This window comes from Nicotiana sylvestris, chromosome 8 (assembly GCF_000393655.2).
Source record: "Nicotiana sylvestris chromosome 8, ASM39365v2, whole genome shotgun sequence".
NCBI classification, from domain to species: Eukaryota; Viridiplantae; Streptophyta; class Magnoliopsida; order Solanales; family Solanaceae; genus Nicotiana; species Nicotiana sylvestris.
In genome coordinates this window covers 117,523,093-117,595,181 of record NC_091064.1, presented here as the reverse complement: position 1 = coordinate 117,595,181, position 72,089 = coordinate 117,523,093, and the positions used below count along the sequence as shown (strand labels likewise).

Here is a 72,089-nt window from a genome sequence, read left to right as displayed (position 1 = left end):
GGTCTTACAAAATTTTCATGCCTTTGAGGTCTTACAGTTTCGTCGATACTTGGTACAATTATGATTCATGCCTTGCTTGAGGTCTTACAGTTTTTTTGATACTTGGTACAATTATGATTCATGCCTTGTTTGAGGTCTTATAGTTTCCGTTGTTGCCTTAAATAGGTCTTACTAGACCGAGTCTTCCCACTCGGGGTCTTATGGCCTCGGGTTTTTTAATAAATGGCGATTGGCAACAGTATCTGAGTCATCGAGTTTGCTTAGGCTCGGGGGCCATTACTCGTGAGCTCGAAATTGCCTCATTGAGGGCTTATGATTTTGGAGATTCTAACCTTGAGGTCATGCACTTTCTGAGTTTGCGATGCCAGTCTCAGAGTGTTCGAGACATTGTCCCTTTTGGAGATATTTCGTGATTTCCGTGCTGCCTCGTTGAGGGCGGATGATTTTGGAGTTCCGACCCTGAGGTCATGCGCTTTCTGTGTTTGCGATGCTAGTCTCTGAGTTGTTCGGGACATTTGTCCCTTTTGGAGATGTTTCGTGATTTTCGTGCTGCCTCATTGAGGGCTTATGATTTTGGAGTTCTGACCCTGAGGCCATGCGGGTAGTGAGTTATTGATGTTATTCACCGAGTACTTCGGGGCGTTCTCGGTGGAGGCATCCTTGCTGTGAAAATGCTGAATTTCCTTTGGAGTACGAGATGCTTTGGAGAAAGATATTCTTTGATTGTTTGGCATAAGTACATGTTGTTTTGTGGCTGTGAGTCCAGCTTATGCGGACATAGTTCATTTGACCGTCTAGCCCGGTCCATCATTTCTTATTGGAACCTTGTTTGTCGTTCCCTGGTTCTTCCGAGTGGATGACCTCTCAAGGGGATGCCCTTCAGTGTTCGGGGTTGATTGGAAAAGAAGCTTTGTACGCTTATCGGATCCTCCTTAGGTAGCACGTGGGCGTTGCCTCGTTAAAAACATTGTCTGTGGAACCCTCTTCAGGATAAAAGCTCGGTCGAAGGAAAAGAGTGCATCGGATGCCTTTAAGGCCTTGAGATCTTCAGGTCGGGTTAGCACTTTCGACCGCCCTGATCGGGCGCCTGCATATGGGTTAGTGTAAAATATTGAAAAAGGGAGATGGTAGTACCTTAATGCGAGATGCGACGGCGATGTTTTGGAGATCGACATGTTCCAGTCATTTGGGATGAGGATGCGGTACAGTCCTTTATTTTGTTTAATCGGGCTTGATCAAGGGTGTGGCTGGATTACCCTTTGGCTCTTTTGTGGGCGGAGGTGCAAGCGCTGGTGCCACGTCGTGCACTGCGAACATTTCCCTTGCCGCATGTCGTTCCCCATAGACGGTTTTGATTCCGTCTTTTGTTGGGAATTTCATCATTTGGTAAAGAGTGGGTGGTACTGCTCTCATGCAGTGTATCTACGGTCGCCTGAATAAGGAGTTGTATCTCATGTCTCCTTAATGGAATTTGGCATTTTGGGTCGCACCGACCACGTTGACTGGGAGAGTGATCTCTCTTTTTGTTATTTCTATCACCCTGTTGAATCCGTTAAGGACTCGAGGGGTGGGCACAATTTAGTCTAGCAGTCTGCGCTGCTCTACTACCCTCGACCTGATAATATTGGCCGAGCTACTTGGATCCATGAGCACATGTTTTATTCGAAATGAATTATCAAGGAAAGAGGTTACCAGCGCATTGTTATGAGGTTAGGCGAGGTTTCAGAGTCCTCATCGCTGAATGTGAGGGCATCTTTAGGTACGTATCCCCGGGCTCGCTTTTCTGGTGATGGATATTTTTGTCCTTCTTATCACGGGCTCCTGGGGAATGTCGAAGCCCACCAATATTGCGTGGATAACATGTTGTGGCTCATTTGCTTCATTTTTCTTGGTTGTGTGTGTTATGAAGTTCACATACTAAGTTGTGATTCCTCTGGGAAGGATCCAACTAAATAGGACTAGGCCATTTCTTGTCCCTGATTTTGCTGATGGCGAACACGATGTCTGACACTTCGACGCTGAAGTTGTATTCTGAATGGCGAGGTGCCCCTGTTGGCCCCGTGTCCCCATCGAATCAACCTCTGTTGATGAATCCCCGAGAGTTCCGTCCTTGGTTTACCAATCGAGCATTACGAGGCAGATTGCGTCTCGGGGCATTCCTCATATCTTTGGGGTACGGCTGATACCTCTCTCTGTTCGGTTTCGACTCCTTCTCTAGGAGTCTGCTCGGATATACTGAGCCCGAGGGGGGCTCCCAGCTGGTCATCCTCGACCTTGATCTTTGACCGACACCAGTTGTGGACGTCCGACCAGGTTACAACGGGATACTTGATCAGATTCTCTTTCAGCCTCCTTGAGGCCACTGAGCTTCGTTCATTTAGCCCTTGAGTGAAGTCCTGCACCGCCCAATCGTCGAAGACTAGGGGCAATTCCATTCGTTCCGTTTGGAAGCGAGATATGAATTCTCGCAGCATTTCATTCTCCCTCTGCTTAATCTTGAATATGTCAGACTTCCTTGTTGCTGCTTTGATGGCACCGGCGTGTGCCTTTATGAAGGAGTCTGCTAGTATGGCAAATGAGTCTTATGGAGTTAGGAGCTAGGTTGTGATACAATATCATGGCTCCCTTCGAGAGTGTTTCTCCGAACTACTTCAGTAAGACAGACTAGATCTCGTCATCTTTTATGTCGTTACCCTTTACTGCGCATGTATAGGCAGTGACGTGTTCGTTGGGATCTTAGGTCCCATTGTATTTCGGGAGTTCTAGCATTCTGAGCTTCCTTGGAATGGGTTTCGGAGCCGCTTCCTCTAGGAACGACTGTTGCATGAACTTCTTCGAATTTACACCTTTCAGGATCGGGGGTGTGCCCCAGATTTGGTTGACCCTAAAGTTATAGGTTTCGACCTTCTTATTGTTGGTTGCTATCATTTTCTCGCCCGATTCTATCCGTTTGGTGAGGTCGTCGAACATTTTTACAATGGCAGGGTCTGCTATCGATCCGTTATTGCTCGATCTCTCAGGCATATGTTTATCTGGGGGGAGCTGTCCCCAGTGCTACCGTGTTGGCAGTCTTCGGGTGGCTTTCCAGCTAATCGGTAGCCAGCTGTTGTGCCTGTAACATTTCAAAAATCATAAGAAGGCTAACTTCTCGTTCTTCCTGCTGGGCTTCCTGTTGGTTGCCGTGTTGTATGCTCCTGTCGACGTGTGAGGTTTCGCTGACTTGTTGTGCGTCTTGCGAACCTGCATCCGCTGGAATCGGTCTTGGTATGTTATCGGAGTTCTGTGGTGGTGAGCCAATAATTGGAACAGCCACACTATTTTCTCCGTGGTTTTCAAGGTCGTCATTCTCAACTATGTTCACTGAGCCAGACATTTTGACTTAAAATCGAAGATCTTGGACAAGAAAAACTGTGAAAGATAACTTGCGTTGAGCCCCACGGTGAGCACGAAACTGTTTATCGTGAAAATGGTAATAACAATTAAATTTGTTGATGGGACTCTAAAAATACATGATCCATTTTTATGCTAGTTGTTAAAGCAGTTGATGCTAGATATCTGGAGATAAAGATGAAATACGAGCTAAAATGGAATTATAATCGAACCGGTGGGTTTAGCTATTCTGGAATCGGACTGGCCGATGAGGGGCCTCGAGGTCGATGCTTGGGCTCAGGCTCGAGCTATCAAGAATAATCGGGAAGGGCTAACAGTTAGGATATAATTAAAGGAGGCTCTTTATGGCCAATGATGACCAGTAAATGAATAACAAGTATGAAAGCAATAAGCAATAGCAATAGTGTTGGGAGAATATGTTAGAGAGAAAAGAAAGAGTTCTTGTATATTTCATGTAGAATAGTTGGAGCGCTAGCCGAACATTTATAGAATGGCAAGAATCCCCTTTATATAGGAGGGGAATCCAACATAGTACATATTGCATTAATTGTAAAGGTATGTAGATGGGATGGCTAGACATGACACCAGGCTCTGCCAGTGCTGTCTGCACGCCTTGGGGACTCCCCATCCTCGGCATCATCGTTGGGTCCAGCGTAAATGGACATCGAGAGAGAGAACTCGACCGCAACCTCACAGCCTCGAGATCTCGAGATGACTTCCCGAAAATACCTTAATGACGAGGAATTGGACCCTCCGATTTCACCGTATACATTGCTCTTACACCTTCCTTTATATTGAAAGAAGTTTCAAATTTGTTACTTTTGGAAATTATATATTTGAACCAGAGTTGAATTAGTACTCAACTATTATATGTTGGCTCGTACGTCTAATTGAAACATTCTGCATTTGATTTTCAGTGTTGCTTTCTGACGCTTTTTGTCGAATACTACCACAAGAGAAGGCTTACTAAAACTACAATGGTTTGTGCAATTATCAATTTTCAGAAAAGATGCATTCCTTTTGTTCAGTATGTCTCCAGAAAACAAGTTGAAGAATGCACTAAGAAATTGTCACTCTTTAGAAATTCTTTAGCCAAACTTTTATATATTATTTCACCAATGTCATATTCTTCAGTAACTCACAATTTTATCACCCATTTCACTGTATAAATTGAATAGTTGTAACATTTTTTCTTATTGTATTCTTTAACATTTTACTTAGTCAGCCAACAATCTAAGGGTGTTCCATGTTCTTATGAGAGACTTAACATGTTTGAGAAACAACAATTCAACAGCTTAGCTTTTTTAATTACTTTCTGAGAATTATATTTGAGTTTATTTTTTGACATTTGGCAATTTGAATGGGAAGGAAAATAAGACAGAAGAATTTACAAAAAGCAAAAAAAAAAAAAGAGGGGAAAAGATGAACGAAAGGTATAGTTTCGCTGTATAGATTATGAAGAAGAGTATCAACTATCTCTAGAAAACAATAAAACCTCAAATTTTGAGAAATTATTGAATATATAAAATTCTATGATAGGAATAATGTGGAGTAAAATTTGAAATTAGATTTGACGTCTATTATACTTCTAATATTTATATATATTAAAAATATATTATTTATTTAACTATTTTATGACCGACGAAGCACGGATAAATTCTCTAATTAATATATTTTTTTGGCTAAACAGATGCATATTATAATTAAAACAAATTACCCGTTAGGGTTTACAAAAGAGTGTTTGTGGGTGGGTATGTGATACCCCCTGTAGCATGCTACTGATATCATTATTACAGTCCATTGTTTTTCTTTCAAACGCAGTTCCTGCGATGTCTGCCCAAAAGACAGATTGACAAACACTGGAGGAACTGTTGTTACAAAAACATCTTCAAAAAAAAATTCCTTGCCCCTTCCTTCGCCAGCATGTCAGCAACTTTGTTAGTCTCTCTGCAACTGTGCTTCACCACCACCACGCCTAGTCTTTGGACGATTGACCTGCATTTCATGAATAATTGACTCAAAATAGAGGTTTCCATTAATTAGCATTCTAATTACCTCTGTTGAGTCAGTGTTTATTTCCAAAGGAGTGAGTTGTCTTTCTTCTGCGATTTGCAGTCCTTTAAGGAGAGCTAGTAGTTATGCTTGTGTGTTAGTGGTGTGTTGGATTGAGCCCATATAGCCCAATACCCAGTTTCCACTTGCATTTCTAAAGACTCCCCCCAGTCCTCCCTTGCCCGGATTCCCTGTTGTTGTTCCATCAGTGTAAAGCTTGTAGGAGTTGTTGTTTGGTGGCTCCCATTTTACCCAGATATTCTTCATGTTTTTGGGTTCTTTATCCAGCATCATTGTAGCATATTCAGTGGCCTTTGCTATTGAACATTTTGAGTCTGCCCTATCTTTTCTTTTATTGAAGAGGTTATTATTCCTTGTTAGCCATATTTGCCAAAAACGGAAAGGTAGGAGCTCTTCCCAAGTAATAATGTTGTTGTAGGATTTTTTTCTTTAGAGATGCCCAAGTGGTTAGCCAATCAGTGGATGTGAACGTAGGGATAGGAGTATTTGTTTCCCCATTGCTTTGGGAGATGATATCTTGCCATAAAGTATGTGAAAAGGTACATTCAAAGAAGATGTGTGCTGATGTTTCATTGGCTTGACTTCATTGGTGGCAACTGGGGTTTGATTGTACCCCAACATAATGTAGGTAGGCTCCAGTGGGGAGCCTTTCATGGAAAAGCAACCAGAAGAAGGATTGGAATTTTTTGGGTACTTTTAGTTTCCAAATCCATGTGTAATTGTGGGTCATGGTTTCCTGTCCTTGGTCCAATATTGAATAGGCAGATTTTGTGGAGTAGAGACCATTTATATGGCTCCCTATATCATTCTATCTTCGTTGACTGGGTTGGATGGGATGAAAGTGTTGGGGATGGAGTTTTGGATATTTTGGGGGATGGTGAGAGAGAGAGAGTAGAGAGGTCCCAAACTTCATTTTGATGGGCATTTACAAATGTTGTGGACATGTCTTCTCTTGTCAGAGGACCTTGAATTAGGGACCTTATAGAAGGGAGGTTATTTATTCAAGGGTCATTAAAGAAACTAACTCTGTTTCCTGTATGAACTACTCATCTTTCCGCTTGCATGCATGTTTCCCATCATTTTAGGATGCATTGCCAGGTGTGGGACTTTGCTTTTTTGGGAGGGTTCCTCCAATTGCAGTGTTTTGCAATAAGAGTTTTTGCCCAAAGGGTTGTGGGGTTTTGGTATAGCCTCCAAGCAAGGCCTGAGTGCTGAGCTTTATTTTTTAATTCAGCTTTCTGAATCCCCAGTCCCCCCTTATCCTTAGGCTTTGTAACTGTGGTGCATTTTCTTCTTAGTAGCAGTGGTGCTCCAGATGAAGTTCCTCTGAACTTTATCAATTTCTTTGTTTGTTTTTTGATGGCAGCTTGATGTATTGCATGACATGATTAGGGATTGAGTTTAGTGATGCTTTTGTCAGAGTGGTCCTTCCAGACATGTTAAGCATGCTTGTTTTCCAACCTGCCATTTTTGAGTGGAGATTGTCAATAATGAATTAAAAATCACTGTGAGTGGGTATTTTGTGGAAAATAGGGAACCCCAGGTACTTCCCAAAGTTTGTTGATGCTTTTATGGATAGAGTGTTTGAGATGAGCTCAATTTGATGAGGTTGACGGTTAGCACTGAAGCATACTTTGGACTTGTTGAGATTGATCTTTTGCCCGGATGCTAGATTGAAGGAGTTAAGGGTATTCATGATTGTGTTGCAACTTGAGAGGTTTGCAGTTGCAAAGAGAGTTTAGTCATCAGCAAAGAAGAGATGGGATATTTTAGGGCCATGATAACTAGGGATTTTGACGCATTTTATGCTCCTTCGTGCTTGCGCTTTGATTATAAATTCATACAAAATAGTCCCAAAAGGCTCATAAGTTGTGCTTGATTGTAGGTTTGATCAACAAAGTGACAAGATGTCAAAGATCAGCTCAAAAGGAATGAAACTTGCACAAGTACCAAAGACAAGACAAACTCAGGAAAAACAGGCCTAGTGCGGCCGCACTATACTTTGTGCGGTCCGCACTAGAGAGGTTCAGAGACTCAGTATTTCAGGCTTCAAAGCAATGCGGCTGCACTACACTTTGCGCGGTCCGTGGTGGACCTCTGCGGTCGCACTCCCATTCTGTGCGGTCCGCAGAGACAAGGTTCAGAGAGATGCCAAGTTTAGAGGTTCAAGCCTGTGCGGTCCGCGGTCGAATTTGTGCGGACTGCACTAGAAGACTCCGCGACCGTAGTCCATTTTGTGCGGTCCGCGGAGCCTGGGTTCAGAGAGTCAAGATTGCAAGTTCAATAGCCTAGTGCGGCCGCACACCATTTTGTGCGGTTCGCACTAACTCCGCAGGGGCAATTTTGTCCAGTTTTTCCAGCTTAGTATAAATAGAACCTTTTTTCATTTTTAGGGTATCAGATATTATCAGACGTTAGCTGCGCTCGTGAGAAGACTTTTCTTAGCCATTTTGGGCATTTTTACTTAGTTTTTATCATTGAATCTTTGTATTTACCTTAGTAATTCATTAATATGTTTTTTTCTTCATCTATTTCTCTATTTTTCTCTTCAAACATGAGTAGCTAGACCCATAAGCTAGGGTTGTGGCTCAACCCTAGTGTGGGTAATTGATGGGTGTTGTGATTTAAGGTTATATTGACTATGGGTGTTTGTTATTTGGGTCAATTTCATGGTTTAATCTAATAATTAGTGGTTGCAAACATTAGTTTGTGCTAAGTTGACTTAGATTCTTCTTGAGAAAGAGAGCCTAAGTCTCCGAAATTGACATAATAAGGAATTGGGATGGACTCAAGAGAATTGATAGTCCTAGTTAAAGGGTTAAACCTCGAGAGAGTAATACCCGACTTGAACCCCAGTTACTTGAGCAAATTTGCCTACCCTATTGGTCTTGAGAAAGTCAATTGGGAAAAATCACTTTCTCTACCGAGAGGTGTGAGAGTGGATAAAATTGTGCAACGGTTATAGCATATTCCCCAATCTTGTGAATCATGCCTTAGGTTCAATTACCCGTCAATTGGCCACCTAGGAGGATGCCACTACCCTAGTGTCTTTTAAACTATTAGATACAATTGTAGCAATTTACTCGTAGTTAATCTAATAGCAATTATAAGTTGTAGTTTTATAATAGTAGAATATAAAGAAAACCCAAAAATGATTAGAAGTGATATTTGGAACAAATACACAATTCCAACCTAAATAGATACTCGACTCCATTCCTAGCTCTCTATGGAAATCGATCCCGACCCACAAATCGGGTAAAATCTATTGCGACACTCTCTTCCTACTTTTTAGTAGTGTGGAGTAGGTTGCGATCACTTTTTGGTGCCATTGCTGGGGAGCTAACGGTTTTGGCTGTCTATTTAGTTAGTTTTGTGTATTGTTCTTCTTTCCTTCTTTGTTACTTACTTGTTTGTCTCACTACTCAGGTACCAATATTACTTTGAACAATGCTAATGACTCTCTTGGAAACGTGATTGCGGGGGAGGAGGTAGATGATGTTTAGCAAGATGAGGTGCCTCTTGTACCTCAAGGACAACGTAGAGGCCGCAATACCAATGCTAATCTAAATGACAATATTCCAGACCCTCCTCCGCCACCTCCAAGAGTGGCTCCTAGAGCACTTCCGAACCAGGGTTATGCAAGTGCTATTGTCCCACCCAGAATCCGGACGGGCAACTTTTAGATAACCAATGTGATGTTGACCTTACTTGAGCAGCGTGGGTACTTCATGGGCGCTGCGGATCAAAATGCCTACAAACATCTCAAGGGGTTCGTGGATACATGCTGGTGCAAACAGACGAATATGTCCGAGGATGCTCTTAGGTTGAGACTTTTTCCATTCTCACTTCGGGGGAAGGCATTAGATTGGCTCGAGAGACTCCCCAACCATTCCATCACAACTTGGGATGAGTTGGCGGATAAATTCATTTCGAAATTATTTTCACCCGGGCATATGGAGGCACTTCGAGATGATATATTGACTTTCAAGTAAGAGCCCATGGAATCTTTGCATGAGATTTGGGAGCAGTATAGAACGATGGTGAAGGAATGCCCCAATAATGATATGACCGACGCTATGATCCAACAAAATTTGTACCGGGGCATCAATACAACAAATCAATGCATAGTGAAGCAACTTGCCAGGGGAAACTTTATGAAGCTTTCTTATGATGAGGCAGGTGATGTACTTGATGAAATAGCGGACACTTCTTCAGCATGGCAGAGTAGAGCAAATATGCCTCAAGGTGACCCTACGGTTATCCATTTGCAGAAGGAATTACATGATCATGGGCAAGCGATAGCTGAGCTTACTACTACTATGAACCAATTGGCTAAGGTGCAGTTGCAACAAGTTCAGAAACCTCGCCAAGTGAATGCCATAGAGGGTGTTAGTATGCTTTCCAACAAGAGAAGGCAAAGGAGGCAACAAAATCAAGGGAATTCTGAGCAATATGATGATACATGTAATGGGTTTCAAAATAATGGTTATGATGATCAAAGTGAAGAGGTACAAAATTTCAATAACTATCAAGGCAATAGAGGCAACTCTTCAAACCAACAATGGCGACCCCAAGGAAATTGGGGCAATCAGCAACAAGGTGGTGGTAATTGGAACAACAACAACCAAAACAACAATTAAGGTAATCAAAACAACAACCAAGGCAATTGGAATGGAAATAACAACAATTGGGGCAACAATAACAATCAAAACGGGTGGAACAACAATGGAAACCAAGGCAACTGGGGGCAAGGCTTTCAAAGGCCCCAAATGTACCAACAACCGAACAATCCACCACCATCTCCATCTCTAGGTCCTAGTTCTTCGGGTAATAATATGGGTATAATTGAAATGATGTTCGAACAGATGATGAAGAGAACTGTGGATTCTAATGCACAGTTAGCTTCTTACAATACCTCTATCCGAAACTTGGAGATGCAATTAGGCCAAATCTCTCAATCATTGAATACTCGCCCGAAGGGTGCTCTACCAAGTGATAGGGTAGTGAACCCAAACGGTGGGAATAATCATGTTATGGCGGTCACAACAAGAAGTGGGAGAGGCGGTGATGTGAATGCCTCTAAGCAAAAGCAAGTCGTAGATGATGATGTTGAGTTGCAAGATGACGAAGTCCCTTTGGTAGTTGAAGATGTGGTTGATGAAAATGTGAACAATGAAGTGAGGATTGATATTCAAGAAGTAAAGGTGGAAACTCAAAATGATGTGAACCCGTCTAGGGAACACATAATTGACATGCCAGAGCCGGTTGTGCCAAAAGCCAAGGCTCCTTTCCCAAGGCCACCTCCACCTTATCCTCAAAGGCTCGCAAAGCAGAAGAATGATAATCAGTTTAAAAAGTTCATTGACACGATGAAGAGCTTATCTATTAATGTGCCTTTGGTGGAGGCACTTGAACAAATGCTGGGTTATGCAAAATTCATGAAAGACTTGGTTACAAAGAAGCGTTCTATGGATTGTGAAACTATAAAGATGACTTACCAAGTTAGTACTATAGTGCATTCAATTGCCCCAAAACTTGAAGATCCCGGTGCTTTCACCATTCCTTGCACCATTGGGAGTGCAGATTTTGCCAAGGCTCTATGTGACTTGGGAGCTAGTATCAATTTGATGCCCTACTCGATTTTCAAAACTTTGGGTATCGGGAAACCTAGGCCAACCTCAATGAGACTTCAAATGGCGGATCGATCGATGAAGCGACCTTTGGGCATTATTGATGACGTACTTGTTCGAGTGGAAAAATTCATATTGCCAGCCGATTTTGTGATTCTGGATTGTGAGGTGGATGATGAGGTTCCTATTATCTTGGGAAGGCCTTTCCTTGTAATGGGGAAGGCATTGGTTGATGTTGAAGCGGGTGAGCTCACTTTCCAAGTGGGAGATGAAAAAGTCATCTTTCATGTGTGCAAATCTGTGAAGCCGCCCAACAGTACCGAGGTGTGCTTTTTTGTTGACCTCGTCACACCAGTGATAATTGATGACACCAGTGCAATGATCAATGTGGAGGACCCATTGGAAGTCGTATTGTTAAATCTTGATGTCAATGAGATGCAAGCCGAGTGGAGTGTGTGAATGCTTTACATGGAATGGGCTCTTATTCTTATGAGCCTAGAAAATTGTCTTTGGATCTGATAGCTCATGGACTTCTCCGATGCAATGTGTACCGAAGAAGGGTGGTATGACAGTGGTGACCAATGACAACAATGAACTTATTCCTACTCGGACAGTCACAGGTTTGAGGGTTTGCATGCACTACCGGAAGCTAAACAAGGTGACCTAAAAGGACCATTTCCCATTGCCATTCCTTGACCAAATGCTTGATCGTCTCGCGAGGCGTGCTTTTTATTGCTTTTTGGATGGGTACTCGGGGTATAATCAAATCATAATTGCCCCAGAGGACCAAGAGAAGACCACCTTTACTTGTCCGTATGGAACCTTCGCTTTCTCTCGGATGTCGTTCGGATTGTGTAATGCTCCAGTGACATTCCAAAGATGCATGATGGCTATTTTCACCGACATGGTGGAAGATATATTGGAGGTCTTCATGGATGATTTCAGTGTGATTGGTGATTCCTTTGAAGAATGTTTAAGAAATTTGGATAGAGTATTGGCCCGATGTGAAGACACAAACCTCGTACTCAATTGGGAAAAATGTCATTTCATGGTTGAAGAGGGTATAGTGTTGGGTCACAAAATTTCAAAGCATGGAATTGAAGTTGACAAAGCCAAGATAGAGGTGATTTCAAGGCTTCCTCCCCCCATTCCGTCAAGGGGTGAGGAGTTTTCTTGGGCACGCGGGGTTCTACCGGAGGTTTATAAAAGATTTTTCAAAGGTGGTAAACCCCTTGTGCAAGTTACTAGAAAAGGATGCAAAGTTTGTGTTCGATGAGGGTGTATGCAAGCATTTGAGCTCCTCAAACTTAAGTTGACCACTACCCCTATCATTACCGCACCAAATTGGAGCTTACCTTTCAAGCTCATGTGTGACGCAAGTGATGTTGCGGTTGGGGCTGTTTTGGGTCAAAGGGTTAACAAGATGTTTCATCTGGTGTAATACGCAAGCAAGACCATGAATGAGGCTCAAAGGAACTATATAGTCACCGAAAAAAGAGTTGTTGGCCATAGTGTTTGCAATGGAAAAGTTCCGGCCGTATCTTATGGGGGCCAAGGTCATAGTGCACACCGATCATGCCACTCTTAAGTACTTGATGACAAAGAAAGACTCCAAGGAAAGATTGATGTGATGGGTGTTACTACTTCAAGAGTTTGATCTAGAAATTGTGGACCGGAAAGGTAGTGAGAACCAAGTGGCGGACCACTTGTCCCGTTTGAAGGAGGAGGGGAGGCCTTGTGATGGCCTTGAGATCAATGATTCATTTCCCAACGAACAACTCCTTGCGGTGTCAATGAATGATATGCCATGGTTTGCCGATGTTACCAATTATCTTGTGACCGGAATAATCCCGTATGAGCTCTCTTCTAACCAAAGGAAGAAGTCAAGAGGGATAGTTTGGACTTTTATTGGGATGAGCCGTATTTTTCAAGATTGCACGGATGGTGTAATTCGTCGATGTGTCCCTGAGGAAGAACAATTGAGTATCTTAGAGGCTTGTCATTCCTCACCCTATGGTGGCCATCACGGTGGGGTGAAGACCGCCTCGAAAGTTCTTAGTTGCGGGTTCTATTGGCCAACCATGTTCAAAGATGCAGGTGATTTTGTGAAAAGGTGTGATGAATGCCAAAGAGCGGGTGGAATTTTCAAAAGGGATGAGATGCCTCCCAATACCATTCTTGAATTGGATATCTTTGATGTTTGGGGCATCGATTTCATGGGTCCATTTGTTAGCTCTTGTGGGAATACTTACATTCTTGTGGCGGTCGATTATGTCTCAAAGTGGGTTAAAGCCGTGGCTCTGCCCAACAATGAAGCCCGGAGTGTTGTTGCATTTCTTAAAAAGAGCATTTTCACAAGGTTTGGCACTCCTTGCGCGATTATTAGTGATGGGGGGTATCACTTTTGCAATAAAGCTTTTGACACGTTGCTTTCCAAGTACGTCAATCACAAGGTTTCTACCCCTTATCATCCCCAAGCAAGTGGTCAAGTGGAAGTCTCCAACAGGGAAATAAAAAGTATATTGTCAAAGACGGTCAATGATAATAGGACCGATTGGTCGAATAAGTTGGATAACACTCTATGGGCTTATCGGACGGCTTACAAGACTCCAATTGGTATGTCTCCGTATCAGTTGGTGTTTGGGAAAGCTTGCCATATTCCGGTTGAGTTAGAGTAAAAGGCCATGTGGGCTTTGAGGAAGTTGAATTTGGAATGGGATGTTGCAGCTAATCTTCGTGTTGAACAACTTAATGAACTTGATGAATTTAGATTCCATGCCTACTCCAATTCGTCCTTGTATAAGGACAAGATGAAGTTACTTCATGATAAATATGCTCATGGAAAGGAGTTCAAAGTTGGTGATTTAGTTCTCTTATTCAACTCTCGGTTACGTCTATTTCCGGGAAAGCTCAAGTCCAAATGGATTAGACCGTTTGAAGTTGTGTTTGTGGCACCTTTTGGTGCTCTTGACTTGAAAAACAAAAATGGTGAAGTCTTTAGAGTTAATGGGCACCGGGTCAAGCATTATCTTGGAAAGTTTGATGATAGCCATGTGGTCGCACTTCTTCATCCCAAATGATGTGGTGGTAACATGCATCATGTCGCGACGTTAAATCAGGCGCTTCTTGGAAGGCAACCCATGTGTTTTTCTTTTTGTTGTTTTCTTTGATTTTCTTTGTAGTATAGGATTGATTTTTGGGCTAACTGGTTGTGAGATGTTGCAAGGATTGTTTTGATGGAGTGCAAGACATAATAAAGAAATTGTTCAGTCTCTGAAGTTGCCAGTACGGCCGCACTACACTTTGTGCGGTCCGGTGAAGACCAAAGTGATACCTCTCTGAAGTTGGCCACTGCGGCCGCACTACATTTTGTGAGGATCCTGGTGGACCACTGCGATCGCGGTCTGCTTTGTGCGGACCACAGTGGGATAATTGGCCAAGTTTGATCATAATAGCTCAGTGCGGACCGCGGTCCATTTTGTACGGTCCGCACTAGTAGGTGAGAATGGGCCCCAGGGGTTTTTCTATAAATAGACCCCGAGGGCCTCCTTTTACCCTTTTCGCAAAATTGAACCTCAGAGACTTTAAATATTGTTCCTCTTCTTCTTTGATCGTAATTGCTTGATTGGCACTGTTTAACTTCACTTCATCTCATAATCTGGTAACATTACACTCATTTCTTCTTTGTTTAATTTTGTAATTTTGTTTAATTTCCATTTTTCTTAACTTCTGTTCTTCTTCCTCCCGTAATTAGTTTGATTTCTAGGTTAGATTAGTTTAAATGTTGATTCCTATGGACTTAGTAGTTTAATGGACTGGGTAATCGATTAGGGCCTCTAATTAGGTGGAAATATGACTTTAAAAGCAAAATCTCAAGCCCTAACTTAGTGCCACTTCTGGGCGCCCTGTGCAAACCGTGATCATTTTTGTGCGGTCCGCGGTGCCCCAGTGCGGTCCGCAGTACCACTTTGTGCGGACCGCACTAATAAACTTCTGAAAGATAACCCCTGGGTAGTGTGGCCACACTGCGGTCCGCACTGGGCTATTTTCTGAAACTGTCTACAATTCTTCATGCCTGATCTGCAACTCATTTTGTAACACTACTTTCAACTGCTGCAATGATATTAACGAGTTCGTTTGATTGTGCTTGCAGGCTATGGTTAAACAACAAGGAAAAGGTTCGAAACAACCTGGCAGAGGTGAATCCTCCTGGGGTGGAAAATAGAAAATGGTCAAACTCACTCCCTAAGATAGGAAAAACTTCAAAAACATGAGGAAGGCCCTAAAAGCGGCTGACAGAGCCATTGACATGTCGGGGAGTGAGTACGAGCCCTCTCGGGAGATCTCTTCAGACTCAGTCCTGGAATACATCCCGTATCTGGAGAGGGCCAGACATAGAGACACTCCTCCCTCTTCCTCCGATGCCCAAGCATCAGTGAACATTTCTTCTCGGTCGTTTGAGAGCTCAGGTGAAGGTAGTGGGGAATACTCCACCTCTCCCACATCTTCATTATCTGGGGAGGGTGCAGTAGGACGTGAGGATGATATACAGGGATATGAGGGAGTAGCTAAAGGTGGTGAGCCTCAAGTGGGAGGCGTTGCTAGAACTAGGAAACCCGAAGCTTGGGAAGATAGATTTGTAAGTGAGGTAGCATACCATAAGTTTCGGGAGTGGTGGCCAGTAAGGAGGTTGATACCGGAGCGGAGTTTCATTGACAATAATCTACTACCCCACAACCCCAACGTGCAGAGACAGTTCAGAACTAGAGTGGGTTGGGAGCATTTCTTAGATAACTGTGTGGACGCCAATGAGCATTTGGTCAAAGAGTTTTATTGTAATGTAGTCCACATCAAAAAGGGCTTTAAAGTGACCAAATTTCGTAATTTGAAAGTTTTGTTCGATGGGAAGTTAATTAATGAATACTTGGGCTTCGATAAGGTGGATGAGACTCTATATATGGTGAAGATAGAGATGGGCAAGAAGATCCGTCCATGGTTAACTCAGTACTTGTCAATCCGAGGTACCGTTCCTGATTGGTTGATAGTTGGGGTCAAAATATTGCGAAGGACCCTAAACTTTAAGGCGAGGGGTTGGGAGACCTTTGTTTGCAGCTGATTGGACCCGGCCATTCATGACTAGACCCTTCCTCTCCACCGGGTTGTTTTGGTTGCTTCTATTATGGCGGGGTACCCCATCAACGTGCGGAATGTGATGTCCAGAGTTATCACCATTGTGGGAGCAGAGCATGACCGGAACTACCCTTTCCCCAGCTTCCTTACTGAGTATTTCACAGATCTAGAGGTGGAGCTGAGGCCATATGACGTCAAGGTCAAGGCGACAGGCCCATTTTCCTGGTATAGCTTGAAGGGGAATGACAACCCCAAGGACAAGAACTACAAAGCCCCTACTTCTGGCCCAACTGGCCAGTCTAAAGAGCCAGTTGTGGTAGAGGTCCCTGCTGAGCCTACCTCCACTTCTGCTGACTTACCTCCTAGACCTTCCATATCTTCATCCATTCCTCCTGGCCCTTCCACATCAGCAGGCATGGAGATCCCATCTACCTGGGCATATCCCATTACTGCACACTGGCTGAGCCAGGCCCTGCTAAGTATAAACAACTGGATGTAGACTGCCTCATCCAAGTTGTCCACATTGACTACTACTGTAGAGGCTCAGTCGGCACCTCAGCCAACACAGGTCCCACAGTCGATAGAGCATGCTTTGAAGGAGATACTTAAGAACTAGAAGAATATCCTCACCACTTAGGATGCATTGGCCAAGGAAGTTGATTCACACAGCAAGGCTCTCAAGGAGCTTGCTCGGGAGCACAAGAAGCTTAGGAAGATATGGGCCTCCAAGGAGTCCGTGAAGGAGCTGTGGGCAGATGTTGATAGACAGAAGGCAGACCAACTGCCTTTAGACCTGTTGCTTGATGATCCAGTCCCAACAGCTCATCCACAGCTGGAGCAGACACAGAGGCCTCTGAAGAGGAGGAGGATTCCTAGAGAAGATGATGCTATCATCAAATTGGCGCACCCACCGGAGACTTCCTCCAGTCAGCCACCGGATGTACCAGTTCCATAGCCTGTCGAGGTCCAGGCCCCAGTCCCAGTAGCAGCAGAGCAGACCACCAAGAACTAGTCTGAGGTTCCTGAGCACATAGAGGACCTAGGGACCACCCATGATCCTATGCAGATAGACACGGCTTAGGGAGTCTTCTATATCCTTTTTCTCTATATTTTTGGTGTTTTGTTAGACTAGTTGGTATTGGGGATAATGCCAGTTTTCATTTAAGGGAGTGAGCCCTACATTTTTTTGGATGACTGTATATATTGATATTTATTTTATACTTTCTTGATTTTTCACATTTGGTTTGTGTATAATTTGATATTTAGTTACTTTTATCGCACTTTTTTATCTTTCTTTGGGACTGTATATAAAGTTACATCACATTGTATATATTCATCCCTTGTTGTATATTCAAACCCCCTATTGTATATATTCATTTTATTTTTTGCAAAAAAAAATTCGTTTTTAGCTTCTTATTTATGTTCGTAGTTTTTTGTTTTGTTTTGGACATTTTCAATAAGCCTTTGGTTTTTTAATACCACGGTTCTTTCCAAAGGTGGAGTGTTGTGTGAACCGGGTGGCTCTTCCCAATGATGGAAGGCGTGACAACCTTCTTAAGGGTTTGAGTCCATTTTTCTTTTTGTTTTAGTAGTTTGTAGTTAAGGGCACTTCAAGCAAAGCTTCACTTGGAACTAGCACATTTGCCTTTGATCCCATGGTCAAAGACAAACTGTTGTGTTTAGGATGGTGAAAGTCGTGACCATGAGACTCTTCTGTTGACCAATAATTATCAAGTATTTTTTCGGGACCATTGTGTGCTCAAATCGTATCTAAGGTCGTTGTGGGCTCCTGACTCTATATCTTTAGCAATCCCTTAGCTTGTGTGGTGAGTAATTGAATCCCGAGCCATTGGTCTAGAACTTGCCCTGAATGTTTGTTGAGGTGAAATCATAAGTGAATTTTGACTTGAGGCATGATTATAGGCTCTCCTTGATCCAAATGATAGTTTGAACAAATACATAGCCTACCAATGATATGATCCCTAGTTAACCCTTTTGAGCCTTAGACTTTCATCTTTCAAAAACCATGATACAAGCATATACTCGTTCTAAAAGATACCCTCTCTTGGCACCCCGATATTTCCTTTAGCACATGAAAAAAGTATAAGTTTGGGGGGAGAGACGAGGATGGCAACAAAGTGGTAAAAAGGCACAAAAAATGAAGAAAAGAAAAGGCAATGAAAAAGAAAGAAAAGCAAAAGACAAAAAGAATGATCAATGTGAAAAGGAATAAAGAGGGATTCAAGAAAAGCAAAAATGAAAGGTGTGGAAAAGTTGAAAAAGGAGAAAAGGTTTGAAAAGCATAAGAAAGAGTGACAATGTGTCTCTCTAATCCCTTAGAAAAGAAGTGAAATGACTCAAAGAGTCAAGAGAATGTTTGCCAAATGAATCAAAAGAAGTGCTTAAGGGAAGATGGAACCCACTTAGACCAAAACATTTGCTACCCTGAACCAAAAGCCTTCACAATGACTCCACAAAAGCCCTATATGATCTTGAGTTGAATGAAGCTTACATTAGTGGATACTCACATAAGGGGCAAGCATATAGTACCTAGAGCTGGACTTGTGACTTTTTCTTGAGAGAGATGAGTGAATTTCCATTAACCTTGGTTTGTGTGCCAATATTCTAAAAAGGTGAGGTTTGCTTAGGGAGAGTTGAGGATGTGTGAGTTTGGGTTCCACAATGACCAAAGTAATTGAGAGAGTTCTTTGATGTGTTGCGTCAACTCTTGATGTTCTTGTGTCGCACTTGATCCATGGTTTTTCAAAGGTTAAATGTTGTTAATGATTCATTTGTATTGAGGGCAATTGTTAGCCCCAATTGATGCTAGTTGAGGTTGCTTTAAGACAGCTGAAAATTTCTTGAATTTTCTCTTAAGGGGTGGGACTTATTTTGTTTGCTAGAGGACAAGCAAAAGCTTCAGTTTGGGGGAGTTGATAACTAGGGATTTTGACGCATTTTATGCTCCTTTTTGCTTGCGCTTTGATTATAAATTCATACAAAATAGTCCACAAGGCTCATAAGTTGTGCTTGATTGCAGGTTTGATCAACAAAGTGACAAGATGTCAAAGATCAGCTCAAAAGAAGTGAAACTTGCACAAGTACCAAAGACAAGACAAACTCAGGAAAAACAGGCCTAGTGCAGCCGCACTACACTTTGTGCAGTCCGCACTAGAGAGGATCAGAGACTTAACATTTCAGGCTTCGAAGCAATGCGACCGCACTACACATTGTGCGGTCCGCGGTGGACCTCTACGGCCGCACTCCTATTCTGTGCGGTCCGCAGAGACAAGGTCCAGAGAGATGCCAAGTTCAGAGGTTCAAGCCTGTGCGGTGCGTGGTCGAGTTTGTGCAGACCACGCTAGAAGCCTCCGCAGCCGCAGTACATTTTGTGCGGTCCGCGGTGCTTGGGTTCAAAGAGTCAAGATTTCAAGTTCAAGAGCCTAGTGCGGCCGCACACTATTTTGTGCGGTCCCCACTAACCCCGCCGGGGCAATTTTGTCCAGTTTTTCCAGCTTAGTATAAATAGAACTTTTTCCATTTTTATGGCATCAGATATTATCAGACGTTAGCTGCGCTCGTAAGAAGACTTTTCTTAGCCATTTTGGACATTTTTACTTAGTTTTTATCATTGAATCTTTGTATTTACCTTAGCAATTAATTAATATGACTTTATCTTCATCTATTTCTCTGTTTTTATCTTCAAGCATGAGTAGCTAGACCCATTAGATAAGGTTGTGGCTCAACCCTAGTGTGGGTAATTGATGGGTGTTGTGATTTAAGGTTAGATTGACTATGGGTGTTTGTTATTTGGGTCAATTTCATGGTTTAATCTATGAATTAGTGGTTGCAAACACTAGTTTGTGCTAAGTTGACTTGGATTCTTCTTGAGAAAAAGAGCTTAAGTCTCCGAAATTGACCCAACAAGGAATTGGGATGGACTCAAGAGAATTGATAGTCCCAATGAAAGGGTTAAACATCGAGAGAGTAATACCCGACTCGAACCCCAGTTCCTTGAGCAAATTTGCCTACCCTATTGGTCTTGGAAAAGTCAATTGGGCAAAATCACTCTCTCTACCGAGAGGTGTGAGAGTGGGTAAAATTGTGCAACGGTTATAGCATATTCCCCAATCATGTCAATCGTGCCTTAGGTTCAATTACCCGTCTTTTTCCCCTAGGAGGAGGCCACTACCCTAGTGCCTTTTAAACTATTAGATACAACTTGTAGCAATTTACTCGTAGTTAATCTAGTAGCAACTATAATTTGTAGTTTTATAATAGTAGAATATAAAGAAAACCCAAAAATGATTAGAAGTGATATTTGGAACAAATATGCAATTCCAACCTAAATATATACTCTACTCTATTTCTAGCTCTCTATGGAAATCGATCCCGGCCCACAAATCGGGTAAAAGCTATTGCAAACCTCTCTTACTACTTTTTAGTAGTGTGGAGTAGGCTGCGATCAAGCCACTTCTGCTAATGCTGATTGGGTGACATTACTGTCAATGGCTCTTGAAAGCCTTTTCATACACATGATGAACATGTATGGGGAGAGGAGGTCACCCTGCCTAATGCCCCTGGTGGGCATGAAAGGGGTAGTTTGCTCTCCATTGACAATTACAGAGATGGTGGAGGAGCTAACACATGACATGATGAGATTGATAATTGTGTTCGAGAATTTGAAACCATGGAGGGTTTGCTTAATGAAAGACCATTCAAGTCTATCAAAAGCCTTCTCCAGGTTAATTTTTAGGATCATATTACTGGATTTTCCCTTCATTTTCCCAAAGTAGGAGATGTACTCTTGGATTATGATGGCATTATCTGAAGATTTTCTATTGGAGAGGAAGTTGGTCAAGTTAGTCCCAATGATGTGGGGGAAGTAAGGCTTGATCCTATTGACAATAATTTTTGTTACTGTCTTGTAGGCAGTGTTGCACAAGCCTATGGGTCTGAAGTTTTTGATCATTATATCTTGAGGGCATTTTGGAATGAGGAATATAAGGGTTTCATTCATGACTAGGTACATAGTTGATGTGGAGAAACATTTTTTGCAGAAAAGAATGACATCTTTACCCACTATGTCCCAGTATTTTTGGTAGAAGAAAGGGTGAAGGCCATCTGGCCCAGGGGCTTTGAATGGCTTAAAGGAGAAGATGGCATTCTTAATTTCACTATCTCTTAGGGTCATTCCAATTTTTCTTTGCTGAGTCTGGGAGAGGCAGTGCCCTTGGATTTCAGTGGAAGATAAACAATTTTGAGAGTATAGGAGGGAGGAGGTATAGAGTTCTTGGAAGAACTTTGAGATTGCCTACTTGATCTCCCCTTCCTCAAACATCCACTGACCAAAGTCTTTTTGGAGGGAAAGGATTTTGTTCCTCCTTCTTCTATTTAGGGTGGATGTATGGAAGGATTTAATGTTGGCATCTCCATCAGAGAGCCATTGGATTCTGAACTTCATCTTCCAAAAATCTTCTTCCTTTTTTAAGATTGAGTTAAGTTTCTCAATGAAGTTGTTTTCCAAGATTTGTAAAGGGGTGCTGGTGGGATATAGGAAGGATTTCTGGATTCCTGCTATCCTTGCTAGCAACCTCTTTTTTTGTGGAATATATTTCCAAAGATATGCCTATTCCAATTGAGAGCATTAACCTTGAACAAGGAGGTGGAAGGGATTAGAGTAGAGTCAGGCTTGAAAGAGTCCCTCACTAGCTTTTGAAACATGGGGTGGTTGCACCACATTGATTCAAACCTGAAAGGTTTATTTGTGGGACTAGGATTGGTATTACTTAGATTGACAAGCATAGGGCAGTGATCAGACCGGGTCCTAGGAAGGTGAGTGGTGTTTGATTCAGGGCACTCTTTTAGCCAGTGGTTATTAGCCAAACATCTGTCAATTCTTTCAAGTATTAGATAGGTTCTTTTTTTATACCTCTTGTTGGACCAAGTATACTTGTTGCCTTTAAACTCTAGGTCTATAAGATGACAGTTGTTAATGCAATTCCAGAAGGAGTTGCTTTTGTGGGTGTTTATAGGGTTGCCTCCAAATTTTTCTTCTGCTTTAAGGACTTCATTAAAGTCCCCACCCACAAACCAACTTCCTTTCTGTGTTTTTGAGATGTCAACAAGACTATCCCAGAGTCCTCTTCTATCCTTAAAGTGGTTACTGGCATAAATTGCAGAAAAGAACTAGGGTGGGTTTAAGGGTAATACCTTGACCATGACATGGATACCCTGAGAGTTGACAGCTACCTCATCAACTTGGAGGGAATTTTCCCTCCACATAATCACTATGCCTCCATAGTGGCCAATAGCAGGGAACTAAATGTGCATGTCGAATTGAAGCTCCTCAGTAAGCTTTTTGTGGTCTGCCATTTTGGTCTCTAGGAGAACCAACATCATAGGCTTGTGTATCCCGACTATTTTAGAGCAGTGCCGTTTAAACTCCGCACTATTTTCCCCCTCTAAAATTCCATATTATGAAATTCATTAGAGGGTTCAGTGTTGGAGGGCTAGTGTTCGTTGATGCTTTCTTCCTACCCTAGGGTTGCATCACATCTCGTCCCCTATATTGAGATTGTTGGGATCTCATCACTGGAGTTTGGGTTAGTAGGGGTTTGAGAGTACCTTGGTTCAGGTGAGATGAGAAGTCCAATCTGTAACGAACTAGATTCGTTGGGCACAGTAGGATCAATGTCTCGCTGTGGTCTACGCTAAATTCCACCGCCCTTACTGCTTCCAGCCACAATGAGTCCACTCTCACTAGATTGTCGATTGGTATTGCTCTATGGTCCATTGGCGCCTCGTTGTTCCTCAGTATATCCAGGGCTATTGAAATTCCTTTGGAGATGTTCCCCAAAGGCGATTGAGGTGGTTGTTGCTGGGGGTGGTTGTGACTGTTTCTCCTGCTTTGAAGGTGAAGTTTTCTGGGTTGATTCCAGTTGGAATATTTTGAACTGGGGTGTTGCATAGGGATCCTCTACTGTGAGATCTGTGAAGAATAGGATACTGTTGAAGATCTGTTGAGTCATGTCTTGGATAGACAAGTCGTTGTTGATGTTCATGTTGGTTGGGTGGGTATGCTCCATGACTGACTGCCACATTTGATCTCTAAGCATCCCCAAGCCCCTGTTTAGGGCTTCTGCTATTACCCTTGCGAGATGGGCTGGGTTCTGAATAATTAGGGAGATCTGTTGCTCGCCCATTTGAAAATCATAGCTTAGGGCTTGTCCATAGAGTGTCAGCTCCAGCCATGATGTTGGTAGGTGGTCCGGTGGTGGTGGGGTGGAGGTTAGGAAGATTGGGGGTGGTGGTTTGGTTCCATTTTTGGGTTTCTTGTTCCTATCTGTTTTTGGGTTGGTAATAAAGGATGAAGTATTGGGGTAATCAAGCGTTTTTGACGGTTGTGAATTGGGATCAATAATCATGTTTATTGTTTTGGGGTTTGTGTCTGGCTTACTGGGAATAGGGTTAATTTGATATCCGGTTGAGTTGATGGGTTCTGTCAAATCACTGTAGATTTCTTGATTATACTGCTTTGGCTCTTGATCTTTCATGGAGGGATTTTTTCTAGTTGGTGTTGGTAGGGGAGATGTAGTGTTGTAGTGGTTATCATTGTGGTCTACCATAGGGTCTATTTTCCCTGTGGTGTATGGTGGCCCAGTCTGCCATTTTTGGTTTTTCTCTTGGTTTTTGGGGTGTGTTGACTTTGGTTGTGGGTTAGTGTCCATTTGATTTGGGTTAGTGGTCATGGGGTCCATCTTTGCATTTGTTAGAGTCATGGTCCCCGAATTGTAATTTGTGTGCATTTGGCCATTCCCTGGGTCCGCTTTCCGTTTAACACTTGTATTGGGCCGTTTTCTTCTGGGATGCCTAGTTGTATTTTGTTGCTCAACTTGTGGTCCCCTTGTGGAAGTGGGTTGGATCTGGTCCATTTCCTATAACGTATTAGATTTATTGGTGTAACGGAAAGTTTGTGTTTTAAGAAACTTACCGGATGTAGTATCGAACATTTTCACTTTGATGCCTTCTGGCTTTGTTGACGGTTTATCCTTTTTTGTCTTGTCCTTAGCTTAATTTTGCTTTGTGTTGAACTCTTTCTTACGCCTTCTGGGGAAAGAGACCACTTTCCATTCCTCTTCTTTCTCCTTGTTTGGTGTATGGCCTAGAACATCATTTTGCTTAGTATTTGAGAACTCTGGGCTTTCATGGTTTTGTGGTTGTTGTTGTCTTTGTCTGCGTAGCCATCCTTTCAAGATGTGCCCTATCCTTCCACAACCGGTGCATAGAACAATTTCTCCTTCATAGAGCACCAACTGTTTGTGGTCCCCTATTGTGACTGAGGTAGCAACCGGTGTTTCCAAGGGTATCTGTATGTATATCCTTGCATATCTTCCTCTGAGAGTGGCTGAGGTGCATGTATCAATTTTTAGGAGTTTTCCTAGTTTCCTGCCCACTTTTTCTAGGACTTCCTTGTCATAGAACTCGGTAGGTAGTTGTGGTAGCCTTACCCAAATTGCAGTGAAGGATAGAGTTGCTTCATGTGGGACAAATTTGGGTTCCCATCTTCTTACTGAAAGGAAATTCCCTGATATGAACCATGGTCCTTTTTGTATAGCTTTCACTAGATTCTCCTCTTTACCAAATTTGACTATGAAAAAATCTCATCCTAGGTCAATCAAGATTAACTGTTCGGATGGGTTCCATAAATCAGCTAGTTTAGATCGGACAAGGTAGTGTGGCATTTTTTTTTCAAACAGCTTTATGATAACTGAGTAACGCCATGGTTCATAGAGCCTGTTTTTATCCTCTTGAGAGAGTATTATAGGACCTATTGTTTTCTTGCCTTTTTCTTGTGTTAATGTGGATTGAATTTCTGTAGTGAAGTAGTCCGCTTGTGTAGTGCTTTGCTTATCAAGTAGCATTTCCTTGTAGGAGTGGATTGGGTTGCTTCTTCTTCTTCCATGACAGTGTCGTCCGGTAGTTCCGGTGGTATGTTGGGTGATTTGGGTGGGTTTTCCATTGGTTGTTTGTAGTGATGGATCAGAGTTTCTCTCACTAAATTTATATCTTTTTGATTTAGTAGAATATATATTCTCTAATTAATGATGTTGAAACACTATAGGAGTCTGAAAAATTAAATAATGTGTAACTGACCACTTAACAACTTATTTGAACCGTTATCCCACGTTTAGGGGAGTAATTTTAGGAGTTTATCAAATTAGTAATCTAATTAAAAAGTTAAAAGTTATAATAAATTGTATTTGCGAAATTTTCTGAAAATAATTGTAAATTCCTCATTTTTCTTAGCTGTTAAGGTATTTTGTACTTATTGGAGCACAGTATTTGCCTGAACTAATTTCAAAATCTTTAATCTGGGGTCTTAATGATATATTCAATATTTAAATACGATTATGAATAGAATTCTATTTAGAGTGAATGTCTATCTTGTAGAGAGTTTTACTTTGTGGCTAAGTCATTTTTTTCCTATAAATAGAGGGGTCTTGCCCCATTGTAAATCATCCCAAAACTCAATAAGAATTACTCTCTCTTACTCTGTAATATTGTTCTTCTACTTTTATTATTTTATTACACGTTATCAGCACAAGACTCTACCGTCTCAAGAAATCTAGAGCTGAAGTTTTTATTTTGTAACTGGCGAACTTCAACTCCAGAGCTGAAGTTTTTGTTTTTGTAACTGGCGAACTTCAGCTCTAGAGCTGAAGTTTTAGCCTATTTACACCGTGAGTTTAATCCTCCCCTTGTTCATAGGTATTTGTTTCTTTCACTTTTTCGCATTCTTGGTTTTCTCCTCAAATGATGATATACACGATTTTTGTTTGTAACAGAACTATTATTAAGTTCAAGTTATTGTAAAGTTCTACACCAAACTGATTATATTCTATATTTTCTGGTTGAAGAGATGTTCAAGCTAGTAGTATCCTTCTCGACGATAAATTTCAAGTAAGGCTGGGAAGTTTGAGCCTAATTGGTCAAACATATGGAATGGTGGTAGTATTAGAGAATTAATCATAGTGTCTTTCAGTTGTTAATAGAAGAAGAAGAAGAAGAAGAAGAAGAAGAAGAAGAAGAAGAAGAAGAGGAAGGAGGAGGAGGAGGAGGAGAAAGAGGAGGAGAAATGGGCTGAAGTTATTTAAAAACTGGGTACAGGTTAAAAAAATTTTAAAAAATGGGTATAGATTAAATGAGGGAGACCAAATAGGCGCCGCATGCAATTTTTACTTATTTGCACGTAGCAAACCTTGAGTAGTGTTTTTATGTTTGGTTAAGACTCTGCTAGTTCACAATTGTAGTATTGTTTTAATAATCCATATCAAATGAAGATTTTCCAAAAGTACTACTACCATATTAGGAATCCAGAAAAGGCAATAAGTAGCCAACTAATTTCTTTACTCGTTTTACAATCCAATCATACATGCTTACTTGTTCTGATTAATGGTGATTGGTGAACCGTGCGATATTCTGATGTGGCCTCTTCATTCCTCATGTTAAAGGAATTTTACATTTGTGCCAACTTGTATATTAATAAATAATAAGTTATGGAACTTAACAAAACAAATTGTACTAGTTTCAGTGTATATAAAAATTCATTTTGACATCAGTATCTTCTACAATTTAACCTTGGCACGAGGAAACTAATGATGCATGAGATTTTATTAAGAATTATTTGTTCGTTTAATTATTGAGAAGACTAAGAAAATATGGATATCTCTCAAATCAAACATGGATCAAAGTTTAATTGTAAAAATATTTATTTAGTTGATTCATGTACGACACATACAATATTCAAAGAGAAGAAATATTTTTCTCATTTAAGTATGTGTAAGTCAGATGTTACTACAATTTTTGGTAGTAGTAAATTAATTGAAGGCTCTGAAAGAGCTACTATAACTCTGCCTAAGGGAACAATACTTATCATAGAGAATGCAATTTTCTCCTCCAAGTCCAAGAGGAACTTGTTGAGTTTTAAAGATATCCGCCGAAACGGTTATCATATTGAGACAATAGATGAAAATAATCTTGAATACCTCATCATTACCAAGAATGTCTTTGGCCAAAAGAGGGTTATTGAGAGGTTCCCATCTTTATCTTATGGCCGGTATTGGACAAGTATTAGTGCAATTGAGGCACATTCTATTGTAAACCAAAAGGTTACTGGTTCCAATACTTTTGTACTTTGGCATGATCGATTGGGACACCATGGATCAATTATGATGAGACGGATTATAGAAAACTCAAATGAGAATCCATTAAAGAATTTAAAGATTCTTTTAAATAATAAATTTTCTTGCACTTCTTGTTATCAAGGCAAGTTAATTATTAGACTATCACCAACAAAGGTTGGGATTAAATCCCCTGCCTTTTCGGAACGTATACAAGGGGACATTTGTGGACCTATTCACCCACCTAATGGATCATTTAGATATTTTATGGTCTTAATAGATGCATCTTCAAGATGGTCTCATGTGAGCCTATTGTCATCTCGCAACCTCGCGTTTGCAAAATTAATGGCACAAATAATTCGATTACGGGCACAATTTCCTAATAATCCATTTAAGTCTATTAGACTTGATAATGCTGTTGTGTTTTAATCCCAAGCATTTAATGATTATTGCTTATCAATTGGGATAAAAGTGGAATATCCTATAGCTCATGTTCACACTCAAAATGACCTTGCAGAGTTTTTAATTAAACGTGTGCAATTGATAGCAAGACTGTTACTCATGAAAACTAAGCTGCCCACTTCTGTTTGGGGTCATTCCATTTTGCATGCAGCAATGCTAGTTCGTCTCAGACCGATAAATTATCATAAATATTCCCCGTTGCAATTAGTTTTGGGTCATAAAACTAATATATCTCATTTAAGAATTTTTGGATGCGCAGTATATGTGCCTGTAGCACCGCCATATCGCACCAGGATGGGTCCCCAAAGAAGGTTAGGAATATATGTTGGGTTTGAATCTCCCTCCATTATTCGCTACCTCAAAACATTAACGGGGGATTTGTTTACTGCACAATTTGCAGACTGTCGATTCGATGAGACACTTTTCCCAAAATTAGGGGGAGAAGTTGGTGAAACCAAATGGAAAATTTTGTGGAAAAATCTATTATTGTCTCATCTTGATCCACGTGCCTCTATTTGTGAAAATGAGGTGCAAAAGATTATCCATTTGCAGAGAATAGCAAATCAAATGCCAGACACATTTACGGATCTAAAAAGGATAACAAAATCACATATCCCTGCAGAGAATGTTCCAATCTGTATTGATGTCCCTGTTGGACAATCTTCTAGTGTCATAGCTAATGAGTCAAAAGCATGGCTAAAACGTGGCAGACCATTAGGTTCCAAAGATCGAAATCCTAGAAAAAGGAAAACAAATTATCAAAATGACACTACGAAAGAATCTCATGAAGAAATCCAAGATTTAATAAATTATGAGATTCATGAGGAAACCACTTAGCCCGAGACTCAAGAAAATAAGGAACTATCAATAAACCCAATCAATATTGAGACATATTTGAATCGATTGGATATAGTGGTGGATTATGTCTTTGCATATAATGTTGCATCTAGAATTATGCAAGATAGTGAGGACCTTGAACCTCAATCTGTTACAAAATGTCGACAAAGGCGTGATTGTCCAAAATGGCAAAAAGCAATCCAATCAAAGTTGAATTCACTTGCGAAACGTGAAGTTTTTGGGCCTGTAGTCCAAACGCCTAATGGTGTTAATCCTGTTGGTTATAAATGGGTCTTTGTACGCAAGAGGAATGAGAAAAATGAGGTACAAAGATATAAGACACGCCTTGTTGCAGAAGGATTTTCACAAAGGCCTGGTATCGATTATGAAGAGACATATTCACCCGTTATGGATGCTATAACATTTCGTTATCTCATTAGTTTTGCTGTCTATGAAAAGCTTGACATGCGTTTAATGTATGTGGTTACAGCATACCTTTATGGCTCACTTGATAATGAGATATACATGAAAATTTTCGAGGGATTTAAAATTCCTAACACACATAATTCTAAGTCCCGGGAAATGTTTTTAACATATAAGATCTTTATATGGTCTAAAGCAATCAGGACGAATGTGGTATAATCGTCTTAGTGAGTATTTATTAAAGGAAGGCTATATAAATGATGCCATTTGCCCATGTATTTTTATAAAGAAAACAACATCGGAATTTGTTGTACTTGCCGTATATGTTGATGACATAAACTTTATTGGAACTCCTATAGAACTCCAAAAGGCAATTGATTATTTAAAGAAGGAATTAGAGATGAAAGATCTCGGAAAGACAAAATTATGTCTTGGTTTGCAAATTGAACATTTGGCAAACGGAATTTTTATTCATCAATCTGCCTATATAGAAAAGATATTGAAACGGTTTTACATGGATGGAGCACATCCATTAAGTACTCTGATGGTTGTTCGATCACTTGATGTGAATAAGGATCCATTCTGACCTCAAGAAGAGAATGAAGAGCTACTTTGTCCTGAAGTACCATATCTTAGTGCAATTGGTTCACTAATGTATCTTGCTAATGCTACAAGGCCTGACATAACTTTTTCAGTTAATGTCTTAGCAAGATATAGCTCTGCTCCCACAAGTAGACATTGGAATGGAATCAAACACATATTACAGTATCTAAAAGGAACTACCGATATGGGCTTATTTTATGGCAATAATTGCAGTCCCGATCTTGTTGGTTATGCCGATGCTGGGTATTCATCTGACCCACACAAGGCTCGATCTCAAACAGGTTATGTGTTTACCTGTGGAGACACTGCCATATCTTGGCGATCCACTAAGCAATCAATTGTGGCTATTTCATCTAATCATGCTGAGATAATTGCTATTCATGAAGCAAGTCGAGAATGTATGTGGTTAAGGTCTATAATACATCTTATTCAAGACAAATGTGGTTTGAAGTGTGACAAACTACCCACGATTTTGTATGAAGACAATGCAGCATGCATAGCCCAATTGAAGGGAGGATTCATAAAAGGAGATAGGACAAAGCACATTTTACCGAAGTTATTTTTTCACGCATGATCTTCAAAATAATGGTGATTTCAATGTGCAACAGATTCGTTAAAGTGATAATATGACTGATTTGTTCACGAAATCTCTACCGACGTCAACCTTCAAGAAGCTAATATACAAGATTGGAATGCGAAGGCTCAAGGATATTAAATGATGCTCTCATCAGGGGGAGTTTAATGCGCGTTGCACTCTTTTTTCCTTACAAGGTTTTGTCCCACTGGGTTTTCCTTGCAAGGTTTTTAACGAGGCAACCAAAAAACGTATTGTTAGATATGTGTACTCTTTTTCCTTTACTAGATCTTTTGCCCATTGAGTTTTATTTTAGTTAAGATTTTAACGAGACACATTACTTATTGAGTAGACATTCAAGGGGGAGTGTTATGAATAGAATTTTATTTAGAGTGAATGTCTATCTTGTAGAGTGTTTTACTTTGTGGCTAAGTCGTTTTTCCCCTATAAATAGAGGGGTCTTACCCCATTGTAAATCTTCCCAAAATTCAATAAAAATTACTCTCTCTTTCTCTGCAATATTATTTTTCTACTTTTATTGTTTTATTACAAATATATATTTGTCAGTTTATAGATTTTTTTTTCTTTTGACGGGAACTTGTCAACTCCTTCATTGATTAACTTTTGCTATAACTCGGCTTCCATTATATTGGGTAGGCCCGTATCCATTGCATTTTCTTTTTTGATTTTTCATCTCGCGTCCAACAGCTTCATTGAGGTTTCATTATCCCTTAGTTACTGTTGATTAACATTTTTATAACTATTTTTACCATTTTATAAAAGTTATGCAAAAACAAATAAATTCTATCATCTATTTTGTTAAAATAAAGGGAAATAGTGTCAAGGTTTTATCGAATCTTCTTGATGTCAATTGATTGCATTCTTATTACTTAGATTGCCCCTTTCTTTTCTAGCTATCCCGGGTATTGATTATTATTATGTTATTAAGTGTCCAACTAATTAACACTTGTGTGCTTGTAAATGTCATCCCTAATCTCTATTCTACATATCCTTTATTTGTGTTTCCCCATCGGTCTTCATAGTGTTCTTGGGGTTGGTTAAATTCATAATCCGTTCCTTGAATCTTCGTGGATCAATTCGTATCATCAGTATCCAAGGGGGTATGCTCTTATTAACTAAAAATTAACATTGTTAAGTGAAAATGTAATTTTTCTTTTTGCACTTTATCTTGGAGTTAGGGCATTACTTGTATATAGTGGCGGAGCCAGAATTTTCGTTAAGGGGTGTCAAAATATATAAAAGTAAACATACCAAGAAATTAAGGAGAGTCAATACATAGTATATATACATATAATTTATTTTTTTAGCTACCTACATACTATATTTTTCCCGCAAAGGGGTGTCATTTGACACCCCTTCGTATAAGGTGGCTCCGCCACTGCTTGTATAAGTCAAACATCGTTAAGGAAAAACAAGCATAATCGGACAACTAAGGTTGAAAAAATATACTTTGTCATGTGTTGGTGTTAATGCATTTTAATATTAAATTACACTTTTCTCGTGAGATAGTGGTTATAAGTTGGCAAGAAAGTGGTCATTACTTTGTGTAACTCATGAAACCACTAATGTCATGATCTACCACTAATTACCCACTAAAATTTAAATTTTGTAATCATTCTACAATTTTATTATCCACTACCTTATTATTTATTTTATAGGAGAGATTTTATACCTATAAATAGTGGTGGTTCTTCCTTGTGTTTGATATGAAAAAGATGGTAATGTATACGGAAAAAGTGAACTTGGTGGAGCTTTGGACTTAACAACTTGCCGAAAGTTTGTTCGAGTCATATGACGTTGTCGGGCTGTTGTATCCTGGAGGGGACAAGTCAAGAGTTATTACTGCTGGACCGGTGAAGATGCTACCGCAGTGGACTTGAATCTCCTTAAAGAGAGCGAGATATCCACGCCTCAGTCTGAAGATATTTTATTTTTTTTCATTTTATTTTTCAATTGTAATTGTATTTTCACCAACAATTTTAAGGAGATTCAATTTTTATGCAGTTGAAAAAATAGCGGATATCAAGATAGAAGTTCACTCTTTTTATGAGATGGAAAGGCAAAATCTTTTTTACTTGTTTAGCTCAAGCGGAGGAAAGGTAAAGCAATTTTTACCTTATATTTTTATGACTCTATAATTATATTATTTATGATTATGAATTTTAATAATTCTAGAAATAGTGGAGATAAAATAAATAAAATATTTTGAGAATAGTGGGGGTAAAATAAATAAAGTATTCTAGCATGAAAATTTTGAATATTAAATTATTAAGGCACAAGTGAAATTTGATTAAATCAAAAAGTGTGAGGGGTGAATCTATCACAAGTCTTGGAATAATTCACATGTTATTATTTGCCTCTATATTGATGATTTATTAATATTTGGTTAACATGAATATAATTGGAGAAACTAAAAGCATGCTTAGCAGCCATTTTGAAATGAAAGATTTGAGTGAGGCAAATTTCATTATTGGATGAAAATTACTAGAACATGTGACAGAATTTTTCTTGACTAGTCACATTATGTTGAGAAAATTTTGAAAAAATATAATTTATTAATTGCAAACATATTGTAACTCTTTTTGATTTAAGCGTTCAGTTATTTCCTTTACAAAGTGTCAATGATGCGATGAATCAAAAGGAATATGTTACGACCCGGATATTTCACCCTCGGAAGTCGTGATGGCACCAACTAGTGAAAGCTAGGAAAGCCAATCATTTGAATTATTTACCTTTTTCCCATTTTTAATTCTTTAACAATTAAGGGCCAACGTTATATAAACAGCGAAAATTAAAAACGGAAGACTGAAATGAAATATATTAATAAAGATGTCAATACCAATCCATATGTAAACTACCCAAGACTGGTGTCACAATTTCACAGACTGTGTAGGAATGCTACAAATAAAGGTCTGAAAGAGTTATTACAATACTGTCTCTGAATTACATAAAAGAAACAAAATAAAAAGATAGAAGGAGACGCCAAGGCCTGCGGACGCCTGTAGGACTACCTTATATCTCCGAATGGACTGAAGGCAGCAACACAAAGCTAAGATTCAAAAGTTGTTACACCGGGATCTACACACAGTGAAGAATGTAGTATCAGCACAACCGAACCCATGTGTTGGTAAGTGCCTAGCCTAACCTCGGCGAAGTAGTGACGAGGCTAGGACCAGATTACCAAATAAACCTATGTAGTTAAATCATATACAGGAAAAAATAAAAGCAGAAATGTATAGTTAAGGATGGGAGAGGGGAAACATTCTACGGGGACATCGAATAATAACAGAAGAACAACAAGTAAATATAAGGATCACCACAGTTCAATTGAAGATAGGAAGGGGGAATCATGGTGCGGGGTACAACAAATATCAACAAAAACCCAACAATTAAATGTAGAGAAACCATAACTCAGTTATCAATAAAAATCAGAAAATCAAAGACAAGTGCACAGCATCACCCTCCGTGCTTTAACACTCTCTCACAAATAACATGCACGGCATCACCCTTCGTACTTTAACACTCTCTCACAAATATCACGCACGACATCATCCTTCGTGCTTTACACTCTTCCTCACCCAAGCAACAATCACAAAGCAATTTGGGCAAGGGAATCAATAACATCACAATAAAATCAAGTAACAACAGAAAATCAGTAAATAAACGTAAAGAACACCATAACTCAATTATTGGCAAGAATCAGGAAAATCAAGGACAAGTGCACGGCAACACCCTTCGTGCTTTTACTCTCGTCCTCACCATAAAATCAATATAAATGGCACGGAATTGCACATCGTGCGGTACGGCATCACCCTTCGTGCTTTTACACTCTTACTCACAAAATCATACACGACATCACTCTTCGTGCTTTAACACTCTCTTACCAAAACAATGCACGACATCACCCTTTGTGCTTTAACACTCTCTTACTAAAACAATGCATGGCATCACTCTTCGTGCTTTAACACTCTTCCTCACCCAAATAACAATAACAAGCAATAAGGTCAAGGAAATAAATAAAATCACAATAAAATCCCGGCAAGGTAACAATAGTACAATAATCAAATCCCGCCAAGGGAGATAGCATTAAAAGCAACAACGTCCTGACAAGTGAGACAATATAATAATCCTATTCTCTTTTTCACATTTACATCACAACTCACTTCACAACTTGAGCAATGCTCTATAAGGTTCAATTGTCAATTAAACTTTCACAAAAGTTTACAACTTGAGGCAACGCTCTTCAATATTCAAATACCAATATTACTTCCACAAGCTTTGCTCAACAATAGAAATCATCACATAAGGCATGAACAATACAAACAGAGTCACATTATCATAGTATAAGACTCAGGGGCATGCTTGACACCAAGGTATAGATACTCGTCACCATGACTATACGTCGTACTCAACAAATAACACATAGCAAATAGAACACAACTTAATCCCTCAAGCTAAAGTTAGACCAAACACTTACCTCAAACTTCCACGGCGAACTCAAGCCTCAAACACTGCCTTTTCCTTTAGAATCCAAAAAGTCAAAAATTGACCCCGGGCCCGCTTGGTCAAAACTCGAGATTCGGACTAAAACCTGATCACCCATTCACCCACGAGCCCGAATATGCAATTAGTTTCGAAATCCGACCCCAAAACTAGGTCTAAATTCCAATTATTCAAAAAGGCCTAAATCTACCCAAAATCCCAAATTCTACCATGGAAGAACAATATTTAGGCCTAGAAATCTAATGAGTGTTGATGGAAAATGAAAGAGATGGGTTGAGGAACACATACCTATGATGGGCGACAGTGTTCATCGCATTCGCGAGGACACTGTCGCGATCGCGAAGAGCTGCCATAAGTGGACTTACGTGATCGCGAGTCCTCCTATGCGTTCGCAAAGGGTTGGCCCCCTGACCCTCGCGTTCGCGGACCAGAGTATGCGTTCGTGTAGAAGAACGACCACATACCAGACCAGCCCCCATTTTACACTACGCGTTCACGGGGCAAGGGTCGTGTTCGCATAGAGAAGCCCCCTAGTGCTCCTCGTTCATGTCCTTTTCTTCGCGTTCGCATAGAACAAGTTCACCCCACTCCCAATTTCCCTTTCGTGATCACGTGTTAGGCTTTACGATCGCAAAGCACAGAATGTCAGTGCATCAGAGACATCATTTCTGCAACTTTTCCTAAGTATAAAAATCTTCCGAGACCTATCCGAAACTCACCCGAGCCTTTGGGGCTCCAAACCAAACATGCATACTTACTCAAAAAATATCATATGGACTTACTCATGCGATCAAATTGCCAAATTAACAGCTTTAATAACGAATTTAGCATCAAAATCAAAGAAGAATCTCAAGAACACTTAAGTTTCAAATTTCACAACCGATGGTCCGATTCACGTCATTTCAAGTCCGTTTCTTATAAAATTTTATAGGCTCAACTTAAATCATATATAAGATCTTTACCGGGCTCCGAAACCAAAATACGGGCCCGATACCATCAAATTCAATTACATTCAAATTTCCAAAAACTCTAAAATTTTAGTTAAATAATTTTCTTCAAAAATTTATTTCTCGGGTTTGGGACCTCGGAACTCAATTTCGGGCATATGCCCAAATTCCATATTTTCCTACGGACCCTCCGGGACCGTCAAATCATAGTTCTGGGTCCGTTTACCCAAAATGTTGACCAAAGTCAACTTAAATTAAATTTTAAAGGCCAAATTAATATTCTTATCACATTTCCACATAAAAGCAATTCGGATATACGCCCGGACCGTGCACGCAAATCGAAGTAAGGAAAAAGAAGGCTTCTAAGGCCTTGGAAAACAGAATTTACTCGTAAATCAAGTGATGACCTTTTGGGTCATCACATCCTCCACCTCCAAAACAACCATTCATTCTCGAACGGACATAAGAAATAAGTACCTGAGTCGGGGAAAAGGTGTGGATAACGGCTCTGCATATCGAACTCGGACTCCCAGGTTGATGCCTCAACAGGATGACCTCTCTACTAAACACGAATCGAAGGGAAACTCTTCGATCTCAACTGACGGATCTGCCGATCTAGAACAGCTACCGGTTCCTCCTCATATGACAAGTCCTTGTCCAACTAGACATTGCTGAAGTCTAACACGTGGGATGGATCGCTGTGATACTTCCAAAGTATGGACACATGAAACACTGGATGCACGAATGATAAACTCGGTGGCAACGCAAGTCTGTAAGCCACCTCTCCCACTCGATCAAGAATCTCAAACGGTCCAATGAACCTAGGACTAAGCTTGCCCTTCTTCCCAAATCTCATCACGCCCTTCATAGGTGACACCCGAAGCAACACTCGCTCGCCAACCATAAATGCCACATCACGAACCTTACGGTCGGCATAACTCTTTTGCCTAGACTGAGCTGTACGAAGCCTATCCTGAATAATCATGACCTTGTCCAAGGAATCCTGTACTAGATCCGTACCCAACAACTAAGCCTCTACCGGCTCAAGCCATTCAACCGTCAACCGGCACCGCCTACCATATAAAGCCTCATAAGGAGCCATCTGAATGCTCAACTGGTAAATGTTGTTGTAGGCAAACTCCGCTAAAGGCAAAAACTGATCCCACGAGACTCCAAAGTCAATGACACAAGCTCGGAGCATACCCTCCAAAATCTGAATAGTACGCTCGGACTGCCCGTCCGTCTGAGGATGAAATGTTATGCTCAACTTGGCCCGTGTGCCCAACTCATGCTGAACTGCTCTCCAGAAATGTGAGGTAAACTGTATACCTCGGTCGGAAATGATAGACACAGGCACACCATGAAGACAAACAATCTCCCGGATATAGATCTCAACTAACCTATCAGAAGATTAGGAGGCTGCCCCAGGAATGAACTGCGGTGACTTAGTCAGCCAATATCAACAATAACCCACACTGCATCGAACTTCCTCTGAGTCCGTCGGAGTCCAATAACAAAGTCTATAGTGATACACTCCCACTTCCACTCGGGAAGCTCAATCCTTTGAAACAAACCACCAGGTCTCTGATGCTCGTACTTTACCTGCTAACAATTCAAACACCGAGCCATATACGCAACCATATCCTTCTTCATCCTTCTCCACCAATAATGTTGCCGCAAATCTTGATACATCTTAGCGGCGCCCAGATGAATAGAGTACCGGGAACTGTGGGCCTCCTCTAAAATCAACTCTCGGAGTCCATCTACATTAGGCACACAAACTCGACCCTGAAGCCTCAAAACTCTATCATCTCCTAATGTAACCTGCTTGGCACCCCCGTACTGCACCGTGTCCCTAAGGACACACAAATGAGGACCATCATGCTGCTGATCTCGGATACGCTCCAATAAAGAAGAACGAGCGATTGTGCAAGCTAACACACTGCTGGGCTCAGAAACATCCAACCTCACGAACCGATTGGCCAAACCTAAACATCCAAAGCAAGCAGTCTCTCACCGATCGAAATATATGCAAGACTGCCCATACTCGCTGACTTCCTACTCAAAGCATCGGCTACCACATTAGCCTTCCCAGGATGATATAAGATGGTGATATCATAGTCCTTCAATAGCTCCAACCACCTTCTCTGCCTCAAATTTAGCTCATTCTGCTTGAACAAATACTGAAGACTCTTGTGATCCGTGAACACCTCACATGCTACGCCATACAGATAATGCCTCCAAATCTTCAACGCGTGAACAATGGCTGCTAACTCCAAATATGGACCGGATATTCTTCTCATGAATCTTCAACTGACGCGAAGCATAAGCAATGACCTTGTCATCCTACACCAACACCGCACCAAGTCCAATACGAGATACATCACAATAAACTATATATGGCCCTGAACCTGTGGGCAAAACCAACACCAGCATCGTAGTCAAAGCTGTCTTGAGCGTCTAAAAGCTCGACCTGAACTGGGCACCCTTCTAGGTCAACCTGGTCATCAGGGCTGCAATAGATGAAAACCCTTTCACAAACCGACGGTAATAGCCTGCCAAACCCAAGAAACTCCGAATCTCTATAGCTGATGCTGGTCTAGGCCAGTCCTTGACTACCTCTATCTTCTTTGGATCTACCTGAATACCCTCTACTGAAACAACATGACCCAAGAAAGCAACTGACTCCAACCAAAACTCGCACTTTGAAAACTTAGCATACAAATGACTATCTCTCAAACTCTGAAGAACAACTCTCAGATGCTGCTCATGCTCCTCCCGGCTGCGGGAATAAATCAAAATGTCATCAATGAAGACTATCACGAACGAATCCAAGTAAGGCCTGAACAGTCGGTTCATCAAATTCATAAAAGTTGTTGGGGCATTTGTCAACCCGAATGACATCACCAAGAACTCATAATGCCTGTACTGAGGGTGGAAAGTTGTCTTAGGGACATCGGATGCCCTAATCCTCAACTGATGGTAGCCAGATCTTAAGTCAATCTTCGAAATTACTTTGGCACCCTGAAGCAGATCAAACAAATCATCAATCCTCGACAATGGATACTTATTCTTGGTTGTAACCTTGTTCAACTGCCGATAATCTATACACATTCGCATCGATCCATCCTTCTTCTTAACAAACAACACCGGCGCACCCCAAGGTGAGACACTAGGTCTAATGAAGCCTTTCTCAAGCAAGTCTTGCAACTGCTCCTTTAATTCTTTCAACTCAGGCGTGGCCATACGATACGGCAGGATAGAAATAGGCTGAGTGCCCGGAGCCACATCAATGCAGAAGTCAATATCTCTGTTGGGTGACATACCCGGTAGGTCTGAAGGAAATACCTTAGGAAACTCACGAACAACAGGCACAAAATCCATAGAAGGAACCTCAGCACTAGAATCACGTACATATGCTAAATAGGCCAAACACCCCTTCTCGACCATATGTTGAGCCTTCATATATGAGATAACACTATGGGTAGAATGACTAGGAGTCCCTCTCCACTCTAAACGAGGCAACCCGGCAAGGCTAAGGTCACAGTCTTGGCATGACAGTCCAAGATCGCGTGGTAAGGTGATAACCAGTCCATCCCCAATATGACATCAAAATCAACAATGTCCAGAAGTAATAGTCTACTCGGGTCTCAAGACCCCCAATCACAACTATACAAGAACGGTGAACATGATCTACCACAATAGAATCACCCACTGGTGTAGACACATATACAGGAGCATGCAAAGAATCTCTAGGCATGATCAAATACAGTGCAAAATAAGATGACACATAGGAGTATGTAAACCCTAGATCAAATAGCACTAAAGCATCCCTACTAAAACCAGAACGGTACCTGTGATAACTACATCGGAAGCCTCAACCTCAGGTCTGGCTGGAAGAGCATAACATCGGGGCCGGGCCCCACCACTCTGAACTACATCTGTAGGACGGGCTGCTACTGGCTGGCCTCCACCTCTAGCGGCCTGACCTCCACCTCTAACACCTCTACCTCCACCTCTAGCACCTCTACCACTGACTCTAGCTGGCTGAGCGGGCTGAATAAGTCCTTCAATGAACCTCCTCACTCTCTCTCTCAGTGGAAAGTATAAGAAGAGCATGACGGGCCAAATCAATAAACCTGGTCTTGTACTGAGTAACAGTCATAGAACCCTGCTTGAGACACTCAAACTGCCTCCGATAGATCTCTCTCTGAGTGAAAGGAAGAAACTTCTCCAGAAATAGCTGAGAAAATTGATCCCAAGTCAAAGTTGGTGACCCAACTGGTCTAGCCAAACAATAATCTCTCCACCAAGTCTTGGCGGATCCAGACAAGCAAAACGTAGCAAAGTCGACCCCATTGGTCTCCATTATCCCCATGTTCCTGAGAACCTCATGACAGCCGTCTTAATAATCCTGGGGATCCTCAGAAGATGCACCGCTGAAAGTGGTAGTGAAGAGCTTGGTGAAACCTATCCAACCTTCACAAAGCCTCCAAAGACGTAGCTGATCTAACACCGGTCTGTGCTGCTATTCGACTAAAGAAGCGATACGTGACCTCGCCATTCGCGAGAGGACAAGAGTAGAGATTTCAATTTAGCATTGAGAGAACAAAATTGCACGACAGGAAAGAATATATGTGAAGTTTTCCCAACTCTGTAGCCTCTGGGGGATAAATACAAACGTCTCTGCACCGGTCCCTTAGACTCTACTAAGCTTGTCTGTGAATTGTGAGACCTATGTAACCTAGAGCTCTGATACCAACTTGTTAGGACACGGATTTTCTACCCTCAGGAGTCGTGATGGCGCCTACTAGTGAAATTTAGGCAAGCCAACCATTTGAATTATTTACCTTTTTCCATTTTTAATCCTTTAACAATTAAGGGCCAACGTTATATAAACAGCGGAAATTAAAAACGGAAGACTGAAACGTAATATATTAATAAAGATGTGAATACCAATCCATACGTAAACTACCCAAGACTGGTGTCACAATTTCACAGACTGTCTAGGAATACTACTAATAAAGGTCCGAAAGAGTTATTACAACACTGTCTCTAAATTACATAAAAGAAACAGAATAAAAGGATAGAAGGAGACGCCAAGGCCTGCGGACGTCTGTAGGACTACCTCGGATCTCCGAATGGACTGAAGGCAACAACCCAAAGCTAAGATTCAAAAGTTGTTGCAGCAGGATTTGCACACAGTGCAGAGTGTAGTATCAGCACAACCGATCCCATGTGCTGGTAAGTGCCTAGCCTAACCTCGGCGAAGTAGTGACGAGGCTAGGACCAGACTACCAAATAAACATGTGTAGTTAAATCATATACAACGGAAAATAAAAGAAGAAATGTACAGTTAAGGATGTGAGGGGGAAACATGTTGTGGGGACATCGAATAATAACAGAAGAATAACAAGTAAATATAAGGATCACCACAGTTCAATTGAATATAGGAAGGGGGAATCATGTTGCGGGGTATAACAAGTATCAACAGAAAACCAACAATTAAATGCAGAGAAACAATAACTCAATTATCAATAAAAATCAGGAAATCAAAGACAAGTGCACGACATCACCCTTCGTGCTTTAACACTCTTTCACAAATAACATGCACGACATCACCCTTCATGCTTTAACACTCTCTCACAAATAACATGCACGACATCACCCTTCGTGCTTTACACTCTTCCTCACCCAAGCAACAATCACAAAGCAATTTGGGCAAAGGAATCAATAACATCACAGTAAAATCAAGTAACAATAGAAAATTAGTAAATAAACATAAAGAACACCATAACTCAATTAGCGGCAAGAATCGGGAAAATCAAGGACAAGTGCACGGTATCACCCTTCGTGCTTTTACTCTCATCCTCACCATAAAATCAATATAAATGGCACGAAATTGTACATCATGCGGCATGGCATCACCCTTCGTGCTTTTACACTCTTTCTCACAAAATCATACACGGCATCACCCTTCGTGCTTTAACACTCTCTTACCAAAACAATGCACTGCATCACCCTTTGTGCTTTAACACTCTCTTACCAAAACAATGCACGGCATCACCCTTCGTGCTTTAACACTCTCATCACCCAAATAACAATCACAAGCAATAAGGGCAAGGAAACAAATAAAATAACAATAAAATCCCAGCAAGGGAACAATAGTACAACAATCAAATTCCGGCAAGGGAACAATATCAAAAGCATCAACATCCCGGCAAGGGAGATAGCATTAAAAGCAACAACGTCCCAGCAAGGGAGACAATATAATAATCCTCTTCTCTTTTTCACATTTACTTCACAACTTGAGCCAATGCTCTATAAGGTTCAATTGTCAATTATACTTCCACAATTCATTTTACAACTTGAGCCAACGCTCGTCAATATTCAAATACCAATATTACTTCCACAAGCTTTGCTCAACAATAGAAATCATCGCATAAGGCATGATTAATACAAACGGAGTCACATTAATCATAGTATAAGACTCACGGGCATGCTTGACACCAACGTATAGATACTCGTCACCATGTTTGTACGTCATACTCAACAAATAACACATAGCAAATAGGACACAACTCCTAATCCCTCAAGCTAAGGTTAGACCAAATACTTACCTCAAAGTTCCACGGCCAACTCAAGCCTCAAACACCGTCTTTTCCTTTAGAAGTCGCCTCTAAATAACTCGTATCTAGTCCAAATTGATTTAACAACATCAATAAATGCTAAAGAATTCATATCCAATGCTTAATTATAGGTTTTCTATCATTTTCCCCAAAAAGTCAAAAATCGACCCCAGGCCCGCTTGGTCAAAACTCGAGGTTCGGACTAAAACCCGATCACCCATTCACCCACGAGCCCGAATATGCAATTAGTTTTGAAATCCGACCCCAAAATGAGGTCTAAATTCTAATTATTCAAAAAGGCCTAACTCTACCCAAAATACCAAATTCTACTATGGAAAAACAATATTTAGGCCTAGAAATCTAATGGGTGTTGATGGAAAATGAAGTAGATGGGTTGAGGAATACATACCTATGATTTGGTGTTGATTTTACTCTTCAAAAATCGCCTAGGTTCTGATTTTGGGGAAGGAGATGTGAGAAAATGGTTTATTCCTGTTTTTGTTACTGTTTAAAAGAGTTGGGGGACAGTGTTCATCGCGTTCGCGAGAACAATGTCGTGATCGCAAAGAGCTGCCATAAGTGGACTTATGCAATCGTAAGTCCTCCTACGCGTTCGCAAAGGGTTGGCCCCCCTGACCCTCGCGTTCGCGGACCAGAGTACACGTTCGCGTAGAAGAATGACCACATCCCAGACCAGCCTCCGTTTTACACTACGCATTCGCGAGGCAAGTGTCACGTTCGCGTAGAGCAGCCCCCCAGTGCTCCGCGTTTGCGTCCCTTTCTTCGCGTTCGCATATAACAAGTTCACCCCAGTCCCAATTTCCCTTTCACAATCGCGAAGCACAGAATGTCTGTGCATCATAGACAACATTTCTGCAACTTTTCCTAAGTATAAAAACCTCCCGAGACTTATCTGAAACTCACCCGAGCCCTCGGGGCTCCAAACCAAACATGCATACTAACTCAAAAACATCATATGGACTTACTCGTGTGATCAAATCACCAAAATAACAGTTGTAACAACGAATTTAGCATCAAAATCAAAGAAGAATCTCAAGAACACTTAAGTTTCAAATATCACAACCGAGGGTTCGATTCACGTCATTTCAAGTCCGTTTCTTACCAAATTTTACAGGTTCAACTTAAATCATATATAAGACCTGTACCGGGATCCGAAACCAAAATACGGGCCCGATACCATCAAATTCAATTACATTCAAATTCTAAAAACCCTAAAATTTCAGTTAAACAATTTTCTTCAAAAATTTATTTCTCGGGTTTGGGACCTCAAAACTCAATTCCGGGCATACACCCAAGTCCCATATTTTTCTACGGACCCTCCGAGACCATCAAATTACAGGTTAGGGTCCATTTACCCAAAATATTGACCGAAGTCAACTTAAATTAAAATTTAACGTCCAAATTAACATTTTCATCACATTTCCACATAAAAGCATTCCGGATATACGCCCGGACTGCGCACGCAAATTGAGATGAGGAAAAAGGAGGCTTCTAAGGCCTCGGAACATATAATTTACTCGTAAATCAAGTGATGACCTTTTGGATCATCATAGAATATTCTAGCTTAATTGGAAGATTGAGAATATGTGACTGATTTCACTTGGTCAGATATTGCATACACAGTAGGAGTGCTTAGCAGGATTACAAAATAGCTAGGTAATGAACATTGGCATGTCATAACAAGAGTTATGAGGTATTTACTTATTACAAAAACCTATGGCTTGTATTATAAAAAATATCATGTTGTACTCAAAGGCTTTTCTGATACAGATTGAAACACTTTATCTAGTGATTCCTGTTCTACTACAGGTTATATTTTTACTTTGGGAGGTGTTACTATTTGTTGGAAATAAAATAAAAAAAGCAATCAATAATTGCTAACTCTACCATGGAGGCTGAACTAATTGTGTTAGCTTCAGCTAGTGAGGAAGCGAATTGGTTGAGAGATTTATTATTTCAAATTCCTTATTTTGAAAAATCAATTACTCCTATTTTAATTCATTGTGATAGCACCGTTGCTATTGGTAGAGTAAAAACGCGTTAATATAACAGTAAATTCAGACCTATAAGAACAAAACACAATACTATGGGATTATATTTGACAAGTGATACCATTAATATTGATTATGTTAAATCTTGTGATAATCTTGCAGATCCACTGACTAAGACCTTAGCAAGAGAAAGGGTCAGGAGCACATCGAGGGGGTGGGATTGAAGCCCATAAATTCATAAGTCATATATGAGGAAACACAACCTAAGGACTAGAGATCCTATAACCAGGTTCAATGGGAATGACGAATCATATGATGGCTTGGTTTGAAATGCACTATTATATTTATTATTTTTGTCCTATGGTGTGAGTACATTTATCCTGTAATGATTTGTGAGGTTGAGTTTTATTAACTCTTAATGAAATTTGTAGCTCGTATGAGTGGGGTGTTAGAGTTAGAGGAGCGCCCTTAACATATATCACCTATGTGAGTGTGGAAGTAGGCCGATTCCTATGAGAATTAGGCTTATTCTCAAAAACACTCATAAAAATCGGGATAGCACAAGCCGTAATGTGATGGCTAATAAAGCTTATGTCAACACCTTGATTATTATGTGCAAGCAGTTATACTTTATTTCCCTAAAGCAGTCATAGATCAAGATTGAGACCACTACTGACTCTGGAGTAGAGATCGTTGTTTTACTAAGTGGAGGTTCAATGTAGAGCACACCTTTATTATGCATAATAGTCTCCCTTTAACTGATAAACTCTCTTATTTTAATATTAAAATGATTGGGGGAAAGTTGTGTTAGTGCATTTTAATATTAAAATTATAATATTAAATTACATTATTTCTTGTGAGATAATGATTATAAATTGGAAAGAAAGTGGTCATTACTTTGTGTAACTCATGAAACCACTAATGCCATAATCTATCACTAATTACCCACTAAAAATTAAATTTTGTAACCACCAACCATGTTCTACAATTTTATTATCCACTACCTTATTATTTATTTTATGGAAGGGATTTTACACCTATAAATAGTAGTGTTTCTTCCTTGTGTTTGGTATGTATGGCAGTGTGTATGAAAAAGTGAACTTAGTGTAGTGAAAAAGAGAGTTAAGAGAAGGAGAAAATCTAAGTCTCCAACTTATTCTCTACAAAAGAGAATATATTATTTTTGTTGATGGAAGGTGTTCATTCTAGTGAGACTTTGGACTCAACAAATTGTCCAGAGTTTGTTCGAGTCATACGAAGTTGTCGGGCTATTGTATCCTTGAGGGGACAAGTCAAGAGTATTACTGCCGGATTGGTGAAGAGGCTACAGCAGTAGGCTTGAATCTCCTTAAAGAGAGCGAGATATCCGCGTCTCAGCCCGAAGATATTTTATTTTCTTCATTTTATTTTTCAACTCTAATTGTATTTTCTCCAACATCATGAAATAAAGCACGAATACAACATATTGAATGGATTTGACAAGGAAAATTAAACAAACACACTACAAATAACATGTTTTATCATGCAGAAAGCAGTCATTATATTGTTGCACTTTACAAATATGTCTTAATTAATTAGCTTCCATCATCTAGTTGCTTATCAAATTCTTGCTATAGATCAAAGCAAATAAGATCAAGCGTGCAATGGCACATTTCTGAAATTGGTCATGTTCACTTGGGGAAGATGGAGTTGTTGAGGGAGAAGAGAGTACTTGATGTTAAGGCTCTCAAAGATCTTCTTCAACTCAAGGATGAGCTCTGTGATCCTGTTGCTTCTATCCCCGTAATTCTGATGGTTAATGGTATGTTGAACACATAGAGCCATTCTCATTGTGTGCACATTCTCTATTCCTTTCACTATCACTGAGTGTTTTGGATTCCAATACTTTGGCTTGCTCTCTATGTACCTATATATTTCATTAAACACAAACACATGATCATTATGTTGATTTGAGGAGTTATATAAATGAACTTGAATTATTCCGAAAAAAAAAACAAAAAGAAAAAAAAAAGGATTTGTAGTCGTCCTAGGCAATGGTGCTTCTAAACATCAGGTATCGTTTGGTTCAGTTCTGGGATTATAATTCTTGGATATCCCATGAAATAATTTAGTCCCACATTCTATATGGGATAACTAATATCATTATTTTGATAAAATATTTATACTGGTATTAGCAAATACCCACAACCAAATGCAGAATAACTATAATCCCTAATTTTATATCAGGATTAATATAACCAAACGACCACCTAATGTTTAGGAGATTTAAAATCACTCTAGTCTGGGATCGAGAAAACAAGAAGATATTAATCAGGTTAACTAATAGATAATTATCTATAAAGAGCAGGATTAGTATCCTGAAAAATAAGACAAGTTTAGAGGGGAATATAGCTAGTTTTCGTGAGTTTAGCTGAACCAATATTTCAACATTGAACATTGATATATAGGTAAAAAATCACAAAATTGCACCCAATAACCTAGTGGTCAATAAAGTAACTGAAAACTCATGAGGTTTCATGTTCAAATCTCATGGGAGATAGAAAAATAATAGGTAATTTCTTATTATCTGCCAAAGCCTTGATAGATAAAATTACCTGATATTGATGGGTCATAGGCTGATAGGCAAGTGTCTGCCGAAAAATAAATTCTTAATTAAATAAATGAACGTGGGGTGGGCAGAAGAGTTCTTACATTTGAATGGCCTTTTTGAGGGCAATGATGGCGTCCATATAAGTGTTGGTATCAATATCAAAAGAAATGGAGTCGCACATTTCAGGGCTTCTGTAGAAGTTGCTAATTGGCTTTGTGATCAACACTGCATTGGGGTAGTAGATTTTCTCGTTGTCGTAACGGAGGAAAACTGTGGTCAATATATTCATCTCTTCCACTATCAGCTGCATATAAAATTTTTAAATTAAAGCAAATTAATTGAAACGCAGAAATTGACATATGTCAATAAATTAAAATTAGTTGTAACATATTTGCGCCAAGAATCAATATTCCACTAGCTAGTGTTGCAAATATTGACATGAAAATTGTTATTGAAAATTAAGTCTAGATAGAAACACCTTCTTCACAAATCAATACCGAAAAAAATAATTTAAAAACAAAAGGAAACCAAAGGGTATTCTTTAGAAAATAAGACAGATTATTTGCTACAACATATTAAAATTATACGTGGATATTTTGAAAATTCTTTACCCTGCATGTGTCGATCATTTTATATAAGAAGGTTAATAATTAGTGTTGAGTAATATTAAAGAACAAAGATATATACCTGAACTCCGTCGATAACACAACGATCACCAATGTCAAAAGGATGGACAACAAAGACGAAGATAATAGATTCGAAGATAGTCTTGCAAGTGTTTTGGAAGGCAAATCCGAGAAGTACAAGTTGTGAAAGAAGGAGAGCAAGGATTTGTGTGGACAAAAGTCCCATCACTAAGAGTGAAATCACAAGTATTATAAAACACACTATCCCACTTGCTAACTTGTGAAGCTGTTGCACTGCCGTCTTTGTATCGTTTAATGAATGTGCCAAGTACTTCCTCTCATAGTATGCTCGTACCTAACAATAAATCCCAAGAAAAAAAAAAAGAAAAAAAAAGCCTTAAATCAAAAGATGCTAGTCTTTGAATTACAATTCATAAAGAACCTTCACATCACGTTTTAGCATGTAGGTTACTAATCCCAATTTTTATAGGTGATTACCTAGTAAATTATTTAGGTGATTTGATATGCGTGGAACTCTTTATTCTCCACCCACAGTTTATTCTCAAAAGATTATAAATGTTGTGTGTAGTATATTGTATATATAATTACCACCCAATTTCTGAAGGCAGATTTGGTGATCCTTCCGGTCTCAAGAGCTCCTTCAAAGAGTGGGAAAATGGTGTGTATCTCTACTCTATTCAGGAACCTCATTAAATCTTCCTCCTCTATGTACCTTCACAATAAAAATATAAAATTAATTCCCATATGTTGCAACTCATTAGTTATCATGCAGTCTTTTGGGTGAAAAGTGCAACTTAATTCTGATACATACATATAATTCTGTACTCCATATAATTAGTGAAGTTATAAATATATTCTGTTGGTACTTTTCTGTTTATACTTAATTAGATAGAGTAACGTTAAGAGTTGAGAGTGACCATGCAGAGATTTTGACCTTACAATTATTATATACATTCAAATAACGGCAAAGGGCTAAATATACCCATTTACTTTCAAATATTGTTTACCTATACCCTCTGTTATACTATTGGGATATCCATACTCCTACCGTCATACTTTGGAACAAAATTACCCCTATTGTCATATTTTGAAACAAAAATACCCCTATTTTGGATGGAGTGCCACATGGCAACATCATATTAAAATGACCCATTTTTTTTATTCGATCCGTTTTTAAAAAAACCCACAACACAACCCCTATTTTCATTTTTTTCAGTTTTTTTTTTAAAATTTCAGTTTTTAAAAATCGAAAATATTTTGTTAAAAACAATTTTTTTTCTGTTTTTACAAATCCGTTTTTCCAGCTTTTACAAAACAAAATTCTTTTAAAAAACTGAAAAACTGAAAAAATTTGTTTTCAGTTTTTAAAAAACAAAAATATTTTTTTTCTGTTTTTACAAATAAAAAATCTAGTTTATAAAAATTTGTTTTTCAGTTTTTACAAAAATAAAATCTTTAAAAAAAAATGAAAAAAATGAAAAACAAACATTTTTCAAAACAAATTTGTATAAACTGATTTTTTTTGTATAAATAGAAAAAAAATATCTTCGTTTTTTAACAAAATATTTTCGTTTTTTAAAAACTGAAAACATTATTTTCAACAAAATGTTTCCGTTTTAAAAAATTAATTTTTTTTTTCATTTTTTCAGTTTTATAAAAGAATTTTGTTTTGTAAAAACTGGAAAAACAAATTTGTAAAAATAGAAAAAAATTTATTTTTAACAAAATATTTTCGTTTTTTAAAAACTAAAATTTTAAATAAATAAAAAAACTGGAAAAAAATGAAAATAGAGGTGGGGTTGTGGGTTTTTTTTAAAAGGATCGGGTAAAAAAAAAGAAATTGGTCGTTTTAATCTGGTATTGCCACGTGGCACTCCATCCAAAATAGGGGTATTTTTGTTTCAAAGTATGACAATATGGGTATTTTTGTTCCAAAGTATGACGGTAGGGGTATGGATAGCTCAATAGTAAACGAAGGGTACAAGTAAACAATATTTGAAAGTAGAGGGGTATATTTAGCCCTTTGCCGTTCAAATAATATATACTCATTATGTTTTAATTCAGATGACACATTTCACTTATCGAAAGTTAATTTGATTAAATTTTGAAGTTAAATTAAATTAGATCAACTTAATTAAAATTTGGATATTTAAAACTACACGAAAAGTAATATAAGTTTCAATTTTCTCATGTCAATATGACAATAAAATATATTTTAAAATATTTGTCAAACTTCACATAATTTGACTTTCGATAAATGTAATATGTTATTTAAATTGAATCGGGGGAAATAGCACTTTAATAATAATAATAATAATAATAATAATAATATATATATATATATATATATATATATATATATATATATATATATATATATATATATGTATGTATGTATGTATGTATGTATTATTTGCCCTTCTTGATGGATATCATGTCTGAACTACAGAGACATCAAGGACAGTTGTCAACTTTCAATTCTTAGTATTTGCTGTTGGGAATTCTATTAGTCTTTCTCTCTGTTTATGTGATATATTGATTCTGTGTGGAGTCTACTTACGTGCTCAACTTGACTTTTCTATTATATTAGTAGTTGTGAACAATATAAAATAATTATTGAGAAATCAGTATATGTACTATATTGGAAATTAGTATAATATCCAAATCTCAAATAAACTGATTTTAAAAAAGTTAATCAAGGTAAGGAGTATAAAATAAGAAATTAGTGGAACTGAGCCACGCTTAAATATCAAATTAAAATGATGTCATACAAATCGGGATATATAAAGTAACATGGCATGTTTGTCAAAATTTAAATTCATTTGATAGTTAAATTTGAAGTATAACGTGATTCTCTTTTAATCAAATTAGAGTTTACCACTTATATAATACATAAATTGAGTAACGTCTTAAATTTCGTGCGCAGCTATATATATACAGAGAGAAAAGAAGTTGGATAAAAAATAACATGTGCAACTCGGACTATATGAGCATATGCATCCTCCACGTATTGTATTTACTGATTTTTTTTAATGGACGAAAAGAAAAGTATCGAGTCACAGATGACTCGCTTTGACCTTAACTAAGGTGGTCCTTCCTAGCAACAAAATTAATGGCTTTCAAATGTTGGCAGGCATGTTGAAACGGACTTTACTCCCCAACCAAGTAACAGCAAGACCCCATAAGTAGGGAATGTCTATTCAAACTTTAGTGCGTTTGGTACGACGAAAAGTATGAAAAATATGTGTTATTCGATATTTATTTTCTAGCATATTTTGGTTCAAAAAATATTTTCAAATGATCTAATTGTGAAAAAAAAAGTTTATAGTACTAATTAACCTCTAATGATTGATTGTTATTGGGTGTGTGTGTTACACAAAATCTCTAGAATACTTACTTGGCACCAGGATTGGCAACGTTCTTGAAGATCTTTCTGGCACAATTTTTAGCCTCCAATTCACTGGTAATCTCAGATTCAGTGTTTCCAAATTCATCCACACTCTTAGAAATAGTTGATAAACCAAAGAACCTTACATAATTAGCCAATCTCTTCACACTCCATGCAGATGACTTTCTTTGCATACTCAGCTTCTTTAGCTTCAATAATTTCCTCGGTTCTTTCACTTCTACCACTTTTTCATCAACTGGAGGGCCAGAAAGTGTGTCCAGGACATAGTGATGAAAAACACTTTCCTTCATACGATCAAAGTAAGTTGCAACAAAAAACGAAGAGGCTAAAACTTTGACCAAAATGATCTTAACGGGCCAAATTGTTGCACCAATAAGTAAGGCAACTAAAGCTTCACGTAATTTTGTTAACAACTTGTTTTGTTTGTTGAGTTTTGTGTTGAACATGAAAGTCAAAGCTAAAAGGACAAGACCTAACCAAACACAATTTTGGAAGCTCTTTCTAAGACCATAGACAAAATATAAGACCTTTTCACGAAGCATGAAGTTTCTCTCGATGAGAAAAACGAGGAATCTAATTACGCAACTTGAAACAAGGCGACCACTGAATATGACAAGGATCACTAAGCACCATTTCCACAAGTCAAGACCCCATAAGGGATTGTTCCTAAGAGGTGAAACTGTGAGAGCACATATTAAACAAGAGGTTGTGATTAAAAAAAAGCACCACTCAAACAAAAGTCTAAAAGGGATTTTTGTCGTCTTCTTTCTACACTTTTCTTTAGTAATCCCAAATCCTTCATCATTTTCATGTTCTTCATCACTATCTCCATCCTTTTCACAGGGCTTGAAGGACTCGAATTCGTCGTCTAAGTTGAAAGATTTTTGCTTCTTTGGAACACTATTGAACTCAAAGACTCGAGCTTTGGGCTTTGAGAAAGTGAGGCGGCGTAGTGTTTGAAATTTTGTAGGAATTCGGGTAAGTTTTGTTTCTGCCATGCAATTAGCATCATTGGTGCTCCTAGGTTGTGAATTATTGTTCTTGTGATCTTCTTCATCCATGAACAAAATCACATGATCAGAGGCTGGTTTCTCCATCTTTTTTTTTTGAAGGTACGTACTTCACTTAGTTTCATCATCGTCCTATATCCCTTATATAGAATGTGAAAGTGTCATCAAACATTACCGTGACGTTCCACTTTCCACATAAAACTAATTAGCCTAAATCATTATAATGTTTGGTTTGAATTTTGAAGAATTGCGTATAGTTGTTCGTAACACGCAGCGAAAGACAACAACAATCCTAGGCAGATCTTTTTATGTTTAAAATTTATTTACAAGTCAATAGATCAGATCTAAGACGTACCTGGTGAAGAGAGTCTCGTTTCAAAATTTCTTCGATAGTGCGAAGACTCTATGCGTATCCACACCGAGACTGATCCTTGCTGTCAACTATTTGATCAATGAAACCCGCGAACAAATTGAACAAAATATTGTGTTGAAATTTTTCACAAAAATCTCAACTCAATGTTAGAAGAACAAGAAACACTTTTCTTGCAATTGTATTTTCTCTCTTGGCTTTGTATTGCACTCTCACTTTCACAAAGTGGGTTTTCTTCTCAAGAATCAGTTGGTAAATTTTCTTCCATCACCCTTTATATAGCATCACCTATAAACCATTTTCCTATTTGGTTGAGGTAATGATTTACTTAGGGTAAAAGTTTATTCCAAAAATAAACTTCATTGAATATTTTATATGGAAATTCGTAATTCCATCTAATTGGCATCATGACTGCCGATTTCAAATCCAATTCCAATTGGAATTGAAGTATCATATAATTTAATGTATTATATTAAAAAAGGAATATCAATCACATTCTTAATGGGATTGAAACGAGCTCACAACGTACTTTGGCAATCCAATCCTAAATTGGTTTTTCCAAGTAAGTCTTCATCATTAATATATTATATACATCCCATATAAATAAATAAATAGTAACTATATATATCACATATATATTTTGACCAAGAGATAATTTAATTTTCTATTCCAAATAGAAAACTTCAACTTGTTCACAATATTAATTATATCTTCTGTGCTAGCAAAAAATATAATTAATATTTCATTTGGACTAACTAACTAAATTTATTTGACTAATTAAATTCTTTAATTTAATTAACAAATAATAAAGTAATTAGTCCTTTAGCAAAGATCGGAACACTCGTTAGTGTGCGACCCCATAGGTTCAATACTAAACCGGTAGTAAATTGACCACATCAATATACTAATCATGGGTGGCGTCTAGCAACACTCCTTAACGACCGGATAGCATGAAGTATACAATTTACTCTCAAGAACCAGTAGAAGAATAATGTAGTAATTCCTTCTGTCCTTATAGCTCTGGATCACCCTAGGATATGGTTCAACTGTCAAATCCTAATAGGCGACCAACTATGTGTTCACGTCAAATATAATCGACCATCGAATGACCTAAGAAACTCTTTTCTTCTTTTCATTCAATTGCCCTGGCCAAGGTCTTAATTTGGTCGTTTATAATTCATGACAACATGGAGCTTAAACTCATTACCAAGAGTTGACAGATTCCATCTTGATCAATCACTAATTCTACAAGCATTTAATCATATCCAATATCCTTTCAACTATCGCCCTAGGGCCATAGGTGTCTGGTATCAAAGCACAATAAATAGCTTGTCAATTACTATGATGATCTCAGGTCAAAGGAAACTTTTATATCACATTCTTCAAGAGAATATCCTATTGACAGTTTATGGTAATTCTAACCATTAGGAATTATCAAATGAGTCGGTTCAATGATCATAACTTTACATGCATCATCTATCTATGTAATTTAGTTAATGAGATCAACTAATCTTTATCCCATAAAGATGATTACATAAATATTGATCTAACCGGATTACTAATGTCCAAATTAATAATCCTACGATCAAGAACAAATTTAGATTAAATTATAAGATACTTTGCTCTTATTATCATGATCTCTATCACGATGACAAATCCCAAAATTTAATCAAGGACCTTATCAAATTAATCAAACAATTGATAATAACTATGACAAAAGAATGCCATATATTTTTATATCAAATAACGTTCACAAAAATATGTTCAAATCATCAAATATGATATTGGATCTAGGGCATATCTACTATATCCCAAACAATCTCTCACTTGCACTAGAGCCAATCGCTCTTGTACTTCATTCCCAATTTCCACTTGTGCTTATCAAACTCCTTTGCGCCAAGAGCTTTAGTGAATGGGTCTGCAGCATTTTCTTTTCCATCAACCTTTTGAATCTAGACGTCTCCACGTTCAATGATTTCTCTTATCAAGTGATCCCTTGGCAGAACGTGTTTGGATTTTTAGTGTGCTTTTGGTTCTTTTGCTTGAGAAATGGCTCCAGTGTTGTCACACAACAATGAAATTGTACCTTCTATTGAAGGAACCACACCAAGTTCAGTTAAGAACTTTTTCATCCATACAGCTTTCTTAGCAGCTTCACTAGCTGCTATATATTCTGCTTCAGTCACTGAATCAGCTACTGTAGCTTGTTTGGAACTTTTCCAACTTACTGCACCACCATTTAAGATGAATACATAACTAGAAATAGATTTGCTATCATCTCTATCTGAAGAGAAACTTGCATCAGTATAACCTTCAAGTTTCAACTCAGAATCCCCATAGATGAGAAATTGGTTTTTAGTCCTTCTTAAGTACTTTAGAATGGTCTTCACCACCTTCCAATGTTCCTCATCAGGATTTTCCTGATATCGGCTAGTCACTCCAAGTGCATAAGCCACATCAGTACGTGTACATGTCATGGTATACATGATAGCTCCCACTGCACTAGCGTATGGGATCCTACTCATGCGTTCTCTCTCTTCAAGTGTTTTAGGACAATCCTCCCTACTGAGAGAAATTCCAGTTCATATCGGTAGATAGCCTCTTTTGGAATTATCCATGTTATACCTCTTTAAGATGGTATCAATGTACAAAGACTGGGAAAGTCCAAGCAGCTTCCTAGATCTATCTCTATAGATCTTTATTCCTAATATATAAGCTGTTTCTCCCAAGTCTTTCATGGAGAACTGTTCAGATAGCCAAATCTTGGTACTTTGCAATGCTGGTATGTCATTCCCTATGAGCAATATATCATTAACATACAATACTAAGAATATAATTGTGCTCCCACTAACCTTTTTCTACACACAAGGTTCTTCTTCGCATCTAACAAAATTGAACTTTTCAATTGTCTTTTTAAAGCGAATATTCCAACTTCGAGAAGTTTGATTTAGTCCATAAATGGATCTTTGTAACTTACAAATTTTATTATGATCAGACGAAGATGTGAAATCTTCAGGTTGTGTCATGTACACATCCTCTTCTAGCTCACCATTAAGGAAAGTTGTTTTCACATCCATTTGTCGTATTTCATAATCATAGTATGCTGCTATAGCAAGAAAAATCCGAATAGATTTGAGCATTGCCACGGGAGAGAAAGTCTCGTCATAGTCGACTCCTTCTTTCTGACGATATCCCTTGGCAACAAGACGGGCTTTGTAGGTCTCCACCTTTCCGTCTGCGCCAATCTTTTTCTTAAAAACCCATTACAACCAATAGGTTTTATATCCTTTGAAGGTTCAACTAAAGTCCATACTTTATTTTCCTTCATGGATTCCATTTCGGATTCCATGGCCTTTTGCCACTTCTCATAATCGGAACTTTGTATAGCCTCTTCATAGGTCTTAGGGTCATCATCATTATGATCAACCTCATTTGATACATCATCTTGTACCAATAAATTTAATCTAATTGGTACATGACGTTCTCGTGTAGACCTTCTAAGAGGTACTTGTACAACCTCTTCGCCTTGTGCTGGATTTGGTTGTTGTTCAATTTGGTTTAGAACTGGTTCATTAACCTGTTCTTGAACTTCAACCGTTGAAGATGACAACTTCCTTGGCAACTTCAAAACATCCAATAAAGGTTCTTAAACTTGGGTCTCATGATCTTTATATTGTGTTGATTCATTAGTTTTTTGAACTTCATCAAGTTCTATTTCTCCATTATAATTTCCTTCTAAAAGAAATTCCCTTTCCAAAAAGGTTGCTCCTCTGGACACAAACACTTTATGGTCAGAAGGGTGATAGAAATAATATCCCATTGTTTCCTTGGGATACCCAATGAACCTACACTTATCTGATCTTGAGTCAAGTTTATCAGACTGTAGTCTCTTAACATAAGCTGGACAACCCCAAACTTTAATATGTTTAAGGTTAGGCTTACATCCTTTCCATATCTCATATGGTATTGTAGAGACTGACTTAGTGGGAACTTTATTAAGTAAGTATGTTGCTGCTTTCAAAGCATATCCCCAAAAATTTATTGGAAGATCAGTGAACCCCATCATAGATCTCACCATATCTAATAAGGTTTGATATCTCCTTTCAGACACACCATTGTGTTGTGGTGTTCCTGGAGGTGTCCACTGTGAGAGAATCCCATTCTCTTTGAGATATCTGGTAAAATCTTCACTAACCTCTATCAGACCTTAGTACTTTGATACTTTTACCAGTCTGCTTCTCAACTTCACTACGGAACCTTTTGAACATTTCAAAAGATTCAGACTTGTGTTTCATAAGATACACAAATCCATATCTTGACATATCATCAGTGAAGGTGATGAAGTAAGAATATTCACCTCTAGCTTGAATTTTCATGGGCCCACAAACATCTGTATGAATTAGTCCCAATAATTCAGAAGCTCTTTCTCCACTTCCAGTAAATGGAGATTTGGTCATTTTTCCTTTGAAACAAGATTCACAAGTTGGATATGATTCAAAATCATACTTGTCAAGGTACCCTTCCTTGTACAACTTGTTAATTCTTTTCTCTCCAATATGACCAAGCCTACAATGCCAAAGGTATGTTTGATTTACATGATCATCTCTTTTCCTCTTAAGACTTGAAACATGCATAATCGAATTAGCATTCACATTAGGTAAGACATAAACGTCATGTTGGAGATAGCTATTCACATATAAATTATCACTATAATAAATAGAGCAAATACCATTGCCTATATTTATGCGAAAACCACGTTTGTCTAACATAGAAGCTGAAATTATGTTCGAAACAAATTTAGGAACATAATAACAATCATCCAACATAAGTACTTTGCCCGTAGGCATTATTAAAGAAATTGATCCTACAGCTACGACCGCAACTTTTGCACCATTTCCAACTTGTAGATTAACTTCTCCTTTCTTTAGCCTCCTACTTACCTTGAACCCTTGCAACATATTACAGATGTTATAACCACTGCCAGTATCTAATACACATAGTGAAGAATTAGTAGTAGCTAAAGAAACCTTGAAAACATTTTTCATTAATGTCTCACCTTGTTTCTTGTCCTTTAGTGTTGCAAGATACTCCTTGCAGTTTCTCTTCCAATGCCATTTCTTCTTACAGTGAAAACATTCAGCATCATATACTAGCTGCAAGATCAAATCTTCAGAAAGCTCTTTACCAAGCTTGTACCCCAACTTCTCATGTTCTTCAGTAAGAACGGTCATATGATTGACAAGGGGTCCAACTGTGTATCAATCATCTTCTTAAGATATTCAATGATTGCTGTTGGATCCATATTCTGATGTTTCCTCTGGAGTTCAGAACTCATAGAAGCGAGAATGATGTGTTTAATAGCAAGGCATTCTTCCAAGTATTTCTGATAAACCTTGGTGCCTTGAACATCATTCTCTGGTGGGATTATCTTTGCAGGCTTATCGATCACATCAATGAGCTTTTCATGCATGAGAACAATTCTCAAATTTCTATACCAGTCATCAAAGTTTGGTCCTACCAACTTGTTGGTCTCAAGTATTTCGCGCAGTGATATAACAGACATATTGAGAAATCTAAAATATAGAAAAGAAAAGGCAATAATATAAGAACATATTTGCATATATCATAAAGACATGGACTTTTATCTAAATGATATTTCCACTAATTATTTTAAACTATTTACCCTCGTTATAGTTTATGAAATCTTTATTTCTGTTAGTGTAGTAACGGAATCCTTTAACAATATGTATGAGCCCCTTGGAAGTCAAGTCGTTTCTCACATATATTTTAAAGGTAGGTACTCTTACCAATTGTAGCACCATACAATTTCCTTAAATAGCTCTATGTCAAATAGTCCCCTGGTAGTGAGGTCGATCCTATTGGCATAGTTGAGTTCAACCATCATGATAGCAAAGAACTTATTAAATTTTATACTCCCCGGGTGGTCCAGGCGTCTAGTGTAAAATTGAATAATTCTTTCAATCCATACATCTAATGCAATAAATAATTTTAACATATTCTCAAACTATAAGTCTCCTGGTAGTCAGGTCGCTCCTTATAAACAAGAAATAAGTGAAATTATTTACCTTGATGGATAGCTCCATAATAAAATATTATTTTATTATTTAAGAACTCAAATTTTAGTAAGAGGAAATTGTTACTAAAATAATTTTTTAATAACATGAAGATCAAATCTTTTATAGCATGTGAATTTTGTTCAAGTTGTCTACACGCTTAGTCCTGAATTAATTTACATCACATGTAATAAATAATTCAGAATTATGTAATGAACAAGCACATGACATAAAAACGAAATTCAACATCCTCTAACATGTTTATCTTATATATCACATAAAAAGAATTCATGCCAGAATATTATTATTAATTAACATCTCATGAATTAATAACAATTAAAATAACAGTAGAATCCAATAACCTATTATAGATTACCATCGTATCTAATACAAAATTTTAAATGTAAGTTACGAACTATCTCAATAGTTTAACTTATATATATATGTATTTTATTCACAATAAAATAATATCAATCCATATGCATTCGAACAATTTGACTATAGCACAAGACACATGTATTATGGTTTGAACGCTTCAAATATAATCTTAAAATATTTCGTAAATAAATTTTAGATACAATAAACCACGACTCTGATACCACTGCGAGGATTGCTTAGTCCTAAATTGATTTTTCCAAGTAAGTCTTCATCATTAATATATTATATACATCCCATATAAATAAATAAATAGTAACTGTATATATCACATATATATTTTGACCAAGAGATAATTTAATTTTCTATTCCAAATAGAAAACTTCAACTTGTTCACAATATTAATTATATCTTCTGTGCTAGCAAAAAATATAATTAATATTTCATTTGGACTAACTAACTAAATTTATTTGACTAATTAGATTCTTTAATTTAATTAATAAATAATAAAGTAATTAGTCCTTTAGCAAAGATCGGAACACTCGTTAGTGTGCGACCCCATAGGTTCAATACTAAACCGGTAGTAAATTGACCACATCAATATACTAATCAAGGGTGGCATCTAGCAACACTCTTTAACGACCGGATATCATGACGTATACAATTTACTCTCAAGAACCAGTAGAAGAATAATGTAGTAATTCCTTCTGTCCTTATAGCTCTGGATCACCCTAGGATATGGTTCAACTGTCAAATCCTAATAGGCAACCAACTATGTGTTCACGCCAAATATAATCGACCATTGAATGACCTAAGAAACTCTTTTCTTCTTTTCATTCAATTGCCCTGGCCAAGGTCTTAATTTGGTCGTTTATAATTCATGACAACATGGAGCTTAAACTCATTACCAAGAGTTGACAGATTCCATCTTGATCAATCACTAATTCTACAAGCATTTAATCATACCCAATATCCTTTCAACTATCGCCCTAGGGCCATAGGTGTCTGGTATCAAAGCACAATAAATAACTTGTCAATTACTATGACGATCTCAGGTCAAAGGAAACTTTTACATCACATTCTTCAAGAGAATATATTGACAGTTTATGGTAATTCTAACCATTAGGAATTATCAAATTAGTCGGTTCAATGATCATATCTCTATATGCATCATTATCTATGTAATTTAGTTAATGAGATCAACTAATCTTTATCCCATAAAGACGATTACATAAATATTGATCTAACCGGATTACTAATGTCCAAATTAATAATCCTACGATCAAGAACAAATTTAGATTAAATTATAAGAGACTTTGCTCTCATTATCATGATCTCTATCACGATGACATATCTCAAAATTTAATCAAGGACCTTATCAAATTAATCAAACAATTGATAATAACTATGATAAAAGAATGTCATATATTTTTATATCAAATAACGTTCACAAAAATATGTTCAAATCATCAAATATGATATTGGATCTAGGGCATATCTACTATATCCCTAACAAATTTTTCTTTTTTTGCATAAATAATACCCGTAAAATTATAGAAAAATATACGTATTATTTTATGTTGTATATAATATGGAATAAAAATGTAGTGATCAGCAATACATGGATATAATGACAAAACTAACTCTTTAGGTAGATCAATATTATATTCTGGTAAAAAGATACTTAAAACTTATTTTAAAATACATACAATGTATTATAATTTTTAGTAGAATATGCCAAATATCTAATAATAAATAATTTTTGTATTATTAATTCTGCATTGCTGCTACCATCCATAAAGTATAATGTTGTTTTGCTTACTTCCAACCAAGTGTCTCTTGTGGTACAATAGCATTGGGCCCCATAACTTTCAGGCGCGTTAGCTTACCTCTTCATCCTATAGTGAAGGACGCATAGAACATACTAGATGGATATCTCGATTTCATTCGGACATTAAATCTATGTTATAATCTTGGAAATTAGTTGGACTATGTTCTTTCATAATAGTAATAGGATTTTAGTTCATACAGCCTGTTGCGACAAAGGCGTGTCAAAAGGAAATTCGGCGAAGATGTAGACCACCATGCATTAATTTCCTTCTCAATTATTTTATTTTATTATACGAGTTTGAATTTGCTCACATTTCATCAATAATGAATTCTTGTCTTGAGAAAGATCATATACGTGACATGGACGTCCAACTCAACTTGGTCCATCAGTTGGCCCATGAGCATTTTTGATCGATCTTAAATTTAAATAAAAGAAAATTATGGTAGGCTGACAATCATCATAAAATTAACTAATACATAAATTCTCGCAATACAAAAAACATTAAAATAATAAATATGGTCAGATTATAACCAATCCCAAACTTATCTGAATTCAAAACGTTATTATTGTTATAAAGTGATTTTAGCAAGGGCTTGGTAAGTAAAGCATATATGAAATGAGAAATATTATGCAAGTTCAATTGTTAAAATCCATTGTCGGCCAACAGATGATAGTTTGGACGTTTCTTCCAAATGGTGGGTTGATCATTTAGCCTACCTGCAGCTTTCTACGTTGAATGCTGATATCAAAGACCAATCACTTCGAAGAAACACTTAAGTGCCTCATTTGTGCTTTCGGACAAGAGTCACGATTCAACTCCTATTACTGTACCATTATTTAGCTCACGGTACAGCTTTGAGTAGAGATGGCAATGGGGCCGGCGGTTACGGTGCGGGTTAGCCATAACCCACAAAGAGTTCAATCCTCACCGTGCTTCATCGCATAGAAAAATATTTTATTTTCAACCCGTCCCGTTCCGCAAAGCAAAAATTTCCTTTTTTATTTTTATATTTAATGAGTAGTTTCTCTTTGAATTTTGTTATTTAAAAAAAAATTAGAAATGGCTTATGGCATTCTTTTCTCTTTTTCTTGGACGTTCCAGCTATGCCAATAATGTATTCCATATGCTACTGGCTGTCTACTACTAATATCTATATTTATATATATATTAAAGCAAGAAAGTTTGTCTTCTCATTTAGTCAAGTGGCAAGTAAATATACAGCCACTTGGCAATTTGGGACAATATTTGTTATACTATTTAATTTAAATTGAAAGATAAGATATTTCTTTAATTTAAATAGAAAGATAGTAAATAAGATTCCTTTGAATCTAAATGGAAAGAAAGTTAAATTTAAATTGAGTGTTTAATTAATCACACATAAATGTTCCAATTCAAACAAGAGGCTCAATGAGTGATGTGAATTGTTCTAAATAATAAGAAAGAGTTCTTTGGAAATTTTTCACAACAAAAACAATAGAATAAATAAAAAAGTGTTTGTTACTAGAAATAAAACTAAAAAATCTAGGTTTGAACCCATAATCATAATTACCGAGTTGTTGGATCAAAACTTAACTTTCGTAACTACCTTAGCTGATCAATAACGTTCGCTTCTCCCTGTGCCCTAAGACGTTAATTCAATAAATTTAAGTATAAAAAATATGAAATTAAGATTTATATTATATTAGTAGTGATAACATAAGAGTGAAAATACGAATTGAAGCATCAACTTGTATGGTGATTAATAAAGGAAAATTTGCTTTGGTGATGGCGCACTTTCTTCATCAATCAGTAAACTCAATGTTCAAATCAATATATATATATATATATATATATATATATATATATATATATATATATATATATATATATATATATATATATATATATATATATATATATATATATATATTGTGTCACATCCCGATTTTCTCATCTTCGGAACCGTGATGGCGCCTAACATTGTACTCGCTAGGCAAGCCAACGTTACAGATTATTAGACCACTTTCCTTTATCCTCTTATAATTAAAGTTTAACAAAACTAAATAAGCGGAAATAAAAGTGGAAGTGCATGATTTAACGAATTACTCTTATACTATTAACGAGAACAGAAGTAAATACCACCCAGAAAATGGTATCACAACTCACGAACAGTCTACGAATACTACAAGTAATGGTTTGAAAGAAAATACATCCATCACGGAGAAAGTAAAACAGAAATGAAGTAAATATAGGAGGGGGCGTCAGGGCATGCGGACGCCTACAGGACTACCTTGGATCTCCTGAATGCAGTAACAACAACCAACCTCTCGATTAGCCACTGGCTCCGAAATCTGCACGGGAAGTGCAGAGTGCAGTATCAATATAAGCAACACCATGTACTGATAAGTTCCGAGCCTAACCTCAACGAGGTAGTGAAGAGGCTATGGCGGGGCATAACAACATATATAACCTGCAACAGTTGATACTAAAACAGAAAAGAAATACAGAATGAAATATAACAGTAACTTTCATTAAATAAATACGGAACCCAGTCTTACACCAATACTCAGCTATAACCAATCCTTAGGGGAGTTTCAACATGACGATAATGAGTTTTAGTAGAAAAGAATACATAAATAACACTTGATGGTGCGCATCACGATCCCACCATATAATCAATAACGATATAAACATTCACCCTTATTACTTCTTGTTGCGGTGCGCAACCCGATCCCACCAGTCCACCCTTATTACTCCCCAACACATTTCACCCTTATTCCTCCTGTTGCGGCGCACAATCCGATCCTACCTGTCCACCCTTATTACTCATTATTGCAACGTGCAACCCGATCCCACCAAACAATCACATTTCACCCTTATTCTTCCTGTTACGGCATGCAATCCGATCTCAACATATCAGTACCAATCACGATACAAGAACAGGTGTTTCGCAATTTAACTTAAAACCTTCCACAATATTTATACCTCAAATCATAATAACGGGAAGTCTATGCCATTACGAAACATCAACAGCTAATACTACACAGCAAAACCAACCAAAGTATACCATGAAGCACCAACAACCAACTTCAACCAACAAGTTAATAAAATGAAACTATGAAACAATTTATACTTCAACAGAGAAAACAAAACTTTATATGAAGCAATTAGATATGGAAACATTTATGAGAAAGTAGCAATTAAGAGAAGAAACAATATATTAGGAAACGGGGAATGGAACAGGCAAAAATGATTATTTGATGGCGCATAAGTACTCGTCACCACATCTATACGCCACACACATGGAATTTCACATAGCAAATAAGTCGGAGATTTCTAATCCATCAAGTCAAGGTTAGACCAAATACTTACCTCAAGCCAACATGTATTTCAAAGCTCAATCACCGTTTTACCTCTTGATTCTACAACCAATTTGCTTGTATCTAGTCATAATTAACTCAATAACATCAATAAATGCTAAAGAACTCAATTTTAATTCATAATTATAGGTTTCCCAATATATTTTCCAAAAAGCCAAAATCAACCTCGGGTCCGCTTGGTCAAAACCCGATTACCCATTTACACCAAGCCCGGATATACAATTGGTTTTGGAATTCGACCTCACCAAAAACACCCAATTCCACCATAAAAACCCCTAGAGGATGAAATCATGTAAAAAGATGAAATAGATTGAAGGAAATAAGTTAAGAATCATTTACCTATGATTTGGGGACGAACTTTGTGCACGGTGAAATCAGAGGGTCCAATTTCCTCATCATTATGATTCCCCGCGAACATACTTCCCAAGGCTCGAGACTGGGGTCGAGGTTCACCTTTGAGGGTTGTTGATGGTCGACCTCAGGGCAATGCAGACCAACGGCTATATTGGAAAAAAGGGGAGTTCTCAAAGGGTGCAGCTAGAGCCGGCAAAGTCTGTTAGGCTTGTCTAAGCCCGCATAATGACGTCGACTAGTTGTCCCATCTCCATATCTTTTTAATAAATGCGTTTGTACTATGATAATATCCCCCATTTTTCTATATAAAGGGGGTCCTTACCACATTGTAAGGATTGATTGCTCCATACAAAATGAACAAGAACATTCTCTCTGCTTGCTAACATACTCTCTTGATATTATTGATTCCATTTATTATCTTCATTATTGTTCATCATTTATTGCTTATTATTTGCCATAAAATGCCTTCATTGATTTTACTATAACTGTTAGCCATACTTAGACCACCTTCGACAGCTCCAAGCCGAGCTCCAGAATCGACCTCGAGGCCAATCGACAAGCTCAAGGCCCCGATTTTTAACCCATGGTTTGGTTATCACCTCATTCTTAAATATTATCTCGTTTCTAAGTCTCATTCATAGCATCATCTGCTTAACAACTAGCATAAAAAAGATCACGTATTTTTAGAGTCCCATAATCAAATTTAATTATTATTACCATTTTTACGGTAAATAGTTTGGCGCCTACCGTGGGGCTAAAAATAATAATGATTATTTTCTTGCTGGTTTCATCACATAACACATATTATCTTTCACACATGTTCTTGTCCAAGATCTTCAAATTTCAGGTCGAAATACCTAACTCAGTAAATAGAGATGAAAACAACTACCTCAAGAACCAACGAGAGAATGGCGTGGCTATTCCAGGTGTCGGTATACCACCACGGAACCCCGTGAATGCACAGGAGCTGACCTCCAAGGGTACAATCTCACACGATGCCCAATGCATTGGCATCACTCCTCACTTTCACCAGAAAGCGCGCCGAAAAGTTTCGCGAGAAACCTGGCAAAATCTAACCTGGGCTCAAAAAGAGATTCCTCGGCATGTCGTTCATATGATTATTGGAGGGACCGACGTTCCCCAATGGCCTATGATCAAGCGGACAAAAATATCCGCCGCAATAGAAGGACCGATCCGAGACCACATGGCCGAAGACACCCTCGCATTCAGCGAAGAGGATCTCGAGACCTTGGCAGAACCACACAATGACACGCTGGTAATCTCATTTATTTTAAACAACATTCAAGTTAAACGTGTGCTCGTGGATGCAGGAAGCTCGACCAACATAATCAGGTCAGGGGGTAATAGAACAGCTTGGGTTGCTCGATCAGATCATACCCGCTTCTCGGGTCCTCCACGGCTTCAACATGACCGGCTAAGTAACAAAAGGGGAAATCACCCTTCTAGTTGACACGTCCGGCACGGTTCTGAACACCAAGTTTCAAGTCATTAATGGCTACATACGGTATAATGCATTGCTTGGCAGGCTATGGATACACAGCATGAGGGCAGTACCGTCAACTTTGCACCAGATGATTAAATTTTCGACAAAGGATGTCATAACAACCATATATGGATAACAACATGCAGCGAATGAAATGTTCGCGGTTCACCAGGAGGAGTCGACCCCCGTACTCCCGACCTTGGATGTGTCTAAGAGCATAGAGACCCCCGAGGACGACGAAGAAGATTTCGTCGCTCCTCAAATTTTTGTTTCCCCTGAAGAGTCGGATGCAATGAAATCGACAATTGAAGATCTGGAGCAAGCTGTTTGATTGAACACCTCCCCGATCGTAAGGTATACCTGGGAATGGGATTAACCCCCGAACTCAGGAAAAAATTCATTAAATTTCTTAATGATAATATTGACTATTTTGCTTGGTCCCACTAGATATGAGAGGTATCCCGCCGAAAATAACCTTTCATCGACTGAGTGTCGACCACAGGTTTAAACCGGTGGAGCAAAAAAGAAGACCCTATCCGAGATAAAACACGCATTCATCAAGGATGAGGTAACAAAACTCATTAAAATAGGGTCCATTAGAGAGGTAAAGTACCTCGAATTGCTGGCCAATAGTGGTGCCCAAAAAGGGAAATAAGCTAAGAATGTGCATAGATTATAAAGACTTAAATAAGGCGTGTCCCAAGGATTCGTTCCCATTGCCTAACATCGATCATCTAATCGATGCTACGGACGGCCACGAGACGCTCACCTTTCTCGATGCCTACTCGGGTTACACTCAAATTCAGATGAACCCCGAAGACAGGGAGAAGACTTCGTTCATCACAAAGTATGGTACCTACTGTTACAATGTAATGCCCTTCAGACTAAAAACGCAAGGGCTACATACGAACGTCTAATTAATAAAATGTTTGAGAATCAAGTAGGTAAATACATGGAAGTTTATATTGACGATATGCTAGTTAAGTCCCTGCGCACAGAGGACCATTTAACTCATTTGCAGGAAACATTCGACATCCTCAGAAGTTACAACATAAAGCTCAACCCCAAGAAATGTGCCTTCAGAGTGGGTTCGGGCAAATTCTTAGCCTTCATGGTATCAAATAGGGGGATCGAGATTAACCCCGATAAAATCAAGGCCATCGAAGAAATCACGGTGTTAAACAATGTAAAGGCCGTGCAACGACTAACAGGGCAAATAGCGGCTCTGGACAGATTCATATCAACCCCGATAAAATCAAGGCCATCGAAGAAATAACGGTGGTAAACAATATAAAGGCCATGCAACGGCTAACAGGGCAAATAGCGGCTCTGGACATATTCATATCAAGGACACCGACAAGATCCATCATTTCTTCTCTTTACTCAAAAGGAAAAACAACTTCGAATGGACTCTAGAATGACAACGTGCCTTAGAAGAGCTGAAGCGATATCTGACTAGCCCACCTCTACTTCACACGCTGAAAGAGCACGAAGCACTATATCTATACTTGGCCGTATCTGAGATAGCGGTAAGCGGCGTGCTAGTTCGAGAAGAGCAAGGTACGTAATTCCCTGTTTATTATGTAAGCTGGACCCTAGGGGATGCCGAAACTAGGTACCCATACCTTGAAAAATTAGCTCTTGCGTTAATAAGCGCATCGCAAAAATTGAAACCCTATTTTCAATGCCACCATATTTGCGTTCTAACGACATACCCCCTCCAAAGTATATTGCACAAACCCGAACTATCGGGTCGATTGGCCAAATGGGCCATCGAACTCGGGGGGGGGTATGATATCGAGTATCAACCTCAAACGACCATCAAGTCCCAGATTTTGGCAAACTTCGTAGCTGATTTATCGCCCTCCATCATGACTGAGGTAGAAAAGGAACTTTTACTGAAATCAGGCATGTCTTTTGGGGTATGGACCCTGTTCACTAATGACGCCACAAACGTGAGAGGTTCCGAACTCGGTATAGTCCTAAAGCCGCCTACGGACGGCGTGGTCAGACGATCTATAAAAATTGCAAAGTTGACTAACAATGAAGCCGAGTATGAGGCTATGATTGCAGGTTTAGAACTGGCCAAAAGCCTGGGTGCCGAGACCATCGAAGTAAAATGCGATTCACTCCTGGTAGTAAACCAGGTGAATGGGAGATACGAGGCCCGAGAAGACAGGATGCAGTGGTATTTGGACAAAATCCAAGTCGCATTACGTCGCTTCAAAGAATGGAATTTAGTCCATGTACCTCAAAAGCAGAATAGCCAGGCCTATGCCCTCGCAAACCTGGGATCATCTGTTGAAGAAGATGACCTACTCCTCAGGGCTGTTATTCAGCTATATAAATCAGTGATCGAGGAAGGTCATGCGGAGATTAATTTCACCAGCCTAACATGGGTCTGGAGAAATAAATATATTGATTATTTGAAAGATGGAAAATTGCCCGCGGATCCAAAGGAATCGATGGCCCTGCGAACCAAAGCAGCCCGATTCTCGCTCGATGAAAACAAGACTCTGTATAGAAGAACTTTCGATAGCCCCCTAGCAGTATGTCTGGGGCTAGGGGATACAGATTATGTACTCCGAGAAATTCACGAGGGTACTTGTAGAAATCACTCCAGCGCTAATTCCTTGGTTCGAAATATAATTAGGGCAGGCTACTACTGGGATAACATGGAAAAAGATACTAAGAAATTCGTCCGAAAATGCGATAAATGACAAAGATTTGCCCCTATGATTCACCAACCCAGCGAACAACTACATTCGATCTTATCACCATGGCCATTCATGAAATGGGGGATGGACATCGTCAGGCCCCTGCCGACGGCAGCAGGTAAAGCTAAATTCATTTTGTTTATAACTGACTATTTCTCAAAATGCGTGGAAGCGCAGGCCTTCGAGAAGGTAAGAGAGAAAGAAGTCATTAACTTCATCTGGGACCATATTATGTGCCGATTCGGGATTCCTTCCGAGATAACATGCGATAACGGGAGGCAGTTCATCAGGAGCAAGGTAACACAATTCCTTGAGGACAAAATCAAGAGAATCCTACCGACGCCTTACCACCCGTGTGCAAACAGCCAGGCCGAGTCCACAAATAAAACCATCATCCAAAACTTAAAAAAGAAACTGGAAAGCACCAAGGGAAAGCGGAGAGAAATGTTGCCCGAAGTGTTGTGGGCATACCGAACAACTTCAAAGTCAAGCATATGGGAAACACCTTTCACTCTAGTATACGATGCCGAGGTTTTGATACCAGTGGAGGTCGGGGAGCCGAGTGCCAGATTCCAACACACCACTGACAGCTCGAACAACAAGGTCATGACAACGACCCTCGAACTACTAGATGAAAAACGAGAAGCCTCGATGGTCCGGATGACCGCCCAAAAGCAAAGGATCGAAAGATATTATAACATGAGAAAACCTCCGACATTTTGGAGTTGGGGACTTGGTTCTAAGGAAAGTCACCCTTAAAACCCGAAACCCTAATGAAGGAAATCTAGGCCAAAATTGGGAAGGACCATACCGCATCCTCGGAGTAGTCGACAAAGGATCTTACAAGCTCGATACCATGGAGGGCGAACACCATCCAAGCAGCTGGAACATATCAATGCTAAAATGATATTATTGCTAAGGCATCCGATTGAAAATTTCGAAAACACCCTCGAGCATGTGTTGCACTCATTTCCTTCGACCGGAACCTAGAAGGTTTTTACCGGCAAGGTTTTTAACGAGGCAATGGCCATACGGCACCTAAGGAGACTCAACAAGTATTCAAGATTTATTTTGCAATCCACCTCGAATACTGGGGGGCATCCCCAAGGAAGGTCACCTACTCGGGAAAGACAAGATACCCCAAATGGGACCTCGATAGGAGAAGTAATGTACAGGGCCAAACGGTCGAACGAACCGTGCCCATATAGAGCAACCAAGCTTTTAACGGAAAAAACGTGCATACTTGTACCAAGTAATCGAAGAACACTTTTCATCAAAGCATTTCACGCTTCAAAAGAAACTCGACGTTTTAGCGAAAAGGACTTCTCTATCAAAAATGTCCCGAACACTCGGAGTCTGGCGTCAACAATTCGATACCTGAACGACCCCCGGGTCAAAACTCCAAACTCGTAAGCCCTCAACGAGGCAACATAAAGATCATAAAACATCTCCAAAACTGAAGGTGTCCCGAACACTCGGAGACTGACGCCAAAATCTCAAAAATTGCATGACCTTAGGGTCGGAATTGCCAAAATCGTAAGCCCTCAATGAGGCAAATACCAAGTTTACAAGTAATGGCTCCTGATTCAAGAAACCCTCGACGATTCGGGGACTGCCGTCAAGCGCCGCCTCCATCGACTTGTCAAAACCCGAGGTCGTAACGCTACATGCGGGCAACCTCGGTCTTGTAAGACCTGTTGATACCCAATTTTTTCCTGTATAATTTTAATATGCAAAATACTTTCAAAATAACATGAATATGCATATATAAGTATGTCCCAAGGTTTTAATATTTTTTCTCTTAATTTTAAGGATTTTTAAATTAATTTATTGCCTTATTTTAGCAAGAAAGACCCAATAATTATTTCCAAAATTATCATTTTGGTGATTCATCTATTGGATTCTTATATTTGCATTAAATATACCTAACATAATTTTTTCATATTTTTTATAAATTTATTTAGTATTTTTAAAGCTAAATTGCACGTAATTGCGATATTAGCCTTTTTTAAGATTTAATGGTGTTTATATTTATAAAATTAACTTTAGTATTTTTAATTGGATAATTATGTATTATTAATCATTTTAGTGCTTTTAATTTATTTCTGGAAATCATTTTACTATTTTTTATAAAATAAATAATGGAAAAATGGTTATTTAAATGATAGCCCATTTGTATTTCAAATTTTGCCAGATTTGGACCGCTAATTAAACCCAATCTCAAACCCAATTACCCATCCCAAATCCTAAATCTACTCGACCCATAACCCGTTTAAATAACCCGCCAGAATCCCCATTTAATCCAGGCCGTTGATCAAAATGATCAACGGCCACCATTCACCCTTCCTAAATTAAACCAAACGACCCCCCAAACCCCTCTCATTTCCCTCACTCAACCGACTCTCTCTATCTCTCTATCTCTGGTTCTCTCTAGAACCTCCCCCTTCCCCCTCATCTCCGATGAGTCTCATCCATCTTCTTCGGCCATCTCCTGGCCTGAATCTTTGGTGGTCTCACCACCTACCAACCTTCCATGGTGCATACACGCTCGTTTGCTGAGGTTTCATGTCCTGACCACAAAGAAGCTTCATACAGGCCTCGTTGATTCAAGTTTAATGGCCATCTCCGGCCTTGCTCCGGCAAGTTATGTCTGTTTCGAGCCTGGCTTCGATTCCTCCTTCTTTGATCCAGGCCTTTCTCACCGTTTGGATTCTTCTGAAACCCTAGCTTTTGAGGTTTTGCTGATCTCTTTAGATCTATTTCAGATCCATGTTTTCTCTACGTTTTAAACGATTTCTTGATATTTCTTTCAAAGCTATATTTTCAAAACCCTTTATTTTTTTCCGACCTAGGGTTTTTGAGTTATTTAGAGGCTTCTCTGATTTTCTTTTTCTTTTGTGTGTTTCTTTTACTACGTTTCTTCTACTGTGTTCTCTGTGAGTTTCTTATTAAGTTTCTTCCATTGTGTTCTTAATTAGTTTCTTCTACCATGTTTCTTTATATGTTTCTCCTACTGTGTTCTGATTAGTCTTTTTCTACTATGTTTCTTATTAGCTTCTTCTACTATGTTTCTTTGAGCTCTTCTACTGTGATTCTCATGTTACTCTTTTACTATGTTTCTCATGAGTTTCCGTTACTGAAAAAGCATGTCGAAGGCCCCAGTTCCCTTCTGAGATCTTTGAACTTGTTTTCGACTAGTATTTTCTTCTTGATTACTTGTCCTCTCATCTCAGCACTCGATTGATGGTAAAACCCTAGAATTTGGGGTTCATCCGAGTTTGAGAACATTGGCTATGTGATATGTTTGTTCTTCATCTTTAAAACCGTCTGATTTCAGAAACCCTAACTATTTCGAGTTTCTGAATTTGTTTCTCAACTGAGTCTCGAAATCTTTGTTTCAACCTTTGTCTCTTTAAGCAATTCTGGTTTTC

The 72,089-nt window shown here is 38.7% G+C and overlaps 5 protein-coding genes across 5 annotated transcripts; 3 read left to right on the top strand and 2 right to left on the bottom strand.

The window, feature by feature from the left end:
• Window positions 1–24,295: 24,295 nt before the first annotated feature.
• On the bottom strand, window positions 24,296–25,147 carry LOC138875588 (uncharacterized). Its single transcript, XM_070154429.1, has 2 exons — window positions 25,069–25,147; window positions 24,296–24,873 (listed from the first exon to the last, which is right to left on the bottom strand). Exons 1-2 carry the CDS (start codon window positions 25,145–25,147, stop codon window positions 24,296–24,298), a joined length of 657 nt encoding a protein of 218 aa, XP_070010530.1.
• Window positions 25,148–28,162: 3,015 nt separating this feature from the next.
• Window positions 28,163–28,705, top strand: LOC138875587 (uncharacterized). Its single transcript, XM_070154428.1, has one exon. The coding sequence runs from the start codon at window positions 28,163–28,165 to the stop codon at window positions 28,703–28,705; it is 543 nt and encodes a 180-aa protein (XP_070010529.1).
• A 1,075-nt stretch (window positions 28,706–29,780) lies between these two features.
• On the top strand, window positions 29,781–30,305 carry LOC138875586 (secreted RxLR effector protein 161-like). The gene has a single exon (XM_070154427.1). It carries the CDS (start codon window positions 29,781–29,783, stop codon window positions 30,303–30,305), a length of 525 nt encoding a protein of 174 aa, XP_070010528.1.
• A 15,600-nt stretch (window positions 30,306–45,905) lies between these two features.
• Window positions 45,906–52,206, bottom strand: LOC104217526 (mechanosensitive ion channel protein 10-like). Its single transcript, XM_009767804.2, has 5 exons — window positions 51,052–52,206; window positions 48,243–48,366; window positions 47,695–47,988; window positions 47,109–47,311; window positions 45,906–46,323 (listed from the first exon to the last, which is right to left on the bottom strand). The coding sequence occupies exons 1-5, from the start codon at window positions 52,158–52,160 to the stop codon at window positions 46,050–46,052; spliced, it is 2,004 nt and encodes a 667-aa protein (XP_009766106.1). The 5' UTR covers window positions 52,161–52,206; the 3' UTR covers window positions 45,906–46,049.
• Window positions 52,207–67,812: 15,606 nt separating this feature from the next.
• On the top strand, window positions 67,813–68,661 carry LOC138875585 (uncharacterized). The gene has a single exon (XM_070154426.1). It carries the CDS (start codon window positions 67,813–67,815, stop codon window positions 68,659–68,661), a length of 849 nt encoding a protein of 282 aa, XP_070010527.1.
• Window positions 68,662–72,089: the final 3,428 nt, after the last annotated feature.

Coding starts and splice junctions, on each gene's coding strand:
- LOC104217526 (XM_009767804.2), bottom strand. CDS start 52,160: ATGGAGAAACCAGCCTCTGATCATGTGATTTTGTTCATGGATGAAGAA. Junction 48,367..51,051: donor GTTGCCAATCCTGGTGCCAA/GTAAGTATTCTA, acceptor TTTATTGTGAAG/GTACATAGAGGAGGAAGATT. Junction 46,324..47,108: donor CTCAAAAAGGCCATTCAAAT/GTAAGAACTCTT, acceptor TGAAATATATAG/GTACATAGAGAGCAAGCCAA.
- LOC138875588 (XM_070154429.1), bottom strand. CDS start 25,147: ATGCTACTTGATAAGCAAAGCACTACACAAGCGGACTACTTCACTACA. Junction 24,874..25,068: donor CACATTAACACAAGAAAAAG/GCAAGAAAACAA, acceptor ATTTTTTCATAG/TCAAATTTGGTAAAGAGGAG.
- LOC138875587 (XM_070154428.1), top strand. CDS start 28,163: ATGGGTCCCCAAAGAAGGTTAGGAATATATGTTGGGTTTGAATCTCCC.
- LOC138875585 (XM_070154426.1), top strand. CDS start 67,813: ATGACTGAGGTAGAAAAGGAACTTTTACTGAAATCAGGCATGTCTTTT.
- LOC138875586 (XM_070154427.1), top strand. CDS start 29,781: ATGTATCTTGCTAATGCTACAAGGCCTGACATAACTTTTTCAGTTAAT.